Source organism: Rhyacophila brunnea, unplaced genomic scaffold, assembly GCF_057557595.1.
Source record: "Rhyacophila brunnea isolate RB1 unplaced genomic scaffold, BYU_Rbru_1.0 scaffold_18, whole genome shotgun sequence".
Classification (NCBI taxonomy): Eukaryota; Metazoa; Arthropoda; class Insecta; order Trichoptera; family Rhyacophilidae; genus Rhyacophila; species Rhyacophila brunnea.
In genome coordinates this window covers 8,547,355-8,619,443 of record NW_028232837.1, presented here as the reverse complement: position 1 = coordinate 8,619,443, position 72,089 = coordinate 8,547,355, and the positions used below count along the sequence as shown (strand labels likewise).

At 35.0% G+C, this 72,089-nt stretch overlaps 3 protein-coding genes and 1 non-coding gene across 6 annotated transcripts in view; 2 read left to right on the top strand and 2 right to left on the bottom strand.

Annotated features, from left to right (window-relative positions):
• Positions 1 to 28,832, bottom strand: part of rin (ras GTPase-activating protein-binding protein 2) — a 35,434-nt gene extending 6,602 nt beyond the window's left edge. Inside the window, exons 1-6 of one of the 2 annotated variants that reach the window (XM_085945138.1) lie at positions 28,698 to 28,832; positions 25,461 to 25,602; positions 20,747 to 20,888; positions 16,512 to 16,670; positions 10,241 to 10,559; positions 7,698 to 7,847 (exon numbers count right to left, since the gene is read on the bottom strand). In XM_085945138.1, coding sequence (XP_085801264.1) covers positions 7,698 to 7,847; positions 10,241 to 10,559; positions 16,512 to 16,670; positions 20,747 to 20,888; positions 25,461 to 25,558 — 868 coding nt within the window. In that variant the 5' untranslated portion in view covers positions 25,559 to 25,602; positions 28,698 to 28,832. The remainder of the gene's footprint in view (positions 1 to 7,697; positions 7,848 to 10,240; positions 10,560 to 16,511; positions 16,671 to 20,746; positions 20,889 to 25,460; positions 25,603 to 28,697) is intronic. The other variant, XM_085945139.1, reaches the window with a different exon arrangement.
• Positions 28,833 to 38,527: 9,695 nt separating this feature from the next.
• Positions 38,528 to 45,848, top strand: sqd (RNA-binding protein squid). 2 transcript variants are annotated; one of them, XM_085945336.1, is made up of 8 exons: positions 38,528 to 38,749; positions 40,005 to 40,045; positions 40,872 to 41,146; positions 41,238 to 41,369; positions 41,611 to 41,890; positions 43,174 to 43,239; positions 44,452 to 44,604; positions 45,107 to 45,848. In XM_085945336.1, exons 1-7 carry the CDS (start codon positions 38,598 to 38,600, stop codon positions 44,541 to 44,543), a joined length of 1,038 nt encoding a protein of 345 aa, XP_085801462.1. In that variant the 5' UTR covers positions 38,528 to 38,597; the 3' UTR covers positions 44,544 to 44,604; positions 45,107 to 45,848. The 2 variants fall into 2 exon arrangements, with proteins under 2 accessions (XP_085801462.1, XP_085801463.1); XM_085945337.1 differs by lacking the exon at positions 43,174 to 43,239.
• Positions 40,738 to 40,806, top strand: LOC147073175 (small nucleolar RNA snR61/Z1/Z11). The gene has a single exon (XR_015070494.1). It is a non-coding gene; the product is annotated as a small nucleolar RNA snR61/Z1/Z11 (small nucleolar RNA).
• A 13,953-nt stretch (positions 45,849 to 59,801) lies between the features above and the next one.
• On the bottom strand, positions 59,802 to 69,631 carry LOC147073173 (uncharacterized). Its single transcript, XM_085945293.1, has 2 exons — positions 69,373 to 69,631; positions 59,802 to 63,371 (listed from the first exon to the last, which is right to left on the bottom strand). Exons 1-2 carry the CDS (start codon positions 69,540 to 69,542, stop codon positions 60,533 to 60,535), a joined length of 3,009 nt encoding a protein of 1,002 aa, XP_085801419.1. The 5' UTR covers positions 69,543 to 69,631; the 3' UTR covers positions 59,802 to 60,532.
• Positions 69,632 to 72,089: the final 2,458 nt, after the last annotated feature.

The window sequence follows — 72,089 nt, the reverse complement described above, 5'->3', positions numbered from 1 at the left end:
AGCATTCCAATCATTAATCAAGCAATGCCCAGAGACGGGTACTTCGAACTGCGGAATCACTTTCATTTTGCAGATAACACTGCTGACCGCACGGGCTGCACAGATAAACTTTGGAAGATTAGTCCCTTTTTAAGTGAGGTTCTAAAAAAATGCCATACTTTGCCCAGACCTGCTCATAACTCCATCGATGAGCAAATGATGCCGTTCACTGGCCGCTGTAGACACAGGCAATTTGTGCTTAACAAGCCAAATCCTGTAGGCCTTAAAAATTTTGTTCTCGCGGCCAGAGATGGATTAGTGATAGATTTTCACATATATGTAGGGAAGGGAACGGTATCAGATGGAGATATGAAGCAGTTCGGTCTGGGCGCAAGTGTGGTCAAGTTACTCTGCCGGACTCTCCCCAATCCTCCTGCATTGTCTATACTGATCGTTTTTTCACTAGTTTGAAGCTCGCGGATTCGTTACTTCACGACAAAATGTTCTTAACTGGAACTGTCAGAAGTAATAGAATCGGCGATGTGATTAAGAAATTAAAAAAACGATAAGGCAATGCAGAGGGGAGATTGGGATGAGAAGGTTCGGTAGGATGACAAAGTCTGTGTAGTCAAGTGGAAAGAAAATAAATCCGTGTTATTATTTTCCACTGCGGTCGGCAGTACTCCTGTTGGTACCTGCATGCGATGGTTGAAGGAAGTAAAGAGGAAGATCAGTGCCACTCAGCCGGCCATTGTAAAGCACTACAATATGTCGATGGGTGGCATTGATCTTTGCGATCGGATAATTGCTTATTACAGGACTGCGATGAAGACATGCAAATGGCCTGTGAGGGTTTTTAACCACTTTGTGGACTTGGCGGTGGTAAACTGTTGGCTAATGTATATGTGGAATTGTAAACTAGAAAATGTACCCCGAAAGGATATTATGGGACTGTTGTCGTACTGAATCAGATTAGCGAAAGCTATTATTCGGTATGAAGATCGGGTAGCCAACATTTTAACACTGCCAGCACGAGGTCGGCCAAGAAACATGTCGACATCGCAGGTAGACACAGAGCCACCAGCTCGCAGGAGAACGGTTGTCCCCCAACCGATCGCTGAGGTATGTTTGGACAGCGTTGGCCACCATTCAGCATCCGTGTGCAGATACCCTGGATGCAAGTCCCGCATCAGGTATATTTGCATAAAATGCAATATATACGTGTGCACAAAATTTTGCTTTGAGCTGTATCACACAGTATAGGATGCAGCTCAAAGCAATTTTAAAGTACATATTTAGGGTTTTATTTCATAATTTTAACTAATTTTAAGTGTAAATATATTTAATTATCCTATTTATAATGTTTTTGTATTATTTTTATTGTGTAATGTTCTATTAAAATTGACCACTCCTATGAACAAGTTGTTTTCTTTACCTTCCCTAAGTTTATAGAGTAGGTAATATTCATCTGCAGTGTGACCTGGTATGTGCATATAGTATATTTTACTTTTAAAAAATAAAAATAAAAAATTTGTCAATAGACTAATACTTCTCTTCCATATTTTCATTCCTTTGGCCCTATATTGGCCTTTTGTATTCTAAATTTCTATTCAAAATGAAAAAAGAAGTTGGCAAGTATAAATTGATTTCAAACTTTTCTTTTAAGGCGAATTCTTTGCCTCAATTTACGATCAAATGTGACTTCAACGCCATCTAAAGGCATCTACAGGCATCTACCATGAATTTCTAAAAATGTATTACTAAAAACTTTCGTCGATCGCAACCAGATGGCAATAAAATATAAAATAAAATATTGTGTGTCGCCACATATTAAAAATCATAAGTTTGATAAAAATGCATTTAAATTTATTATATATTTACTTACCTATGTAAAAATATTTACAATTAATATTTCCCCATAAAATATTTACAATTCTAACATGTCGATTTGATTTAAAGTGTTTATGATTTTTACATTTTGTTTACCGTAGTTATTTTTACAGTGGCAATACAAGGTATCCTGTCCAGCCAATGAACCAGATTTTTTTACGTTGTCAATACGAATTAATATAAATATTTTTCTACAGTAAAATTCATTTATAGTAGTAAATGAACATTTAAGTACAAATGTTTATAAGATTGAGTTTAATCTTGTACAATTGACAATTACATCGAATTTCTAGTATAGGTGGAATAAAAGAATGATATGAAATGAATAGCAAAACAAATGCCATTCGAATTATTATTAAACAAAATAAGGAATATACAGTTGTACTTGGTTATTACTAGGAAGGTTGGACCGGCTGAATTTGCTCGTTATAAGCGGTACTCGTTATATCAGAGAATAGGTATTTTTATTGTCGGCGAAAACAACAATTAGACACTTAACTAGTGTCATAAACGTAATCTGTCCCCGGCGGCATCCTGTCCGATCGGATTTTATTGCTTAGGGTCGAAATGTCTTTAAACGATCAACACATTACCAGTATTTTAGCTCGATATATCCGATAAGTATCTCGTTATAACAGTGAATAAAAATGTATGGAGAAAATCATATACAAAATGTCAACGACTGTTTCCTCATTACATCCGAGATCTCGCTATGTCCGAGATTGTAATAACCGAGTTCGACTGTAGTTATAATTATGACAATGTCGATATTATATAGACATCCCAATTCATTTCGTTTCAACCATGTCCGATCCTAATGTACTATATATGCTACCAGGTCACACTGCAGATGAATATTACCTACTCTATAAACTTAGGGAAGGTAAAGAAAACAACTTGTCATAGGAATGGTCAATTTTAATAGAACATTACACAATAAAAACAATACAAAAACATTATAAATAGGATAATTAAATATATTTACACTTAAAATTAGTTAAAATTATGAAATAAAACCCTAAATATCTACTTTAAAATTGCTTTGAACTGCATCCTATACTGTGTGATACAGCTCAAAGCAAAATTTTGTGCACACGTATATATTGCATTTTATGCAAATATACCTGGTGCGGGACTTGCATCCAGGGTATCTGCACACGGATGCTGAATGGTGGCCAACGCTGTCCAAACGTACCTCAGCGATCGGTTGGGGGAAAACCGTTCTTCGTGGTGGCTCTGTGTCTACCTGCGATGTCGACATGTTTCTTGGCCGACCTCGTGCTGGCAGTGTTAAAATGTTGGCTACCCGATCTTCATACCGAATCATAGCTTTCGCTAATCTGATTCAGTACGACAACAGTCCCATAATATCCTTTCGGGGTACATTTTCTAGTTTACAATTCCGCATATACATTAGCCAACAGTTTACTACCGCCAAGTCCACAAAGTGGTTAAAAACCCTCACAGGCCATTTGCATGTCTTCATCGCAGTCCTGTAATAAGCAATTACCCGATCGCAAAGATCAATGCCACCCATCGACATATTGTAGTGCTTTACAATGGCCGGCTGAGTGGCACTGATCTTCCTCATTACTTCCTTCGATCATCGCATGCAGGTACCAACAGGAGTACTGCCGACAGCAGTGTAAAATAATAACACGGATTTATTATCTTTCCACTTGACTACACAGACTTTGTCATCCTACCGAACCTTCTCATCCCAATCTCCCCTCTGCATTGCCTTATCGTTTTTTTAATTTCTTAATCACATCGCCGATTCTATTACTTCTGACAGTTCCAGTTAAGAATATATTTTGTCTTGAAGTAACGAATCGGCGAGCTTCAAACTAGTGAAAAACGATCAGTATAGACAATGCAGGAGGATTGGGGAGAGTCCGGCAGAGTAACTTGACCACACTTGCGCCCAGACCGAACTGCTTCATATCTCCATCTGATACCGTTCCCTTCCCTACATATATGTGAAAATCTATCACTAATCCATCTCTGGCCGCGAGAACAAAATTTTTAAGGCCTACAGGATTTGGCTTGTTAAGCACAAATTGCCTGTGTCTACAGCGGCCAGTGAACGGCATCATTTGCTCGTCGATGGAGTTATGAGCAGGTCTGGGCAAAGTATGGCATTTTTTTAGAACCTCACTTAAAAAGGGACTAATCTTCCAAAGTTTATCTGTGCAGCCCATGCGGTCAGCAGTGTTATCTGCAAAATGAAAGTGATTCCGCAGTTCGAAGTACCCGTCTCTGGGCATTGCTTGATTAATGATTGGAATGCTTAGATCATAAACACCAGTACATTCGAGTCTGCGGAAACCTTAATGTACCCATCATAATTTGGATGACGGTGAATACGAATTTCGAATTCGTATTCACCGACCACAAGTCCCTTTTTTGTGCTGAATATAAATTTGTCTGCTCAGCTATTTTTTCGAAGAGAGCGAGGTTGAAGTATTCGAAAAAGGAGCTGAGTACATTGTCAGCAACATGCCCTCTCGCCAACAAATCTTCCTCCAATTCCGGACCAGCATTCGGCATACTGAAACAATAGGAAAAAATATTATTACATAATCCATATTTCCTCATTAATTCAAGTATTTAGCAGTAAAAATACAAATAATGATGGGCAATAATATGTTTTGATTGAAGTTTACTATTCAAACCATCAACTCCTCATTCGAGACAATCGCTACATCATGTGTACAAGATGTAATGAATTCTTGTTTTTATGCCAAAGCATGAATGAATCTAATGTATGACTGGATGGTATATAAAACCAATAAATATATTATTAAGAAAATTGTAAACCTACCATTTTGTGAGCCAGGGAAGAACCCTGGATTGTGATGTCGAAGGTTGTAAATGTCGAATGTAAATGTCGTCGCTGTTGTCGGACTCGTAACCGTCGCCGACTTCGCAGTCACTGTCGTCCAATATTTCGTCGAGTTCATCAGTATTAAAAGATTTATCTATATGTAAACAAAAAAACATATCCTCATTATATTCATATACTCGTGTTAAACTTATCACTGTAGATAACGTTTTCAATTTACGATTATGTTGTATTAAAAACACGGACACGTGTTTGAAAGCACATAAAATATTTGATTTTCTACAATCATATTATGCGAATGAAAGAAATTCACTATCTATTAGATAATTTACAAAACGTACAAGATAGGCTCGATGACATTTGTCATAAACATAACCTCAAACTGACGTAAAGTATTTATAATTTTACGAAAACGATGAGTATACGCCTAAAATAATATATATTGATGATAAATGCATGATGGTGATTGAAAATACAGTATATGTAACTCTTTTAAATAATTTTTGAATGTTTGTTTGACAATCAAAACTGCGTGACATAGTTTGTCATTTTGATGTACGATAATAATATTATTTATTATACACTGAAAAGTTTACTTACTTGACAAAAATGTTACTGATGAGAAGTATCTTATCTATGCTGATGAGTCGATTCCTTCCTGTTTTCAAACAATATAATAATGGCAAAAAAATAAAGAAGAATTGTTATAAACCCGATATTCGATGTCTGTGTATTCGATCGAGAGCACGAATGCTACCATATGTTAAAATGCGAGATTTGTTTATTTTGTTGATTATTTTTATCATAAATAATGATAAAAAACAGTTTTAATTTAAGCAAATACTAATTGCAAATAATTCGCAGTTTCAAATTTTGAATATAGGCAGGTTCCTACGTATATTAAGTAAATATTGTAATTTTAATTATAAAGTTATTTTTATTCATATGGCAATTTCGCGTCGAAGTTTTACCACAAACTGATCCTAGCGAAAATGAAGCAGAAAAATGTTATTTTGTCTTGTCTATGTGTGAGTTTCATTTTCAATGTCATGTTGTTGCATGTGTGTGTATTTTGTATATGTGTATTGTTTCGAAATAGTTCCACGGTGGCAGCACCGGACAGCTAAACATCGGTTGAATTTGGGCAATTATTATTGTTTCGATTTCTATCGATTCGTTAATATACAAAAATACAAGATTAAATTCAAATTACTGCCGTAAAAATTAATAAATAATATTTTTAATAGAAACGCTAAGCGTTTTTCGCGATAAATTGCGTCTAAGCCGAGGTTTTTCGATTTTAATTGCGTGCTTTCTAACCTCTAAATCGATGTTTTTTAAATTTGAAAAACAAGATATAAGGATATAATAAATTCCAATTTTCGTTTAGCGTTTCCCTGGGTAATAGATTTACGTACATTTACGTAAATCTTATGTCATTCATTCTTACCACCCGATAGAAATGTACCGAATTTGACACGTATTTTTGGTATATAGAACTCCATGATACTTCTTAATTTTTTATTTTATTTTTCTCATTACTTTTGAATATATATTTACCGATTAATAAACTTTTCTAGCTATTTTTCGATAACAACTTTACCTAGAGACATCACCTTAAATCATAAAAATGTCAATACGATATAATAAAATATTGTACTTATTTAAAAAAAATTATAATTATTTGAATAGGTATATATATATAATAATATTATAGTAGAATATATTATTATATTCTTATAATATGTAAATGAATTTTTGTCTAGCGATTTTTTTCATCTGGCAATTTAATAATACTTGCAACTTATTATGGTAACTTACTGCCATCTGGTTAGAATTGACCAAAGTTTTTAGTAACAGATTTTTAGAAATTCATGGTAGATGCCTTTAAATATAAAAAGATGGCGTAAAAGTCACATTATATGTGTTATTTAGGCCAAAGACATCGCCTTAAGTAATCGTAAATAGGATGACTTTAAAATAAAGACTTTATTTATTAAGAAGGTTTCCAGACGGTAAAGTTTGAAATAAGGAACATTTTGGTACTAACTCAATATGTCATTTTTTCGAATTAGTGTCTTCTGCCAGAACAGTGACGATATATTCATAGGTGTTTTTGTCAAGCGATGTGAATGTTGACATTAGCCCAAGTATTGACCACTGTATGTACTAAACAGTAAATGTACGGCCTGAGTGGACAGCGTTCGGCGGAGTGTGAGTGGCATGCGCAACTCAAACGTATAACCGTGTGTGAAAATGTTCGTAGGCAATGTCTTTTTTTGGTAATACGTTTATACGGTTGAGTTGCGCACGCCACTCACGCCCTGCCGAACACGCTGTCCACTCAAGCCGTACACTAAGAAACAATCATGCTGAGGTTTGAACTACTAATTGACTCTGAATGTTACCAACCGAAGACTAGACCAACAGATGACATAACCGAATATGATTTTAACAGAGATATGTCAATGCTACAAATTGCAATCGCAGTAAAACTCCGTTAATTCGAAATCAACGAGACTGACAATAAAAAATATACAAAATGTGTGGCAAAAAATAGTAAAACTTGAAAAACTTTTTTTATTGCAATTTTGTAACTTTGGTTCTGTTTCCAATACAATTTCTTTTAGATTAATATCAGTAATGACTACTACGATTCATTCATCGAATAGTGACAGTGATATCCAGCGACAAGTATGTATGTGACTCATTTAAATATTATGTAAATAGAAAGCCTGAGCCGTTCGGTATTTAGCAGTTTTGGAAGGGGAAATAGTTCAGTTCAACACAAGTTTATGACAAACCACATGACCGAGAGAAATGGAATCAGTCTATCTAACAGTGGATAGATCCAGGCTGATGATAATGTGTTTTCATTCTCAAAAAATCATGAAATCATGCAAAAAAAAAAAAAAAACCAACCACCTCAAATCAGTTTGCGATTTGCATCTTTGATGAAACTTTTTATAAACAAACTAGTCACCTGGTTCATGAACGGGTAGGGCAGGTGTCTGTTGCTGAGGGGGCGGGGGTGTGGGGGTGACGACTTCCACCTCCGGCTCAAACTCTTGGCCGGCCATCTCCACCTCTCCACACGATGAGTCACTCGCTGACAGCGGCATGGACAAATTTGCTACAAATTATATATCATTTATATTATAGGAGTCTCCACCGTACAGCCTGTGGGTCACTACTAATGATCTCTCGTCTACTAAATCCAAACTAATCACAATTTCTAATCATTATTTTCATACGTAGCTAGCACGTTTTTCAGTAATTTTACTATTATAAGCACAATCAACCGCATGAAAAAATGTGACATGGAGTTAATTTAATGTCCTGCCTCTGAGCTAGACTTAGCAATTCAGGTGGAGTAATATTTTACATGTAAATAGTCCCAGCAAATTGCAATAATTTTAGTATCAGCGGTGATCTAATAAATTCTTACCCCCAGATGCACGTAATATTATTAATCACTAATTTGGCCATTCTTCCGGTGATTAACAATTAGTGTAGTAGAGACTGTTATAGTATGCACGCGCTATTTGCAAACAAGGATATGAGTAAATGTCAGATAACCAAAGAATCTGAAATCTGTCCTTTTTAACAAGAAATTAGTTTATACTGTTATTCAATTGTTTAGGGTAAAGGAATCTTATTTTGAGTATCGATTATATAAGCAAACACGAAAAACTATCAATATGAAATACATCTTAGTGTATAGTGCGAAAACATCTTCTTTTCTACGTATTAAAACTGTGAACTAACATGCTCCGTCCATTTTTAACCGCACTTCCATTATAAACTAATAAGCTCCTCCCATTTAAGCGTCAATGACATTAAGCTACTTTAGGAGTTGCTTGTTGGCGAATTTACAATCTGCCTGTAAAGTCGCCCAGTGTCATCATCGAACAAGCTAACAAGCAGATTATAAACAATCTACCGAGAAAAGTTAAAAACCGGTCAACTTTACACGCTACACGCTAGAGCGTAGTAGCGACCTCCCAGTAAAAAAATTAACTACGTTCTGTCAAAATAGTCGCTAGCTTGTTGGCTTCTCAGCAAATGGAAAGTTTTGTGTGTCATCATCACAATCGCAGTAGCTGAATCGCCCGCTTTTAAATTCGCCAACAAACAGCTTGTAAAGTAGCTCAATGTCATTGACGCAATAGTAGACAACAGCGCCTAGAAGCATAGCCAAGAAGATGTTTTCGCACAGTAAATGGAAAATGTAAATAAACACCATGTTGATAATATATGAATTTTTATTGCCATGTCAATAATAAATAACAGAAAAAGAAGACAAAAACACTATACTGTATCCGCCTGTAATTTATTCAATTTACCTAAGTACCACTGAAAACGCAATTATTTGAAGTTTACATTGTCTATCAATATCTACTATGTAAAAAATATTTTAATAATTACCGGGCATTCGAAATTTTTATTTTGACCTATTAACATTTTGACGTAACTTCAATTCGACATAACTAGATGGATCTCAGCCTAAGTGAATATAAAATGGAATATACCCAATGTGTTGTATGTATAAAAAAATGTATACGATTACTGCTTTTATTTCTTCAATATTCAAAACAAAATCTCCTCTATCATTATTATTGGCTCTACAATCCTATGTGGATCTGGGCCGCCTCGCGAATAGGTTTCCTAACAGATTTTAGTTTTACGAAAAATGGATGTTAGTCACTTGCTCAACCCCTATTAGGTACAACTACACGTCAAAAAACAACATGTGAATTTTTGCCAGATCTGGGATTCGAACACGAGACTAGAGTTGGGTATTTCCCGAAAAAATCTCTATATCGAGATTCGGGATTTTCAGAAAAGAATTCCCGAGAAATCGGGTAATTTCAAGAAAACCTATAAAAATCCTAAAATCTGTAAAAACAGACAAATTCCAAAAAAATATGAATATTTATTTTCATGGAAGAAGACAAACAAAATAGAAGTAGGAAAACAAAAATAATTCAAAACATTACTTATTAAAATAGAATTTCAAAAAACACAGACAGTCAATCGCGTACGCTTTGTGACACAAAATTCCCTGATGTAAAAATTGGCTCATTTTGAGTCGACATTGGCTTAAATGCCCCGATCAGTCCTTGAATATTGGGTTTTCTGTCCACTTTTTCCATTTATAGAAAATCGTTTTTTCAATCATTATTTGATAATAAAGAAATCCCAAATCCCGAGAAAAGATTCTTGAGATCCGGGATTTCCCGAATTGTTAAAAATTTCAATTCTCGAGATTCGGGATGGAAAATGTCAACAATTTCTCGAGACTTCCCGTCGGGAAATTCCCGAAACCCAACTCTACACGGGACCCATGACAAGCCTGACTCGTGTCTCTTTATTAGTAATTAAATTTATTTGGTGGAGATCTATATGCTTTGCATTGCCGTCAAATTGAATAAGATTCCAATTCATACGCTATTGCATTTATTCCAATTTCTGCAGTGATAACTTCCATGTTGATTGTCTTGATAAGAGTGGAGGCGAACTCACCCTGAGAGTCTTCCTGGTGTCCGTTGTGCGTGGCGACAGGCGCGGCGGGCTTTTGCAGGTGGTGTGGCAAGCGGTGCGGAAGGGAGGGAGGAGGGGAGATGGACTCGACGGGTGCCAGGGTGGGGTGGTTGATCTGGGTATGGGCTACGAGCGGTGTAAGGGGGGCCACGGGTGGCAGAGTGGAGGGAGGCGGGAAGTAGGGGGCGGGCAGGGGTTGCTGAAGGACGGCCGGAGTGGAGGTGGTCATGGAGGCGGTCACCGACACTTCCTCAGGCCGGGAGTACTCCCATTCCGAGTCTTCATCGTTGAACACAAAGTCCTGCAATCACATTTCAAACATATTATATATTATTACTAGCTGACCCGGCAAACTTCGTACCGCCTCAGAATCAATAATCTTGTGTTAACTTATTAGCTGAATTAAATTCAGTTTTTTATTAAGTTAAAATGAATACTCAAAATGAATAAGTTCAATAAATGTGCGAAAATCAAATCAAAATGAAAAGTATTTTAATTATATTGAACTGTACACACTGTACACACACGATGACCACGTGGATTAAGCGCCGGTATATAGTGTCGAGGGTCCCATGTTCGAATCCTGGGTCTGGTAAGTTCACATATTGTAATTCAATTTCAATTCAATGATGACTACCGAGCCAACCTACAGTCGTTAATTGTGCGGTGGCAAGCCAGGCAGATCCAATGAGTTTCAAAATTCAGTTGGATAGTTGGTTGCTTCGTCTTCGTTTGTTACACAGTCTATAGATTTGAAGGAATGCAGTGGACCAACGATTTGATTTTGAATTGTGAAGTTTAAGTGATCCACATCTTTGTTCTTTACCGCAAGAATGCTCGTTCACTCAACCAATTGTCATGTTTGTGATTAGCAATGATGTTCGGTAACACTTTGTTGATGAGTTCGTCCTTAGTTGAGTCGAAATTGGAAAAATTCAGCGGAAACTAAATCAATCCGCTCGATTCATCGACAGGAACACGGCCGTTACCGAGAGTCAGCAATTGCTTGGAGAAATCTTCGGCAGATGGATCGTTTAGCAATGCAACTCGCATGTTTGTCGTCAGCTGAAGTGTCTTCACATAGCACCACAGAGTCGATGATTTGAGGCAAGCATTTATTTCATCAGCAGCGGTCGATCTTGGAATGACTGGTAGTGTTTGGCGAAAATCGCCAGATAGTAGAATCACTGCGCCTCCAAAACTTCTTGAGTCATTGCGCAGATCTTTCATAGTTCGATTGAGTGCTTTCAATGCGCGTTTGTGCGCCATTGTGCATTTATCCCAGGTGATGATTTTACTTGCTAACAAAACTTTGGCCATTGCTGAGTATTTCGCAATGTTGCATGTCGGTTTTTCAGTCGGCAATTTCAACGTTGAATGAGGTGTTCGGCATCCTTCTAACAACGTGGCCGCTATCCCAGAAGAAGCAACTGCTACAGCATTTTTGGATCTCGCACGAACAGTAGCCAAAATCAATGACATAAGGAATGTCTTCCCAGTTCCATCGGGCGCGTCGAGGAAAAATAAGCCACCATTTCCATCATCAATTGCCTTCATTAACGTATCGTACACTTCCTTCTGTTGAGGGTTCAACAGTGGTACATTCGTTCGAACTGATTGGTTCAATGCATCTCGATCATATTCACGTTCACGTTCCAATTCTCGATTGAAAGCGTCGTTCATTCCACGATGGGGCGTTGGCATTCCTAACTTGACTAACAAACTGCCGCACATGAGGTAACACATGTATTCGATCAAAAGCAAAGACTGGTTATGTATCTCCTCATTCACCTCGAGATCAGGATTCGCTAAACTGACACAAATTCGATGTAAAATGTCTTCTGACATGTCATCCTTTTACTTGTTCCACAGCTCAGGTGTATTCTTCGATGGGAAGCATGTCGAAATAATGATATCAAAAAATGTGCGTATCTGAGTTGGAGATGCAGAAAAAATTGCTTTAGCGATTGTCATATCCCAATGAGTATCTTTTTCAAGCAAATTGAGCTGTTGACATGAAGCACGAAATGTTGGGCACACTACACCATTGACAGTTAGACATTTCGATTATCATTCTTTCTTTTGTTTGTTTGTTTCTTCTTTATTGTTTCTGTCATGTATCAGAGATGGCGTTGTATACGGATTTAAATTTTTTGTGATTTTCTTTTATTTTCGAATGCGCGAGGTTTTCATCGTTCAAATTCATCAATGTCAGTCAAAAGCCTTTCCATACAAAATGTATGAGAAAATTAATTTTCTTCATAATTTATTTTTTCCGTGATTTATCCGATATTTTAATAGTTATTCTGCTATTCGGGGCGGAGACAAATCCAACAAATCAAAGATCATAAAAACCGGTCCAGCCGTTCTTGAGTTATAAATGGTGTAACTAACCCGACTTTGTTTTATATATATAGATTACATATTACCTTTGGCTGTGAGTATTTTGAATAAACCCCATTGCATCGATTGTACAATATTTTAGTGGGGAACATGAAAAGTCTGTCTCATTCAACCTGAATCAAACAAACGAAATGGAACCGTTTGGTAAATGTCCACGGAAACGCTTTTCTGACGACTAATTAGTGTTGCCAGTACTTAAAATTAATTCATAACATATTAGTCTCTAAAGCAGAAACATATTTTTTGAAATGTCAACTTGTTATGAAATTCTAACCTCCTATCGTTGTCTACAATAATACAAATTCGTATTCATTCATTTTAAATGTACAAAATATAAAGAATGCTTCGTGAATAGGTAGCCATTTAGTTAATTTATAAGATTTATAGGCATGACAAGTTTTTAAAAATTACTTTTGATAAGAGCTTTTTATAATTGACCACTTGTTCATGTCGACAGTATGATTTTGTGACTTAGACGACAATCGAACATATAACTTAAATTGATAAAATTCGTTAGGTAGGTAATATAAAGATCATTCCGGGTTGATTTAACACAGTTTGTAGTTTAGAATCTCCGTTACAAAATATAAATAAAATGAAAATAAATTCTTGGTCTGACATAATAATTATAGTAATTATATTAAATCGAACTCTTTGCATAGAACATATGGTTGGATTTTGAGATAATAAGACCAAAAGCGGCTTCTTGTTCACGTATGGTTACTTATGAATAATAGGTATTGATTATTAATCTATAATATACATAATTCAAGTAAACTTCTATGGTGTAAATGTCAAACATATTAATATGAACACCTCACGATATATAAATGCCGAATAATGCTTATCAACACTTTGACAGATTGCCATTAGTCTATGGATCGTCCGAATCGGTTTGACATTTCATGTCAAACCATTTCTGATGGTCCGAAAACGGTTTGATTTTCAATGATACACTGAACCAAACGTCAAATCTCAAACCATTTCCGGTCAACTTTCTACTCATACAATTTGTATGTATATTGTCTATGGTTTAATTTGATTTTATTTCGTTCAGGTTGAAAGAAACGAACCTAATACATATGCTCTAAATCAGCGGTCCCCAACCAAGGTTGGGGACCGCTGCTCTAAATGTCAATGAAGAAATGCAATGGAACATAATGAAGAATTTGGGTTCGAAGTTTTAATCTCAACCAATTCGTAGCTTTGTACATTATGTCATTATGATGACATATCTTTTCTTGTCATTCAGGTCACCTTCAGGCGAAAGTCATTACATCAACAATAACAGTTGTGACACGAGTCTTTCAAGATTTAAGATTTCAGCATGGTTGCTATATGATAAGTCCGAATCAGTATTTTACCCAAAGATGTAGAATCTGCATCCAGGTGGAGCCTTCTATGGTTTCCCTATAAAACTGCTGAGGGCATGTCTCAGTTTGATGTACGTGCCATTTTTGTATGAAACAGCAACCAGTATAATCATGAGAGTTTGTATGAACAATCAGTACAGTATTCCCAGAGCTCCTTTTTCTTTCGTATGTTTAGGCTCCATCTCTATACAAGAAGGCTTTATTCAACATCGTATATTTTGCCCCACAATTATAGTCCAAGCTTCATGTCATGCAAACTCTTTAGGAGTAACGAGGAGATAAGAGAATGCACCAGGCAGCCTCTCATCACACTGAGCGTGAAGAGACGACGTTGAACCTGACTCGGCCATGTACTGCGGATGCCAGACGAGAACTTCAACATTGCTTGCCTGTTCATCAAGCCAATCGGATTCCGGAGTCCTGGAAGGCCACTAAATACTCTCTATAGAGTGTATACGGTGGAGTTATGGGATGACTAATAGGGTGTTCATCCAAAATTTTCAAATGCGATTTTACGCCAGATATATAATACGCCCGTATAATTGCGTTCATCCAAATTTAGTACATAAGCATCTCGCCGAACCCGAACACCTAATGCCCCTCTACCATAAGTTTAGCGAACCGATTGCTAAATTCGGCAGAGTCCATTTTTGACAGATCGCAACTGACAGCCCGCGTTTGTTGATAATTGTCATAGGTACTTGTTTTCTTCCGTATTTCATTATGATTCAGTGTATTATTTTGATTATTGTCTAATGGTACTATCTATTTTACAATTGATTCTATAATTGGTGCTTCATTTTATTCAATCATGAATGCTTTATTTATAGGTAGTAAACTTTGCTTTCGTAGATAAAGCTAATCTACAATGCCGCAAATTTCGTAAAAGCGGCGACGCTTTCAAATTTAAGAGTCTCGTTAGTAAATACACATCAGACGCAGATTCATGAAATCAAATAAATACAAGTAGGGTAGGGTGGTACAAGAGCGCGCAGTGTGCAAGAGTACGCATTCGATTTAAACTTACCGCATTTGACGTTAGCTGATAAATTCAGTCGCTATATGCTAGCGTGAAGTTGTGATGTGTCGCCGTCGCGAGCTGTGTGTAACTAGGCGATTATTTACGATTCCAGGTAACAAAATCATTTTTTTGCTTGTTCGTTATAATATTTAACTGTTCTGGAAACTCTCTCACATGGAGGTCCATTGCAATAGAGTGTTCTTGTATTATTATTTATATTACAAATCTACTTAATTAGCAGTTACACGACAAAAGTTTGACAGTTTGCCCTAGATGGCGATAGTAGTATCTTTTTGACGAAATGTTCGCCTGCTGTGCATGAGTGCGCTGGGACGAAATGTGCAGGAGTACGCGCGCACTCTTGCACGATACATTAATTGCTACTGTTATTATTGTTTACAGTTGAGGACTGGATTCAGTGCAAAATATGCCAAGAATAGTGGCACGAGAGATGCACTGGTTATTTGGGATCTGGAGATTATATTTGTGATCTTTGCCTCTGATTATCCCATCATATAGTGTCTGCGCACTGGTGTACACCCTCCTGCGCACTCTTGGGCTGCAGGGTGCACATGAGTGCGCACATTAAGTTTTTTTACTTTTTTTATTATGGTAATAGGTGAGAGTTAGACGATTCGTATTTTTTCTTGTAACAGATAGATAACCAAGAGTTGAAATAAACTTATTTTTGTTTTCCTAAAATGTATAGTTTTATTTGCACAAATTCTGAAACCCAAAACTGCGCGCTCTTGTACCACCCTACCCTAATATAATATTTTGAACAACTCAATTCACATGATTATGCTGGAATCGATTTATGCATAATAATTATATGGTAGGTAGGTATACTATCACGATAACCATTTACTTTCATTTGTTTATATTGTAATGATTATTTATTCAATAACGTTTATTCGGCATTCGGATTATCCGGCCATAATGTAGTATTAATCGAAAAATAAAAGAAATAATATGAAAGTAAATGTAATAGCGAGTTCAAAATATATGGACCACTAGGGATATCTAGCGGCAAAATGTGAGAAATTGTCATTTATTTGACAGTTAAGTGCCCATAGACATCAAAAACTGACCATAGAGAAAAAATATTTTTCTGTTTTAATATAAGGAATACTTGTTTCAAATAGACGCGCATGTACAAACACCGTTATTTGAATGGAGCATAATGGAACACGGCGGCGCCCGTATATACAAATCCGAAGATAAGTGGGTGAACACTCGACAAGTTTTATTACGGAATAAACGGTTTCGGCGTAAGGTGAGACCGTCATAAACCATTCGGTTCGGCTTATTTCCATGGAAACCCTATAAGAATGAAGACTGGCGAGCACCCGAGATTCTTGGAGATGCCGTGTGGTGTCCACGTGGCCAAATAAGAAGAAACTCTGGATTGTCAATTGAAAAAGGTGAGTGTAATAATTGTGTGGTGAATAATAACCTGATAACGAAAGATGTCATTGTGCACATAGTACTGCTTGGGGTTCTGCATGGCAAGCACGAAGGTCTGCGTGAAGCGGCGCATGGGCTGACCGCCATTGCTCAGCTCTCCTGTCACCTGCACCACCACGCCACTTCCCAACGTGGCCTGCGAGTCCACCTGCAACACACACCAGACACTTGCTGTCAGATAGATGCACTATATTTTGCATCGAACGACTGAGTAAATTTCTTTCGAGTTCCATCAATACCTTCAATCCTTAGGTCCAGTAGAAGTGGTTTTTAAACTTGTTCACTTTACTTGGCATAAACATAAACAACATAATAGTTTTTGAAATCTTAATTTTTATGAACTAAAGTTATCGCTATTATTATCATTATTTTCATGCTGGAACAAATATTCATTGGAATACTTTTTTTTCGAGCGCAAGCATAGTTTTAAATCAATGTTTTTGTAATTTTATAATTACAATTGAGTAGATAAGAAGCAATCGGGCAGGGCTTCTTTCCATTTTTGAAATGCACAACAGTCACCTTTTGAAATGTTAAAATTAGACCAAATAACTTAATTATTTTTAATTTAAACAATGGTCAAAGAAGCTCAGTACACTATAATAGTACAATATAACAAAACTTATAATGCACCTAAAACCCTTTAAAACAGTGAAATTATTTTTATGATCATATCCTAATGTCTAAATCAGGGGTGACGAACCTGCGGCCTTTTGACTGAATCCAAATTTTAAAAAATAAATCCTTTTATTTTTATATACCTTTTTATTTATTAGGTATAAAAAATGTTAGATTATTTTTATATCATATTAGTGTGTTTTACATATAAATTTATAATATAATAAAATCCCGTGGTGTTTGATATTAAGAAAGATCCAATTAAAATGGAAAAATGCTGTAGAATACCCACACCTTCGGCAACATGCTCGTAGAATGCTTTCCTGCTTTTCAACCACATATTGCTGTCAATCTAGATTCTCCTAACTAAACCTAATCAAGACCCGATTAACGTCACAATTGACAAATACCCATTTAGAGGATAAACAGAAACTGCGAACCTCTACGCTGCAAACAACTATTCCAATGACACAAACCAGTCATCAAACGCTTGACATTAAAAACTGTCCAACTAATAAATGGTTTTCATTAATTTTAAATATTTACTATGTCCGTGTATATTATAATGGGATGACTGTACATGCATTTTTATGTATGTTTCTTAAATGCGGCCTTATTTTGATCTATGATACATGAATGAGGCCTTCCGACAGGAAAAGGATTATCACCCCTGGTCTAAATGATGGTAAGAAACCTTTTTGCTTTTGACCTACTCAATTGCATTCAAATTTTCTGCAGATTAAACAGATATAAAAAAAATACATAATATTCACAGAAATATACCCATAAAATGAGGATTGTAGGTGCTAGGCGCTAATAGGTGCTCTAATGCAGTGTTCCCCAACCTTTTTACACCTGCGGACCGTTAAAAAAAGGAAAAAAAATTCGCAGACCACTAATACTGAAATAAAATTGGTTTTTTACGTAATATTTTTTTAATCTTATATTGTGACAAATGGACATAACTATAACAAATATATATATAACAGTCTGATACAATTAAAATTTAACAAAAACAATGGGTTTTTTTCAACAAATTAATGCGAATCCTGCTGTTGCATCTTTGCTTTACATTAATAAATTTATAGCTTTACAGCTTAAAGATGGATATTCATCTTCCACTGATATCCAAAACTATGAAAATAATTTAATGTTCCTTGGGCGGCCCAGAACCATTTGATCCACGGACCGGTACCGGTCCGCGGATTGGGAACCATTGCTCCAATGGTCTACATCAGTGCTCCGCAACCGGTGTGCCGTGACACGATGCTAGGTGTGCCGCGGTGCAATAGCCAAATTTGCGTACATGGCTGGTAATATATTTGAGCACCTACATGAACCTAATAAAACAATGCAAGGTCAGAATGAAACTATATCGACGTACTCTGATAAATTAGCAGAATTCAAAAATAAACTCAAACTTTGGCAGAAGGATCTCTACAAATGTTCCAAAGGAACTACCAGACCACCATTGAAAACAAGCAATCAATTTTGCACCCGTTTCAAAAACATTTAACTTTGCTGCAAAAGAAATTTCATCAGTGCTTTCATACAATCAATGCGACTGGTTACGAAACCCTTTTGCAACAAATGCCGAAAATTCTATAGAAGCGCTTTTCCTATAAATTCGAGAGGAATTTGTTGAATTGATAAATGACGGGACGCTTAAACTGAACTTCGCCGATGTTCCATTGGTTATTTATTTTCTGAATTTCGGTTAATAAAAAATATCCTCGGATTTCCGACAAAACTATCGTAGTTCAGCTCCCATTTTCAAGTCAAAAAAAGTCGCCTGCGGCGCTATTTTACTAAACTAGTATTAATATTTTAAGACATGTTATTGTAGAATACAATTTATTATTATTGTGTCAATACTCGACAAATAATTATTCCTAACCTGACAACTAACCATAATTATATTAATTATAACCATACGAAAAATTGCTTAACATAAAATCAATACCATTAATTTTACCTCGAACACTATTTTAAAAATGTTATTTTAGAGTATCAGGCTGTCTTCAACCGTAGCTATAGGTAGGGGGGCCCGCCAAAGATCTTGGCCTGGGGTCCCATTTCAGGATGTGGGGTCCATGTTTTGATGTATAAATAAATTGTTTTACGTGTGGTGTGCCGCGCAATTCTGGGAAGACCTTTGGTGTGCTGTGGGTGGGAAAAGGTTGCGGAGCACTGGTCTACATTATTATGAAAATTAGTAGTGTTACTATTTTCATTCATTTAAAATAAATGTATAAAGTAAAACTTCGTTAATACGAATTCCACTGGACCGAAAATCGAAAAAAAATTCGAATTACGAATTATGAAATGTATGGGGGGAAAATATTAAAATTAATAAAAAAAAAAAAAAATGACCTTCATCAATATCGTTTATGATCATGGATGTGCCTACCAAATTTCCGATTCCTTGTGTGTTAATAGGTCATAAAATGTCAGGATTATTTTTATTACCTTCTTAAAATAAGTAATTTATGATGTTTTAAGAAAAGTCTGTCACAATTTTCAATGACTGGCTTATGAAATAGTGTACTTTATTACGATTTATTGAATATTTTTATATGCCAGGACTCTGTAATAATTTCGAATTAAAGGTATGGTTTTATATGAAAATAAAGTTCAAGGGACTTTTTTTAGCGAAAATTTCGAATTATCCGTGTTCTTATTAACGAGGTTCTACTGTAATAATAATAATAGAAAAATTGTTGTTACAAATCATAACAACTCGACGAGCGGTTGCATTACAATGCATGTCCCTGCTAAGCAATAGTCGCATATGCAAAATCGACCACTGATCGCATTGCAATATTTCCGTCAAAATGCACAGTAAAACGGAGAAAACGTAAAAACGCATAAAATATCTGCCATTCGATAACATTTATTCAATTTTGATAATCGCACAGAAATTTAATAATTGTGGGATGATAGCACTGTGACCCACATTCAATTCGGTTGCAATAATCGCAAAAGTAAAATCATCGCATCCCCCAGATTATCAAAAAAATACAAAAATCCGCTTATAGAAAACACTGTTGAGACCACAGAACAGATTAATAAAATAGAATTCCGATAGGCTATACCCCAATACACTACATTTTGAATGTGAGTGTCCTACGAAAACGAACCAAACATTATAGACGTACAATAGTGTATGTTGCAACCTTCAAATACTTACCAATATTGAATGAGCGTCAGTGCATAATCTGAGAGCAGTTGTCAGAACGAAGGACAAGCTTAGAATAACGCACTCTTGACATGTTAAATTTAGTCCATATTCTTCCATACCCGAGATCGGTTGCATGTTACTCCATACCCGTTAAGAATTTCAGTTTCCATTATTTATGAGTTCCCTGAGACCATACTTATCTTTCGAAAGAATCATGATGGTTTATAATTCATACCTATGTATGTTATGAAAAATAGTGTCTCTTGTATTTTTTAGTACTATTTAAAACTCTTTACTCATTCAATTTGGCATTTTCGAGGTTTGGTAAAATAAAACCGTTTTTTAAATCTAGTAGATCAGTCCATCACCAAGATAATATAATGTAATACGCCAAAAATAATATTTCAGGCCGATTGGTATTGTACCTGACTGATCTTAGCATGGCAGTCCCTGAAGTTGAGCTGTTGGATTCGGTTGTGGATCTCCTTTTGGCCGATGACAGGTGCCGTCTCCCTGTCAGGGGCATCCAGGCCCCCGTGGACGAAGGAAGACACATTGTTATAAAACCTACACACCAGAAAATACAATAATAATTAATACATGTTATAATTAACTCAAAAACTGTACACTGGGCTTTGTGAACTGATGTTTGCGGCGGATAATGGGTATCCATGCAGTAGTGGCGAAGGGTGGAGGTGGCTTGTACAAAGTCAACATAAATACTCCACACTAAGCTCTGTCAGTCATACTTATTTGTTTTCATTGAACTAAGAATACAAATTGCAGATAGTGTTGGTTAGTTTTATAAATTTAAATTAACTCCAGTCTAAACTGAGCCATAATAGTTAAAAAATATTCTTCTATCTATAAAATATCTATGTATGATTTAATGGCATAATTTGCAATATTTTATAGATTGGGGAATGTTTTTTATTTGTTATCTATCATGGTTTGGTTAAGCCAAAGTTTAATTGAATTTTTAAAACTAACCAACAAGATCTGCAATTTGTATTCCTAGTTAAATAAGAATATATTATAAGTATGTCTGACAAAGTTTAGTGAACACTATTTATGTCGAATCTCCACGGCCTACCTCCACCCTTCACCAATTGTATGCGGTGGTATACCTTCCCAAGTAAAGCAGATCGGAGGCCTCTTCATCACATTGAATGAAGAAGGAACATTGGCGGACCTGACTTGGCCACAAGCTACGGACACCTCAAGAGTTTTAAGTCTGTTTTTTCAATAAAACCGGATTCCGAATGCAAGTATACGAAATACAATCAGATTGGTGAGGGATTCTTGGAGACGGTCCGTGGTATCCAAACGCCAGTGGCGAAGGGTGGAGGTAGGCTGTTAAAATCCGCCATATCCGATCACTAAACTTTGTCAGTCATAAGTATTTGTTTTCATTAAAATAAGACTACAATTTTCAGATGGTGTTGGTTAGTTTTTGAAATTCAATTAAACCCTGCGAAACCAAGCCATAATAGATAATAGTTTAAAAAAAAAATACTAGTCTATATAATATCTAAAATTATGCAATTAAATCATGCATAACTTTGAATATTTTATAGATAGAATAATATTTTTTTATCTATTATAGTTTGGTTAGGCAGGACTTTGAATTTAAAAAATGAACCAGCAACATTTGTAAAATGTATTTTTAATCCAACGAAAACAAATAAGTATTAATGAAAAAGTGTGCATAATTTTGTCATATCGCCCAAAATATACTAAAACTATTATGGTTTGGTTGAGGCAGGGCTTAATTGATTTTTAAAAACCAAAGACATTAATATGGACGAAGCATCTAGAAAAAAAAATGACACTCACTTTTTTGTCGGGTCTGCCGAATGGCATAATCTGTTCTAACGCCATTACAATAATGGTGATATTGCTATAAATTCCCGATGCGTGATATCGCATAATGGAATTTGCGTGACGTCTACCTATGCATGTGCGAATGTCGCTATGCACGAATTTACTTGCTAGCTACTGTATTGAGTGCGTTGTCCATTAATAAATGTCATTGTCAAAAACTAACCAACACCATCTTGTAAATTGTTTTCTTAGTTCAATAAAAACAAATACGTATGACTAGCAAAGTTTAATGTGCACTATTTATGGCAGATCTTAACACCCTACCTCCACCCCTCTCTACTGCCATACACTCCAACTGAGGACGGTCATGATGTAAGACGATGATAAAATTTTCATTTACCAAAGACAATTTCATCAAAAGAGGATTGAGTCCAAGGCTGTAAACATGCATAGTTATTATGTATGCATTTTGTTTACAAAATAAATAATCAATTGATTGACAATAATATTTTATAATAGGTTGTTTTTTTAGTAATTACAAATTTACAATGTCATTCTGTGATAAAATACATTATTGTACATATTATTTGTTTACCTTAAGAGTAAGTATTTTCAAAATTTGTATATTAATCACTTTGCTAACATACTGTATTAATTATCATATTACACACTAGATAACAATTCAATGTAATATTATACTGCTTGTCAAATTTTATGACATTTTATATAACAAGACAATAATTATTAATAAATTATTCTCTTCAATAAGTAAAAAATCAAAACAATGCAATTGTAAGATTATGACAGGATTCGCACCCAGGCCGAGATTTAACACGTGGCTAAAAGGGCAGTGGCACAGTGGCGAAGGGTGGAGGTAGGCTGTTAAGATCCGCCATAAATAATGCACACTAAACTTAGTTAGTCATACGTATTTGATTTTATTGAACTAAGACTGCAATTTACAGATGGTATTAGTTAGTTTTTAAAAATCAATTAAACCCTGGCTAAACAAAAGCATAATAGTTTTGGTCTAAAGTGGGCGATACGACAGAATTGTGCATACTTTTTCATGCATAGTTATTTGTTTTCGTTGGATTAAAAATACATATTACACATATTGTTGGTTCATTTTTTTTAATTATTCATGAAGCCCTGCCTAAACCAAACTAGAATAAATAAAAAACATTATTCTATCTATAAAATATTTAGTTATGTATGATTTCATTGCATAATTTTAGATATTTTATAGATAGACGAGTATTTTTTTACTATTACCAATTATGGCTGGAATTGAATTTTAAAAACTAACTAACACCATCTGTAAATTTTAGTCTTATTTCAATGAAAACAAATACGTATGTCTGAAAAAGTTTCTATAGCGCAATACCCCGTTTAGACATGCATGGATTTACTGCTGACAGTACGTATTATCGCAGCCATAACAAGAAAATGTACGTGTAAACATGTATTATCCTACATTGCAAGATTGCATGAATGAATCAAACAAGTTCGGAAGCTTCTGAATTTTCATGCGCAGTAGAAGGATAGTGGCGAACCTGCCGGCACAAAACCAACTACGAACGAAATTTTGAGGTTAAGCAATTTTCACTACCTGTCAAATAGTACTATAAAATGACAACATCGCGTCTCGCTCTCTCCTGAAGAATGCGATTGGAGACAGTCAAGACTTTTAGACTGTACAGGCGCTATAAGTGAGAGTCGCCTCAAGACCGTGCTTGATGCAAAATTTCTTTGGAAAATCGTAAAACCATCTTTAATATACAACCATATTATTAGGATATAAAGCAGTGGTCGGCAAACTTGTCTTAAGTGCGAGAGATCAACTAGAGAGAGGCAACTTACACCTACAATTATCCCATTTATACAGGAGCAACATTGACAATGCAATCAGTGATAGAAAACAATCGTCGATTAGAGATTTTTTTGGTAAACAATAAAATCATTTTTTACTTTTTTTTTTCGAACATGTCCGATCCTAATAAGATAATAATATATGGCCTCTACAGAGCAGAGGTTTGTATTACCAGATTTTTGTTTTTTGTTTCGACATGTTGCAGACGAGACGAGTTTAGATGTGCGAGCTGGCTAATAGGTGCTCTAATGTTTTACATATTATGCAAATTAGTAGTGTTACTATTTCAATTAATTTTTTTGACCCTGTCTGATCCAAAGAAGACCATCGTGGAGCTCCATAGAGTGAAGGTTGTATTAACAGATTTCATTTTTACGAGAAATGGATGTTAGCCATTTCCTCAACCAATCAGATCCATACTCTGACTCCTAACACAAATTGAAAAACAATATGTGTATTTGCCAGATCCAAGATTCGAACCTGTGACCCACGACATTATAAGCCGACGCATAAACCGCTCGGCCATCGTGGGGCCGTAATTCACACATTTTTTTAATCCGGCGCCATGTATTCTACAGTGCTGGACTAGTGAGATTATGAGCAAATCATATTAATCAGTTCAGAAAAAATACAATTATTATTCAATTTCTATTTTTATCTTACAATGATCGACCACAAAAATATTCACCATATAATTTAACATGAAGAGATAAAAAAAAATATATTAATTGAAACAACTGACTCATGAAATCTTAAAATATGAGTCATTGTTTCGTCGCAATCAGACATTACGCTGATACCCAAAAATATGGCTGTTCGTTATACTGTATTTCGTTAAAACAGCATTTTTTATTTCGATAATTCGGCCAAACAAAAACGCTGCGTCTGTAAAAATATATTATGTACATATATGCGTAAAAAATTTTGGGCAAATAAACTATCAGAGATGGAAATAATTCAGATGAATGAAATAACAAGTTTGGCAAATGAAGTGACGAAAATTACTCAGTCGATAGTTACAGCGTCTGTACACGTGCATGGATTTACTGGCACCAATAGTGTGTATTGGTGCCACTATCGTGATAATAACTGTTTACACGTTAAAGTGCTGACTATCTCGCCAATCTCACTCTTCAGGCGTAAGCGAGACGCAATGATGTCATTGTATGGTGCTATTTGTAAACGTCAAAAATGTTTTGCGCGGTGTAGTTTGTTTATTTTTTCAGCAGGTTCGCCATTACCGTTCTACTGCGCATGCGCACCGCCATACAAATAATAAATATTGTGTAAAAATTCAGAAGCTTCTGAACTTTTTTTATCCTTGCATGCAATCTTGCAACTCGCACGATAATACATGTTTACATATGCATTTTCTTGTATCAACCATGAATCGGCAACTACGATAAAATTAATGTAATGATATAAAAGAAAAGTCAACAAACCTATGAAGATGAATCGGGGCTTTGTTAAGGAGTGTGTAATACTGCCGAACAAATTCTCGGCCTACAATTTGTGGCGACGGAGACTCTTCCATGACCATTTCCTCTGTCACTGCTTGGGGAGAGCTTCAGGGACTTTCCCGTTCTGCAACACAAAAAATAGCATTTAACAATAGCCACAGCATTAACTTAATGAGAGGCAAAAAGATGTTAAAGAGAAGTCGTCTCCGATGCAGATGGGACTCTTTATATGATAGTGACACTGAAAAAGGGTTACCCAAGATCTACCAGTATAAGTCTTCTGTGATAAATACCGTGTGCCCACCCTGGCTAAGAGTAAAAAAAAAAAATCTCACCCGCTAACTGTTTTGTATAAACTTGGCCTTGTTCACTGCAGCCTTGTCTATAAAAAAAAGAAATGCGCAATGCGTCAGAACCCTTATCTACTGTGATGAAAACTTAGCCTTGGACACGTCAAACACAGCTTAAAACTAGCTGTTCGAGTATCGTGAGACAACAGTATTGCAGTGGCGAAGGGTGGAGGTAGGCTGTTAAGATCCGCCATAAATAGTGCACATTAACCTTTTTCAGTGAAATGTATATGTTTTTATTGAAATAAGACTACAATTTACAGATGGTGTTGGTTGAGTTTTAAAAATCAATTAAACCCTGTCTCAACCAAACCATAATAGTATTGGTATATTTTAGGCGATATGACAAAATTGTGCACATTTTTTCATTCTTACTTATTTGTTTTCGTTAGATTAAGAATACGTATTACACATATTGTTGGTTCATTTTTTCAATTCATCAAGCTATGCCTAAACCAAACTATAATAGATAAAAAATATTATTCTATCTATAAAATATCCAAATTTATGTATCATTTAATTGCATAATTTTAGATATTTTATAGATATACTAGTATTTTTTGACTATTATCTATTAGGGCTTGGTTTTCGCAGGGTTTAATTGAATTTTAAAAACTACCAACACCATCTGTAAAATGTAGTCTTATTTCAATGAAAACAAGTATGTATGACTGACGAAGTTTATTGTGCAATATTTATGGCGGATCTTAACAGCCTACCTCCACCCTTCGCCACTGCAGTATTGTATGTGTCACAGCGCAACAGGTGACATTGAGACTCCAAAAGCAGTAGTGTTATGCTGTCGCTACTGTCTTTCTCGCTAATGGTGTTTGGATAGTTAGCTTAAAGAGAACTGATTAAAAGGGATATCATTGATAAAAAAAAGGAAATAGAATATACCACCATGTTGCATTTCTTATGTCTTAAATTACAGTTTAAGTTGGTTATTACGAGGAAGATGGGACCGACTGAATTTGCTTGTTGTAAGCATTACTCGTTATATCAGAAAATAGGTATTTTTAAATGAGCGGTTACATAGCACAAAAAGTCGCAATTCAAACAAAAATACACAATTAGAATTTTTCCCCGGAACAAGCATGGCATTCATTAACTACAAATGAAGTTGTCTATTGTAATGACCGCTGGTAGGTATCTACTGACATCAGCTTGGAATTTTTACATGAAATTTCAACCATATGCGTGGATACTTTTCCAATGTTGTCGGCGAAAACACCAATTAGGTACTTAAGACACTTAACTAGGGTCATAAACGTAATCCGATCCAGGTGGCATCGGTCTACGGTCAGACTTTATTGCTTAGGGTCGAAAATGTTTTAAACGTTCGACACATAAACAGTTTTAAGAAAAATTTTGAAGATATTTTTGCTCAGTATATCCGATAAGTAGCTCGTTATAAAAGTGAATGGAGAAAATCATTAACTAAAATGTCAACGAACGTTTCCTCATTACATCCGAGATCTCGCTATGTCCTTGATCGTAATAACCGAGTTTGACTGTATTTACATTGGTATTACTTCAAGCCTGTCTCGGCTAAGCTACTAAACATCCATTAGGAGCAGTTACCAGATAATTATTTTACCAAAATGAGATTTTTGTGAAATAAAATATTCCAAATGTTTATTTCTATAATATCAAACATAAATAAAGTGCGACTAGCTAAAAACGCATAGTTCAATATTCCAAATGTTTATTTCTATAATATCAAACATAAATGATACAACATAAACTACAAAACTATCAAAATAATAATATCAATTTGCAATTCATCTGAGAAAATACCCATTCATCATTTATAGTAATTAGATTATTAGTATGGTTAAAATAAACGAAATTAGCTTTGACTTCATCTAAACGTCTTATTTGTATTTCTTGAATAATTGTGAATTTAGCTGTCGCGCTATTCTTGTTCTATAATCTATTTTTGCTTAAAACGCAGGATGTCCCACAAAAATCGGGACATCTGGCAACGCTGATAGGAATCCAAGAACTTAATCTTTAACGGTGGCTATTAAAAAGTCTTTCTGTACCTGCTAGTATGTAACCAAATCGGCCAATACATTAATTGTAATGATCTACCTCTACGGTTTTAGTGTTTGTAGGAGGACAATAATTTGGCATACTTGAAGACTAATCTCAATATTTTATAGATTTCAAATGTGGATTCATTTAGTGATGATCTAATGGTGCAAAATTGCTGATTTTTATAAAGATGAGTAAAAATACAGCCATGAGACTTATGTCACTGATTTTAATCAACATTGTGAATTGGGGGCTTAAAAAGAAAATCTGACAGGTAAACACATTATTAAAATCTGACACAAGCAATAAAAGAATAGATTTACAACCTAATATGTATAAAATTGTATCGACTGCGTGAATTAGAGGTCAGAAACCTTCTGAAAAGACACAAACAAAGGAATTTGAAAACAGTTTATCCATTCGTAAAGGCAGTCCTAGGTATAATGAGAGTGTCGTGTGTTATAAGTATTTTATATTTTTGGAATCGTGAGAGATTAAACGGCAGAGGTTTCCGTTCAAAATGTTCCGAGACAAAAAGTTTCCTCGAATGCGCAACACACATGGCGACGTTCGCGGTTAAATTTGACAAATATAAATCGCAACCGGCGAACGGATACGAAGGACTCGAACGTCGAATCTGAGCGAAGGGATTAATTCGCAAATAAACACTTCACTGTAATACAACATTTTTTAAACTCAGAAAGACGGAATAAGAAAACGGGACGAATTTTAAACAAATTAACCTTCGCAAACATCGGCGGAATAGTTACACCAAATAAATGGTTAAAAATAACGAAAACTAACGACAATAAGGGGATATATTACTCACTTAAATGGGCACAAAATCTTGATTTTTTGATAAATATTCAAAAAACTTAATAGAATCCCTATTTTAACAACAAATTGGGATTGAAAACAGAAAAAGGCCCTCGCCGTTCTAGGGTGTCAATGTTCCGCTAATACCAACATTACCGGTAAATAATATCATTGTTCACTCCAGACTCCACTGCATCAAAAAATATTATTCCTTAAAATTCAAATACTAAAAATAATAATATTCTAATAATTATTTTGCTAAAAATATATCGAAAACTTCAATTTTATTTAATCAATGGGTACTTAAAATTCGTATATTTCACGTTTATTTCTACGGTAAATAGGTAGATAATAATAAAATAATTTTACCGTTCTCAAATTATTAAGAAAAGGATTCTTATCTACCATTAAACCTTTTATTATTCTTGTGACTCTGAAGTCCCTTGAGATGTAGATCGTATTTTTCGCCGTGTGTTCTTCTGTTCTGGTCCTTTTTAACCCCTTTTTATCATATTTCCTTGATTATTAATGATCTCTCTGGCTACATTCTAGGTCAACCTACAAACTTATCTGGAGAATGAGATGAGGGAGCCACTCTCAAAAACTACCCAATCACAACTCGTAACTGGCAAAATCTGACATTCAAATGACGTTTTTCAATATGGCATCCTATGGTAGTTCATAGTTCCATTTTTGGCCATTCTCCAGATAAGTTTGTAGGTTGACCTATAGTATGTCAATGTTGGTCAATGTTATTCAAATTGCAATTTTTAATTTAATAATAGGTACCAATACCTACATTAACCCAAACATTAAATTTTAATGTATTTTAAAAGTCAGTGAAACTGCATATTAGATAGTTTATAGTGCGAAATATTTACGGTGATAGACGGCGGCTTGAAGAACTATATCCCCTCCTCTCGCGTTTCCCTACTTAAGTTTCAAATAGACTATATGACGATCGGGCACATATCGTCGCTTGAAACAACACCGCGGAAGTCAATTAATTAAAATTTTCAGGTGAAACAAAAAACGTCTCAAAAAAATGAAAATTGATACCTTTTAACTTATTTTTTTTTTTGTGTTTAGTTAAAAAAAAAACATTTTTTCATTCAAACACGGTGTAGGATTTTTTTACCTACCGAATGTTATTCAAAACCTAAAACCGCTAAATGGGGACTTACGCGGTGTTGTTTCTTAAAAGACGATATTATATGCTAAGAGCGTTTTAGGCCTACCGCGCATGAACGATTTACTATCGTACGGTCAACAATCGAGGAGTTGTAACCATCGTATTGCAATGCAACCCCGCTCATGGACGATCGAGCGAACGGCCGAATTGAAAATCTGTGTTCAGACACAAAATTTTACACCGATTCGAACCGGCCGGGGTCCCATTGGCAATGATTTTAAATGAGAGCCCGCACATGACAAGTCATGGCCGGCCGAGAGTGCACTCATACATGATACATGCACGCACAAGTGACGCGGTCGTATGGAGCATTTGACTTGACAGTTCATCGATGCGTACCTATTGACTTTGCATGCGCGTACCAGTCCCATTTTTTCAGTTTCCTTCTTCATAAATTAATAATATATACACCCACATTTTAAAACAGTTTGATAATCTATACAAAACCTCTATATATTATATAATATAAGCTCTACAAATCCATTTTGACGTTTCTTATATTGCGTCCGCCATTTTTCGGTGCGGATGCATATCTTCAGTGCGCGCGCATTGCCTCCGATCTATATCACGCCATGCGCGCTCAAACATACTGGCCGGTAATAATTTGGAGCATGCGCGAGCAAACCAACGATGGTCCGAATGCTACCGGCCGGTAATGTAAAGTTCGTATCATTGAACCTGAACTGAACGAATCAAATGGCACGTTGGATTTATTTGATTTGGAACCGTTTGGTAGAATGTCCACGGAAACGCTTTTCTGACAACTTATTAGTGTTGCCAGTACTTAAAATTAATTCATAATATATTAGTCTCTAAAACAGAAACATATTTGAAACGTCAACTTTTTATGAAATTCTAACCTCCTATCGTGGTCTACAATAATACAAATTTAACAAACTGTCGTATTCATTCATTTTAAATATACAAAATATAAAGAATGCTTCATAAATAGGTAGCCATTTAGTTAATTTATAAGATTTATAGGTACCTATGACGAGTTTTTAAAAATTACTTTTGATTAGAGCTTTTCATAATTGACCACTTGTTCATGTCGACAGTATGATATTGTGACTTAGACGACAATCGAACATATTAAATTCGCTGGGTAATATAAAGATCATTCCGGGTTGATTTAACACAGTTTGTAGTTTAGAATCTCCGTTACAAAATATAAATAAATTCTTTGTCTGACATAATAATTATAGTAATGATATTAAATCGAACTTGCATAGAAAATAGTGCTGGATTTTGAGATAATAACACCAAAAGCGGCGTCTTGTTCGCGTATGGTTACTTATGAATAATAGGTATTGATTATTAATCTATAATACATATAATTCAAGTGAACTCCTATGGTGTAAATATTTAACATATTAATATGATCACCTCATGATATATAAATGCCGAATAATGCTTATCAACACTTTGACAGATTGCCATTAGTCTATGGATCGTCCGAATTGGTTTGACGTTTCATGTCAAACCATTTCTGATGGTCCGAGAACGGTTTGATTTTCAATGATACACTGAACCAAACGTCAAATCTCAAACCATTTCCGGTCAACTACAATTTGTATGTATATTGTCTATGGTTTAATTTGATTTGTTTCGTTCATGTTGAAAGAAACGAACCTGTAATCGTCCATGCGCGGTAGGCCTTAGTGTCTATGATCAAATCTATGCCATTCCGACATTTATACATATACATATTGTATGACAGCTGATATCGTATTTACACTCCGTGACACCCTGTTACACAGGACGCCAACATAAGAAACGGGTTTTTGGACATATATATGACAGATCGTCATAGAGTGTATTTGAAGCATATATGACGATCGGGCACATTTATACTAAGAGCGATTTAGTGTCTATGATCATATCTATGCCATTCCGACATTTATACATACATATTGTATGACAGCTATGATATCGTATTTACACTCTCTGACACAGGACGCCAACATAAGAAGCGTGTTTTTCGGCATTTATATGACCGATCGTCATAGAGTCTGTTTGAGCCATTACAATACTTCGAAATCGAAAACCATAGTCAAGATACAACACGAGCGCCGCCGCCAGGTTTCACGTTATAGATTTCGCAGTCTAGTAAATGGATGATAACTGCAATTCTCTGTCTGTAGTGGCATTAAATTATTTCGTTCCGTAGAAATAGTAAATTCATTACCAATTATTAATCGTAATAATTACGAATATCATGGTAGGTACCTCTGTAGGTACATAATTTATGTGTCTACCTACAACATCACAAAAATCAAAGCGTGATTTCAATATTATGACGTATATAATATAATATTAATTTATAATAATATATGTCCTCATTATATGCAAAATATTTATCGTAGGCTGTTTTGATAGGTAGGTGGCATTTATTAGGTCATAGTATGTTCAGATATACACAACAGCCTAGATTACACAATCTATTAGTGCTCGGCCGTAGTGGTTCGGCGGGCGCGGCGCGGCGGCGTCTTGCGAAGCTCAAACGTATAACCGTGTGTGTTATACCCCAAAAAAGACACTGTCTACGAACATTTTACACACGGTTATACGTTTGAGTTTCGCAAGACGCCGCCGCGCCGCCCCCGCGCGACCACTATGTTCTTGCACTTAGCGAGCAACACCGGAGGCTCATCGTCAAATCACCGACGAGCGGCGTTGCCAACCGTACTATAATTATAGTATTTGTACTATAATTTTGCTCCGCGTACTATGTACGATATAAACAGGTATAGTATGCCTAAAATACTACAATTTTGAATATCGAAAAAAATGTGTAGAAAGCACTAAAATTTCAATATTTCCGTTCGATAAATTGGTGAAAAGTGCTATAATTTCGCAATATAAGAAGATTTGGAGAACTTGCTCGAAAAAAATGCTCGAAAAACGTAAAAAAAAATCCTTTATTGTGGTTTAAAAGGAAATTCCTTGAATTCTTCGGTAAACATTTTTCGTCGGAAGAGGTACCTAAATAAAAAGGGTCTCGGAGTTTCTCAAATTCTCCGTTATCTTTTTCTGAGAAACAAAAACCTGGTACATTTTCAACAGAATATGACAACCGTACTATATGTTTTCCCCAAATACTATAATTTTAGAGGCTCTGTACTATAATTTCAATTTGAAAAGATGGCAATACTGCCGACGAGTCTGGTATATGTACGCAATATAAATAATAATATATACGATGTAGGTATATATTTGTATAGTTTGGTCCGTATTCATTTTAAGTATATAAATCTAAGGTACATAATTAATTCTAAAACTGTTATATTTTTTCAATGGCTGGTGATAAAGCTGAAAGCTGATGTGAAAGATTCATTGGCTGACAAACAGATCCACGAGAAAGAAGCCACACGGACGCTGCGCAGTGTTGCCAACTAAAATTTTCAAAATTCAATAGATTTTTTGATTTTGTCTTCAAAATATCGGTAGATTGACAAAAATGTATGAAATTCAACGATTGTGTTTGGTGAAAGCGTGCATATTGACATAATCTCACGAGTGTCTTTTAAAAGATCGTGTACATTCAGTGACGTCCCGTGGGGGTAGGCAGATTGAGCGTCGCTTGGGGGCGGCAGTTACTCGAAGGGCGGCAAATCGAGGAGAATCATTAGGTATATATAGAAATGGCTACTTAAACTTAGTAATAACGGAAATATCTTCCCATTAAAAAAACAGCTCACTGATTGGAAACAAAATGTATACATTAACATAAAAGGATTAACAGGACTGTATTTTTTGTTGGGTACACGATGTCTAGTTTACTTCCGTTTACCTTGGACATCACGTCTCTGGTGACCAGAAATGACAAGTCTAGATTTGTGGATTAAATTTGAATTATAGGTACATACTTAACTAATTTAAAATTTATCCAAATATTTTTGTCAGTCACTCGTGAGTTTTGGAAGTTATCAGGTGTATTTTTAAACATATCTGAAACTATGAACTCGCAATATTGTATATTGAAGCAGAGATGGCATTTAAAATAGACTTGGATGACATAGTTACTGACTGTGCAACAAAAAGGGCCAGGAATTAATTTTTTTATTTTGATGGTTGAGTGTTGAGACTATTAAAATTTGTATTTATGATTAAAAGTAAGATATTGAAGTCATGAAATCATGATTAAAAAATGGGGCGGCATTTTGGCGCTGCCTAGGGGCGGCATTTTATCTAGGGACGTCACTGTGTACATTGAGCTACTTTACAAGGTTTGTTGGCGAATTTAAATGCGGGTGTTTCAGCTACTGCGATTGTGATGATGACACACAAGACTTTCCATTCGCTGAGAAGCCAACAAGCTAGCCATAGACTAATATAATTTTAAAGCTAGCGACTATTTTGACAGAACGTAGTTCGTCTTTTTACGGGGAGGTCGCTACTACGCTCTGCTGCGCAGACGTAGTAGGCCCACACGCCGGCGTGTAGCGTGTAAAGTTGACCGGCTTTCAACTTTTCTCGGTAGATTGTTTACAATCTGCTTGTTAACTAATTGTTCGATGATGACACTCAACTGGGCGAATATATAGGTAGATTGTAAATTCGCCAACAAGCAGCTCGTAAAGTAGCTCAATGTCATTGACACTTTTAGCCGACCGTTTTACAATCCAAAAATAACACATATTTTCACAATAATCTTTTATTTAGGTACCTATGAGCCGTATTTACTTACAGATCAAATAATAATATCGGATTAAAAAGGGCAGATATTCTTTTATTAAAATCTAGATGCAGGTAATAAATATTATTATTGTGTTATTAATTAAATCTCAAAAGAAAATTGAAAAATAATCAAGAAACCAAAGAGAGGAACCAACTCCGACTTGTCCGCGTGCATTAAACGTATGTCGCCAATCGACATGTAGGTAGGTATCGTATAGATAGGTACCTAGGAATTATGTCATTTTTTTTATGAAAATTGAAGGATATTTTTTGGAAACCATAAATTGCGTAAATCGCAATTGTAGCACCGATGTAGGGATATGTATGCACAGTACTATAATATGGCTATATTACTATTAAAATGATACTCATATCGGCGTCCGCGCGACTGGCGTCGACATATTAATATAATATAAACGATCGTACATAGCGTTTGACACCCAGCTCGCTTGTCGACCCTTTTTTAAAGAAATGTAAATGCCAGTAGTACCTATATTTATATAGGTACCTAGGTAAATAAAAAAACACCACCACAGACAGTACACGGTACCTAGTCAAAATGCAACGATAATCTTTTCTAATTATACATAGTAGGAGCATAATATTCAATGGCGAACTATGAAAGGCTTGTGTAAAAACACACACATATTCTAGGTAGTCAGGTATCTAGGTATACTATATTTTAATTATTTTAGGTTAAGGTACCTAATGTGACTTGCAGATTTATTTCGTCATACCTACTCTCGTGTTTATAGACATTTTAATGAATGATAGTCAGGACCCAGGGAACTCAGAAACCTCAGGACCCTTAGAGAAACAGGCCTTACAAACGGTGGCTTTATGTTTGTATTCTTAATTCAGAATGTTTATATATGAAGCGTCTAGTTACAAAAAGCGATATGACAACATTTTCAATATTTGCAAGAGACGTGTTTTTATGATTTAAGGTAAAATTCGTTATTTTTAGTCAAGATTCTTTATTCCATCATATTGTAGGTTTAAATTAGAACAAAATGACAATGTGTAAGTACCAATAAACTCTAAAATCAAATAAATATTAGCAAAATAAGATTGTTCATATCGCGATTTGTAACAATTTTTTGGATTGGCGCAAACTCACCTCTCATTCAGCACGCGCCAACGAGATGCTACAGCATGGTTAGGAAATAGTTTGTACTAAAACTAATGTTATTTTTTTCTCTAAATTAAAAAATATCAGCATGATAACACAAATGTTTTTAAAGATTTACATATATTATACATTGGAACTGAGAATAAACAAAAGCTAAAATAATAGCATGTAAATGTAGAACAGAACATTTTATTGCTTATTATTTTGGATGAAATGTATGTTAATACTTTTTTCGGAATTAAGCGTGATTAGGGCTTTACCTGAACTCTTAATCCAGGAAAGGATGGGTACAGAATATGAAAGGTAGGAAATGCCAAAATTTATAGGCTAGTTATCGAGTATTGCTATCAGGATTTCTGGCACGATGCTTTCTGCATATATTTACTCGTGAATATTTCAAAATAATATTTTTCATGGAAAATGCAGAATGAAACGCCAACAAGTCGTCCATTGTTAAGGTAGCACATTTAAAGCCCTTAGCATTATGTCGGCACGGTGGGAGACTAGGCAAAATAGTGGGTGTGTACCTAAAAAAATAGAAAGTAATTTATTTAGTATAAATGTATGGGAAGAGTTTAATTTTAAACATAAATTTTGGTACAAGTCGGTTATGGGGAAACCAGTGGCAAGCACATTTTGAAAATAGCCGATATACTGGATTATTTGGTAGGTTGGGTTAGTTTAGATTTTAATTTTTGAAATTCATGAATTTTGCCAAAATCGTCTACGACATTAATTAATTAATCATTAAGTTAATCCCTCCAAACAAAACCACACCCGGTCTTAATCGAGCGTATCACGTGGCCCCTGATCGTCTACGACAATTAGCGCAGTTCCCGCCTGGCTTCTCCATAACTGACTTGTACCTAAATTTCATAAAGTGAATATAAAGAATAAAATAAACAGCAGCCGCATTTGGAATCCACTGGAAATTCATTTTAACAAGTTGTTTTGATATGCTTATTTTCATAGAATACGTTTTACGTAAGAAAATGCATAAACTATAATCGATTTAAATCTAATATATTTCATAGAAAAAATTAAAAACAAACATTTACTAACATAACACTCAGTATAGACAAAATACACAAAAAATACTAATTCAAAATTAAAAAATATATATTTAGCGGTTACACTGTACATGGCATGTAGTACAAACTTTACTTACTTTATACGGCGTTCCTGTTCGTTTTTCTACGAATATTTGTTTTGTCTTCGCTTTCTAGACACTCCATTAGTAATCTTTTTTATATTTTGGAGTAAGTCACTCATTATTTATAGTGATAAAACGAAATGAATACAACGAATAACTGTCATCTTGAGCATACAACTTGAGATTTAGTTCTGACGTCATTTTTAATATCTACCGCTCGCTGATTGGTCGACTTAAATTCGCGCGAAATCAACCAGACTTCAAATATTCCAATTTATAAATTATATCGCTTTTTGTACCAAATTAAGAATTTAAACATTTTTTTTATAGGTTTATATCGTGTTTAGGAACATAAAATTTTCACACATGGTGTAAAATTTTGCGGACAATACGAACGTATTTTTTTCTCGATTTCGACAAAATATGGTTTTATCGCTTTTTGTAACTAGACGCCTCATATGTACCTAGGTAGGCACCTACCTACCTACCTACAATACGTGGGATATTAGAAAGCTATCCATTTGATAACAGTACATTAATAATTGAATTGGTATTACTATTTATACATCTAGGCATGCTTTCGACAACATTGTAATCAAAGTGAAATTTGATGAGTTACCTATTAATGGCGCCTCTACCTATTTTCAATTATTGTTAGGTATCCTTTGTGGAAGTGTTTGCCGGATTTTCTATTTTGTTAGAAGATAGTGAAGTTATTCTCATGCAGGTACTTAATTACATAATTTCCAGACTAAAATACCCAATATGTATATTATCATCAATAATAATTGATCAATATTAAATATTGTACCTAGGTACCTATAATAACCGTTTATAAACGTAGGTAGGTAAGTACCTACTTATATATATTTATATCCTTACATACTTAAATGTTAATGTTTTTGTATTCTGTCGTGGATGAAAAACATTATTCAAGTAGGCAGGTACGCTTTAAAATATTACATTTTTATGGAAACATGATTGGTACCTATGAAATAAAACGAAAAAATAATTAATAATACTATTTAATTTGCGATTATGTAGGTGGATTTGTTTTAGTTAAACTAAAATAAGGTTTATTTATTTAGATACCTACATACTTCACCCCATTGTGCTCCAGTACCGGAAGAACAAGCACAAGGTCGCGACACTTGGTCTCTCGGTGACGTGTGTGAATCCTGCGCCTCCCGACGACACGTGAGACCTGCAGCGCGTAGATCGTTTTGTAGCACCGCAGTGTAGCATTCGGTCAACTTAGATTCGCAAGGAGATCAACGTTGTATTCTGTAATAATTGGCTTTATACCTATTTCTATAAATATTTAATTTAATTATTAAAGCTAAAATGAGCTTATTTTTTTAATAATTATTAATTGGAGAATTGTTAATTATTATGATGTTGTTCATTCTGTTTTTGATGTTGTATTTTGATTTTTTATGTTGCATAACTGAAACAAGCGTTCCTATTTTATTTGCTGAAACAAAATTACAACATACGACTATATTTTTTCTCTTTTTATTACACTGAAAATATATATCTTTGTTTCATGTAGTAGTTTGTCGGATACTCAAGACAGGAAATCGATGACAAGGGTTATGAGTACTCGCTTGTGATTGGCTGAAATTGTGTGCGTGCCGGCTTGTGCGCGCATTTTTGCAAAATCATACCCGGCGTCTTTCCGGGACCAGTCCTTCTTCTTTCATCGTCCGAAGAGAACGGTGGCGTGCGCCCGTCCTAAGTTTTAGTTTTACATTTTATGGCAAACAGCCAAGATTACGATATGGGTGGTGATAACTTCGCACAGGACGTAACTGAAGATCAACCGATGAACGGAACCACAGAAAACGGCGGAGCAGATAATGCTCAAGATAATGGAAGTGCCGAAGCCCCTGGCAGGGATGACGACAGGTATGTAACTTCATATTTTATTCGAGTCCTTTGATGCAATTATCTGTTTACGATGGAGATTTATTAAAATGCTATTCTCTTTGATGTAAATATCTAGTCTAGATCTTGTAATTTGTTATAAATGATATTTCACTGTTACTGCTATGGCGGACGCTACCGGCCGTGTTGAAGTTGATATGATTTAATCCGTACACATCCCTTCATTTACAGAATATTAATCTATACAAGTAATAAGTTTGCATGCTAATATATACAAATTTACTGATCCTATTTGTAGTTTAATGTTTCAGATGCTTTATTTTTTGTTTATTTTAAATATTCAATGTCGCCGAGGCGTGTATAAAATGGCGTCCCACGCCTAGATTTTGGCGCCGCGTCGTTATCGATTTCTTGCTCAAAGTTCAACGAGATTGTTTCCTAATTGTAATTTTCCTCCAAATTCCACCCAATTCAATCTAGTCGGGGTTTTCCAGATCGGCATTTACTCGAGCCCTAAAGAAACGAAACGGAAATTTTTACTTTTCAGATTTTCCTTGTTCTCTAGATTTTGTCGAAAGTCTCTTATTATTTTTTGGTTCTTTTTATATTTCATTGCTATACAATGCGTCGTTGAACGAAGTTAAACGGTAAATACTCTCGCGGTCGAAGGTCAGTTTGGGAGTCGAGTCAGGCTGATTAAAGAAAAAGCATGTTGGATGAGGCATGAAGAGTTCTAACTTGGGTGTCTGTCTGCAGGTGAGCCAACGCGGCGGACGCGCGCGCAGTCACCTTCCCGCCGGACTACACGATGGTATTTATCTTACGAAGGGTCAAAACTTAACCTAAAAAAAAAAACGCTAAGAATACCAAACTGACTTGTCTCGGCCAATCCTTGGGCCCACCTCATCATGCATATTCTATTGTTCCATTCATTGTTGATTTTCTTTGTTGTCACATATAGTAATAATGATTTTATTTTCTTGCAAATTTACTTGTTTATATTATTATATTTACAACTTTTGACAAGATTGCATTGTCCGTATTACTTTTAAAAATTTACAGATACACTTTTGATTTTGCAGACTTACTTACAGGATCCGTTTGATGAGGCTTTGTTATTTGCTGCAGTGCTTTGGAGAGTTGCCACACTTAATTTTAATTATAACTGTAATCAAAGTACTGCGTAATGTTAACGTAACTGAGCGTACTTGGATAGAAGATAGCTTCGGCTGACCTTTCGTCCTACCTTTTGTTAATGCCGCTTTTGTATTTACAGAAAGCTGTTTGTCGGAGGCCTGAGCTGGGAAACCACAGACAGTAAGTTCATTTTTACCCTCACTAGTAGATTATTAATTTTACCATTCTTATTACCCACCGATATTTTTTTAACACCCTGTAGAAAAAAAATGTGATTCAGACATCTTTCGTTTTCTGGGCGAGTGCTATTAAACTATTTACTGACATTACTATTAATTACACTATTAATTGACCAACAGCACGCGCTCTGAAATAGGTTTGAAACACTGCTTTTTAGACTTAAAAAAAAAGGCTACATCAAGTTTGTCTTCAAGTAATGAAAATATTCTTGACCTGGTAAATTTATCTTATTTTTTCAATTGCTATCACAATTTTCTGCGATAAATTCTTGATAACATTTAAACCTTTTACATAGTTGTATTATACGTATATAGGAGACATTAAGAATGACGAGAAATGGAACCGTTTTCACACGTTTGTTTATTTGTCTGATTTTTCAACAGTAATTTATATAAACATACAAAACAAACAATCTTATCTATTTGAATCGAGATTGATACAATTTATTCGGATTAAGTATTGTTCAGAATAGTAATTTCGTAATTATTGTAATAGATTATTTAATGATTTTAATGTTTCAAGTTTCGCATGTCTAGGGACAGTCGATTGCATTCATATTTTCGTTCATCTTATAAGTGAACGAACAATATGCAACCAGTATAGTGTAGGATTCCAAGCCTCTATAAATTCATTTTATATGATGATCATCCAGTTCTGCTACTGAAGTAGTTTTGAAGATACCCATACCAAATTTCTGAAGACTTCTTCCAATTTGCATGTTTGCTTCGTATGTTTCGTGTTTTACATCTCACGTTAACCTTTACAGAGGAACTACGGGAACACTTTGGCGCTTACGGCGACATCGACAGTATAAATGTCAAGACTGACCCCAACACCGGAAGGTCCAGGGGATTCGCCTTCATCGTCTTTAAAGCTTCCGAGTCAATAGAGAAAGTGATGAACGCCGGAGACCACACCATTAACAATAAGAAAGTCGACCCTAAGAAAGCCAAAGCCAGATACGGAAAAATATTCGTCGGAGGACTCAGCAATGAAATCACAGATGAGGATATCAAGTCATACTTCGCACAGTATGGCAATGTAAGTCACCATCAGTTGTATTTATGAAGTATTTTCGTATATCGTTGTGGCTCTTCACCAAATGAATTCATAACATTTCTTGTACTTTCAGATCGTCGAAGTTGAAATGCCATTTGACAAGACCAAGAACCAGAGAAAAGGATTCTGCTTCATCACCTTTGAATCTGAGCAGGTCGTCAACGAACTCCTCAAGACTCCCAAGCAGACCATCTCCGGAAAAGAGGTGACCGCCGCCTTATTAAATCTTATCGCATATTTAGTGAAGAATTGAAATGTTAAGACGTGAGGATGAGAAATGGCAAACGTCGGAAGTGTCCGAGCAACATTCCAACGCTAGCAATAGCAGAACCCTTTGGGATGCGGCTCTAATGCCGAGTCTTTTGCCATGTCTGAACGCCTAGAATCTTATCTAATATATGGACAGTTTTAGAGAAAGGAGATACTCAAGTGTGCTTTATTTGCAGGTGGACGTCAAGAAAGCCACCCCTAAGCCGGATGGACCCGGAGGAATGGGAGGACGCGGTGCCCGAGGAGGCAGGGGCGGTCGAGGGGGACGTGGGGGCCGAGGCGGCTACGGTAGCCAGGGAGGCTGGGGAGGAAACCAGGGCTACGGGGGCTATGGAGGTTACGGCCAGGGAGGCTACGGTGGCGGCTACGACGGGTACGGTGGGGGGTACGACTACTACGGCGCGGGCTACGGAGGATATGGCGGATACGATTACACCGGCTACGGCAACAACTACGGTAATAAACACACTAAGCCGCACCACCAGCAGCACTAGGCGACTGGCCTCTCGGGACCGCGGATATTGTTCCCTTTAAATCAGAGCCTATATCGTTGACGCCCGTTCGGAACGTCAGATTATTTATTTTTTGGAAATTTTTTGTGGAAACAAAAAAAAATTTGATTTAAAAGAACAATATTTATGCATGAGATACCTTTCATATGATGTATATAATTTAGTTTTTGTTTGTAATACCACGTTTGGCATCTGTAGCACTGTTCGTCGATATCTTTTAACTTTTCGCTCAGTCGAGGCTCTTGTCAGCTTTTTGAGACTTTTTACTAAAAATTCCTTCAGATATTCCCGTGACAGTGCTACATTTGGGAAATTGGGTAAATAGTATATGGAAGATACATTGTGAAATATTGGGCTTTTAAATAAAGCATTTCTTAAATGGTATTCTCAATGTGTTTGCCATATATTCATGCCCTATTTCCACAGCCTTTTTCCTTACCCTCCTTCTGTACGAGTGCATTTAACGAAGCGGCCTCTCCCTGTCGACCCGGTAGCGGCGGTAGATAGTGTCGGGACGGTGAGTATCTTTAATAAGAGGGATTAGTCAGGACCGCTCCGAGGATCGGACGGGAGAGGTGTCAGCTCGGTCAAAAGTTGGATAAACGATGTAAGAGTCGAGGAATGTGAGCTTTCATTTTTCACGAGACCGCTTCATCGCTTTTAACCAGTAGCCATTTATTTATTAATATACACAATAACATGTGAGTGAAGGTTTTGACTTTATACATATTTGCCTAACGCCTGTTATTTTTAATATTATGGACCTCGATTTATTATTTTTTTTTTTTTTTTTTTATTTACTTCAGTAGTTTTATCTTAGTAAATTAATCTGTAAACATTGGAAAATTTTGATTACTCAATGCAATTTATAAGATAAGTTGTGGTCAAAATGACCCTGTGACCCTGGCCTTATGAGGTCAGTTGGAAATGAGAACATTGTAGATATTATACTTGTTTACGTCAAAATTACATTCATAAAGAAAGTTAGCCGCACTGCTTTCTCAATGTTTACCTTTGTTTGTCACTTCGGCCATGTGAGAAATTTAAAATTCAAAAAGTCTTAAGGCGAGCGTGCGACTTGCCGCCGTGCAATGTAGTAACTAAACGTAAGAGCCGTGTGACAATGAGTACATATGGAGGGCAGTTGGCATCTCATGATACGACTTGTGTAATAACCGGATGTTTGTGTTGTGCGCAACTGTCCACTATTCAACTCGTCTGGTCCAGACTATGGCGGATATGGAGGATACGAAGGGGGCTACGGTGCGCGCAGCGGACCTCCGCGGGGCAAAGGTACCTACCTCCTTCCTACAGTCCCCCTTTGATCACTGCTCACCACTAGACTTCTTTATTTGTCTTGCGCTGCCTTAACCCCGCCCTCATGACTTTCCAAAACGGCTTCTTTGATCAGTTGTCTTTTGAGCCGCTTTTAGCTTTATTTTTTTTTTTACAAACAAGTGGTGTCAACGATGGATACAATATTCATTGATTGTGATTTGTCCAGATTTCAATTCCGTTGATGGTGGGGTAATAAGTCTTCGAGCTGGTTGAACGAAGTTGGGTTTGGAAAGTAAGATTGAAGGGTTTTCGGTCTAACCGGATGTCCTGTGCTGTTGTGTTATTTAGTTTGCCGGCCTTCTCTTTCTGCTAAAACATTAATCTCATGCATGGTGGTCACAGGAGCATTCTTCATTAGTTCTCTATGCGCATTATTATTTATATACCTTATCTAATCTTTTCGAATCACCTTAACCACAAATTCAGTAGTCAATTTTCCTATTGATTCAGTAGTTTTGATGTTTTAAATTTTCATTATTTTCAATGATCTGCTTATCATATTTCTTTCTGTAATATTAATTCAATTTTGCATTCGACGTTTTGCACATGTTTAAAATATATTTTTATTAACTGGTTTATCACGTATTCTGTTTCAATAATTATCGGAATAAATATTTGCCTTTTCACACTTCATGTTGAGCAGATCTGTAATACAAATGATTTTGATCAGTTCTGTTGATTTGTTTTCATTTGCTACTTCAGTAACATTGCTGTCTTGTTGGCTTGATCATACTTTTTGATTTTTGTCTTTTTTTAAAATTTAATTTTTGTGGAGTATTTAGATTTTGTTTTTATATTTTTAAATGTTTTATTTAGTTTTACTTGTTCATGAATTGCATATAGTCTAGAAGAATAATGAAGGGTTTTGATTTGAAAAGTACACATACGATATCTTCATAAGCGATATATATATATTTATATTGGGGAATAAGATTTCATCCAGCATGTCGCTGCAGGGGTGGGGTGGGGTGTTTTATAATGGGTTTAATCCGAAGGTAGAATAGGTGTTAATTTACTCTGAATGCAGCACAAGAGAATCCTTTCACGAATCATTGGGTATTATAATAATAGGTTGAGTGAATGGACTGTGTGAGTGCAATAACGATACCATAGAAAGTAAGGTTAGCGTAAGCGGTGCAGTAGTAAAAGTGTTTGTGTGGGGTACAGGAAGTTCAAGCGGCGGCGGTGGCTACACCGGTGGGAAGCAGCGGGGAGGCGGAGGGGGCGGACGAGTCAATCAGAGACACCAACCTTATTGACTTGTTTAATTCCACACTCGCCACTCTACTCAACACTCATCATCACCTCTACTACTTTAAGGTAACTATGACATCCCGTCATGTTTATCAGCCGCTGCCTGCACCGATTCCGCCGGCTCGCCAGTCTGGACATTCCCTACAAAGTGGGAGCAGTTCTTTGTAAGGAATGTGTGACTTATCTGGTTGATTCGGTGCAGGGCATTTTCTTTAACTGTCTTTTATCCAATTTCCATTATTGCTGGAACCACACGGGAACCGTTCGAATATCGAAGGGAACTTCCATTGACATTTCAATATTATGGTTTTGGAAATAATCTCTAAATTTTTATTTAAAATATATTGCAGGATAATTTTTTGAAACGGCATACTTAAGATTATTTATTTGTAAAGTAATCTTTAAATTTAATGCGACTTCAAAATACAGCTTCATTAAATTCACTATTATTGCAAACACCTTTTCCAATTGCAGGCATTGGCATTTTTGATTGTGGTATCTTGCTGTGAATATTATTTTTTTAAGTTTGGAAGGCGAGTTGTTAAGTTTGGGTTTTCTTTATTTCCAGGTTAAGATTCATCTCTTATCATCGTGTATTATCTGATGTTTTTGGTAATCTCTCACCGTGTCTTCATGATAAGTCAGATCATTCCATTTCATTGAAGAAATAGGCAGTTAGGAACATGATCGTTGTGACGAATGCCGTTGCCGGTATTATGGGAAAGAAACAAGTCAAACTTTTGATCCAATCATTATTTCGTTGCCCTCTTTTCCCCTTTTTTATGAAACATTTTTTATGTTTACTGTATTAACAATTACACTTAGATCTTGTACAAAAATCGTAATATTATCAAGTAATTTAAAAGAAAAGTGACCCGAGTCTACGCTCTCCCGTGCAGAGATTCGTCCTATTGTAATGTATTGTTCTCTCTGCACGGGAATGCGTACACATTTTTTTAATTATTTTATATACTTACACAATAGTTTTCGGAGACTGTGTATTTTATGGAACAAATATAGGGCCATTAAAAGTATTTTTGAATTTTATCAAATCAATAAATGTTGGCTGTGCGGTACGGGAGGACGCTGCAGTATCCTTCGCTTGGTATGTACGCATCTCGCTCGCGTCGGGGCAGTTGACCGGCAATCGACGGTCGGTCCCCCTTGCCGCATGCCTAATTCGACATCTCAATGTCTTAGCAATTTTTAATCTAAGAAAAATATAGTTAATAAGTTATTTGTCTGACGTTAATTGGTCAGATACACAATTTGGTGTACACGTCTTGGAAAATAAATCTTGTGTAAATAAAGTATTGTCTTTTTTTCAACCATGTCTCGTTTTTCCTTGTCCTAAATCTGCAATTGATGCAAGTATTCTAATTAATATTTATTTGCTTTAATGAAATTAACAAATTATTAGTATAAGACTTTCACACATGACATTTAAAAATGAGGAAATATCAAAGTTGTATAAAAAAAAGATAAAGTATTAAAAAAACAGCAGATAGAGTAGCAGGTATGGGTTGGAAGTGATATCAAAGTTGTATAAAAAAAGATAAAGTATTAAAAAAACAGCAGATAGAGTAGCAGGTATGGGTTGGAAGTGATATCAAAGTTGTATAAAAAAAGATAAAGTATTAAAAAAACAGCAGATAGAGTAGCAGGCAGGTATGGGTTGGATTTTCACTTAGTAAGATAGTGAAATATTCAATCCCATGATTCTTTCGTCAGTTTTATAGATTGAATTTACCCATAATGTTTTAATGCTTCAAAATTATAAAGATGTTTTTGTGATCCAGTACTCTTGTGTTGTCACCCATATCAATACTGAATATAGACAAGGATTTTAGAATATGTAAGTATTGCTTTATAAAAAAAAAAGTTAGGGGCGTTGAGGTCTAAGCAACATGCTTTTTTGGCATTCCTATTTGCATGCATAAAATTTTATCTTTGTATAAATCGCATATCTGTTAGGGCCATACTACATATATATATATGACTTCGGAGGTCTGATATATGATTTGCGAGGAAGGGGTGAGCAGGGGTCCGAAGGTGTGACTACAGAGTAAACATAAATATGACATTTGACAATATTGGGTGGGGTCAGGATAAAAATTAAAAAAATAAGACGGGGTCTCAAAAAGTGACCTAATATAGAAAGGGTGGTTTAAGGTTGTGATAGGGTGGTTAAAAATGGAGTCGTGTGGATGGCCCCCTAAGTTAAGGTCAGGGTTAGAGAGGGTAGTACTATGGAGCCATCAGTACAAGTTGTCTGCTGGTGAGGGTGCCATATGGCCGCCATTTTGAGATAATATCATTCAATACTTTTTATACTGTGATTAGCTTAGTTATAAATTCTAACACCAGACGATTTATGATGGTACATTAGGTGTTTGAATGCAGATAATAATAGTTCTTTATTCAATGTTGCTATAGGTATAGTGCATTTATTGCCAAGTACCCACGCACATTCTTGCTCGAGCATCGTTCGAACATATCTCAATGTGTGTACCATCTCACTTGATGCCTTTTTGTTTGATGCGAAAAGATTGAAGGGCTGTAATTCTTGCTCGATGCTCGACAGAAATTCGCTTGAGTATGACATGACCCAACGTGTGCGATTTGCATGCTTCCAAGTCAACATGTTCGATCGATTGAAACTGTTGAGCAAGAACGTGCATGGGTACTATGGCTTATGATTTGCTGATTATCTCTTCATTCAAGGAATTAAATTCGAATGATTGCGCATGCAGGCGAGATAGGTTTTCATTGTTTTAATTTTTATTGTGCTGTGTCCAGTAGCAAGTTTATTCAATTAATAAATTTTCCTGACATCTGTCGATATTTGGTTAAACTTTTCATTAAACTCCATTTCTAAGTGTATTAAAAGTAAAATTATCGTTCATAGATGGCATATTATTCGTATTTATATTACAAAATAAATTATGATATTGTGGATAAAAATCGATGGTCGACTATTTTTTATTGAGTGATTCCAACCGGATCCGTGAATAGTACCAAGGGTTCAATGCAGTATTTTGAATTATATTTGATTCTTTTATTTGAATTATATTTTAAGTATTATCTGGTGAATTTTACTTGGGAGCAATGACGTTCTGTGGGGGTAGGCAGGTCATGCGTAGCATAGGGACAGCACATTATAAAGGGCGGCGAATGAAGTAGTGACCGCAAATATTTTGAGAGCAGTGGCAGTTTTCCACATGCAGTCAAGCAGATGTGGTCGCTTCATTAGTAAGTACTGACAGCTTGGTATAAAAAATAATCGGAAGGATAAACAATCTGGACAGCATAATATTGTATATATTGCAATGGCGGCTTAGAGCATAAGTTTGTTTTTTCACAAAGGTGCGTCCAATCTCATCAGCGTCACAGACCTTCATATAGGGCTGACAAAAAAGTTATCACTGTTTAGTGTAGGTTTTGTGGAAATGCTCTAATTCTCAGTAGGTTGTGTATCTAAATTTTAAAGAAATTTGGTTAATTTGCCGATTTTTTTTTAAACCATGTCCGATCTTAACAAGATCATGTGGGCTTCCACAGAGTGGAAATTTGTTTCAACATATTTTTGTTTTTACGAGAAATGGATGTTAGCCACTTGCTCAATCCATTAGGACCATACTCTGACTCGAACACAAATTTATAAACATTATAATTATGCGTGTACTTGTCAGACCCAGGATTCGAACCTGGGACACACGCCGTTATATGCTGACGCTTGAGCCGCTTGGCCACTGTGGGCGTATTTGTCGATTTTAGATAGTTAATATGTGTAGACTTATGCTTCAGCTTATAGTGTCGTAGGTGCCAGGTTCGAATCCTGGGTCTGGAAAATACACAAATTATTTTTCAAGTTACCTTACCCATTATATTCATATATCGCTCCTCTTCAGTTCCACAAAAATTACAACTCCAAAAAAATTACTAGTCCTCATAGGGCCTTGTAGCACTATGGAACAGAGCCATCGATATATTTCTCAGGTGTTTTAAAATGATGTTATAGTGCAGCGGTCGGCAACCCAAATGCATCGGCGTGCCACAAAACAGGTAATTCAAAGTACTGGATACTCAGCGTGCCACTGAAATAAAACTAGTAAATATTATAGTAATTGAGGGACCATTTTATTTGACTATAATAATACACGCTACAAAGGTGGACTCCCTTGAGGTTCAATTTTCGAAGCTACACCATATCGTCACTGTTCTGGCAGAAAACACTAATTCGAAAAAATAACATTGAGTTAGTACCAAAATGTTCTTATTTCAAACTTTACCATCTGGAAACCTTCTTAATAAATAAACAGTCTTTATTTTAAAGTCACCCTTTTTATGATTACTTAATAAACTGACATGATAGACGATTATTTCAAACATTTTAACAACTTCAAAGTCAAATTACTCAAAACTAGTATTCTCCAGTTAGTGTGTTCTGCCAGAACAGAGACGATATTTGGTTCATGGTTTGAAGTTTTTAATTTTATACACATTTCCGAATTTTGTGCCGTAAACACTTAAACGACCGAATGCGACTTTTTTTATACAATGAAATCTGTCTGGGGAGTTTATTCCACCGAAAATTTTAATAAAACGTCATTTTCGAGGCGTGCCACCAAAAATCCTTTCATGTGCCACCTAGCGGCATAGGTTGCCGGGCGCTGTTATAGTGTATGTTGAATAAAAGGATTTTGCATTCTTAACTTGTTGACCGCGGAGCATTTAATTACTATTTAATTACCTCATTTAAATAACATGCTAATTATATTGAATGGCCAAATAATGAGGGCACAACAGGTGTGCCGTCCGCGTTGAAAGGATTAAATCTTCATTGGATTATTCGTTGAATAAAAAATAGTTTATATGATTGTTTAGCTTTTACTACTGTACTATTGTTTCACACACTACTGACATGTCATGACCTGTCGTAGTATTCAAAAGAATATATAGGTATGTAGATATAGTACTTTCATACTTGTATATTATATTTTATAAAAAAAAGATTGCGTCCGCTTCTGAAGAAAAGGTTTATTTACAATCTGTAACAGTGCCGAACACGGGTCAATTAAATACTAATGTAATATTGTGAAGAATATCCTAGTGTAATGTTGTATTGTAGTAAATAAGCAAAGGCTTGTTACCACTGGCTTAGTGCTAATCATTAGTAATTTGTGTGATCACTCGTCCCCTAATTAACACAAAAATGTATCAACAAAAAGTTGATTTTTCAGGTGAGGCAAAATAAACTTTTTTTTTGTTTTAACAAGGTTTTTAGCAAAACTAAGTATCGTAGAAAGGTGAAATTTTTATTGTCTTAATCTATGATCATTTCTCTGTAAATTAAATTGTTTTCATATTATTTTTATTTCATTATATATATTTAAAAATCTGGTTTTAAAAAAAGTCGACTGACTTACGTTTTCGTGTTACCAACAAATATTCAGTCTATCACTGGATAAGCAATAAGGTTTCAAAAATGATAATCATTACTTATTTATCTTAAGTTTATTTATTCTTAAAACTATATAGATTGCTATTATTTAAATAGTTTTCTTAGAAATAAAGTTAAAAATATTAATACAAAACATCATCAATGGTAAAAATATAGAAAAAATAGACCTGTTCGAAATAATTTTATTATAATACTTATGGAATTCTGGTTCATACAGATCAATAGAAACTTTATTTAGATGGAAAAACATTAAGGCCATGCATTAGTTGAGACACGGTCTAAAAAGATCGTCGCTAGGCGATGCGCGGTTTGCGGGTCGCGGGTGCAAATGAGGCATGTCAAACCAAATATTATTTGTCTTATAAATCCAACATGTCTCCATTTAATGTTCTTTTTATTGTTTTATCAGTGACAATAATAATATATTCATTGACATGTTTTCTTTTTAAAGTAAATGGGTAACGTTTTAAGTCATCTTTACACGATTTAGGAATTATTACGGCCGTCGCCATCACGAAGCAAAATGACGTCCTTCCAGCTCTACATGCTCTCTCAGAATGGGAGCGAGTGCAAAATTTCGTCGCGCCTATGGTAGAAAATTATTTGGCGTTTCACTGATGAATCACCTTAATCTAAATATACAGAGAAACAAATTAATACAATCACTATGTTATGTTAAGATTACAAACATGGAAGACATTTAAAAAAAGGTAGAATCGACAGTTCAGGTTGATGATAAATGTTAAAAATATATTTGATTATAAATTTAATACAAACCATATGAGAAAAAAAGAATAATGTAGGTATAGTGTACGAAGGCGCATTCTGTCGAGAACCCCCACGTTGGGCCTTTGTAAGATACAATACCTACCTACACTAAATAATACTGTATTTAGGATATAACATTTTCAGTCCGATTCATTTTCACTATTATTCTCACGAATATCACCACCAATAATTATGAAAATATTATAAAACTGGTGGTGTTGCTGGCTTATTACACCGCTCTGACAGAGCGTCATAAGATCATGATTTTTTCTTTGGCTATTGGTTGTGGTTTATTTATGCCCGGATGAAATCAAATTCAATTGGGTACTGTCTTGTACTGAGGCGCTGCTGCATCGTTATATTTTTCATACATGAAGTATTATTTGGTTCATCATTTCTGTATAGGAACCAAGAAATTTTTAACCTGTTTCCCTGGTCTCCATTTGAGTCAATCTTTTTTTGGCAATAAATTTGAAGTCATCGAATCCCGTTGTGTCAAGTTCATTGACGGCGTACTTTCCACCTTTCGATGATATCCAAACCACTGCATACCAACCAGATGAGTTAAAGATATCGATATTCTTTCACGTTCTCTCAATCTGTGCGTGCACTGAATTACACTCCATTTGGGAGTGTCCGGGTTCAAAAAGCAATGATCAATCCTTGGTACATTGAGATTTTTAGTGCCATTAAAAACATTGCACACACTGTGATATTGTGGTTCTGCCCACCGCATGTGTCCGAAAAAAAGCAAAGTCTTTCCTGTTTACCACAATACTTTACCGTTTCCATTTCAAATTCAGCAAAATTAATCTCCTACTGTAGGTATAGCTCGATCCTTAAAAACATGCCTATAAGACAATTTTTCAGGCAATAATTCTTTTCTAGGCAATTCTCCTTATACAATTCAAACATTTTATCCATTTTGAGGATTTATATTGAAATAAAAGATTTTATGTACGTCAAATATTATGTATTCGATAGTTTTTTACTTCTACTTTCAGAAAACTTCTCAAAATAACACATTGCTTTGTTGGTAACACAAAAACGCTATGCTGTTACGTTTGTGTGTTAATAATAATTTAGGACGAATATTGTTATCACGAAAACCTATCAAGCGATACGTTTGTGTGTTTCTAATCAAAGTAACATAATATTAGATACGTCTTAGGTTATTTCGATCTGTGATGACATTTTAAATTTTTTTGTTTGTCCATCAGGTAGAAGCCGTTATTCTGAGTTAAACTGCATACTTAACTCAAAAACGCATTTTTTGTCGATACGTTTTTGTGTTAATCAGGGGACGCACTATTCGAGGAGTGTAGATAGGCTGAAGATCCAACATAAATAGTGCACACTAAACTTTGTCAGTCATACTTATTAATTGTTTTCATTTAACTAAGAATACAAGTTGCTGATGGGCGTTAGTTTTTAAAATTAAACTAAACTCTGCTTAAACCAATTTATAGTACCTAGTTCAGGTATGCTATATAGGCGATATGACAAAAATAGTGTACTTTTTTTCAGACATACCGTAAAATGGGGTGAATACGAACAGTTCCCAGTAAAAAGATTCAGATTAGTGCAATTGCCAAAATGCTATCGTCTGCATTCCAATATGTATGTTATTTAACAGATAATTCACTTTTCTGCCTTTTGTAAACTCCGATAGGACATGAAACTTGACCGTTTGTTATTTATCAGACATGAAAAAGTTTGTTGCGATTTGCATGTTTTGCAGGTCTGAAAAACTTTGTCGAACGTGTCTATGTCGATGAATGAACAGAACACAATTAAATAGGTACCTAATTTTGTTCCAGCTAATCCACTGATTAAAGAAATAATACAGATTCCGTTTTCTAAATAAATATTTCTTTATTTAATGATGTGTTTTAATAAAATTTGCTGTTTTTCACTCTCCGTTCCTATTGACCCCGTTTCGCTGATGAATAGGAACAGACCATAATTTTGGGAAAATATCGATGGCGAGTGAATATTGAGTGTTCCCATTCACCAAACCATACTGCTGAATCTCAGACACAAGTTTTGGCAAGCGAATTTAGCTTTTCAGTCAAACAGCATAGGGTTTAAATTGAATTTGAAATCTGAAAACGTTCCTATTCACCCCGTTTTACGGTACTTATCTGTTTTTGTTAAATAAAAAATACATATTATATAGTTTCATTCGTATTTGACTTTGACTTCTATATCGAGACGTACACGTTACTACGGCCGTTTCTGGAACTAAAACCGTTGCAATACTGCTTGCATGCAAAAAGTGCGTGTTGTAATATTTAAATCGTAAACAGCGCCATGACGTAGATGTCAATGTATAGAAACTGAACTCACAGTAGTTAGTTAGCCCTGCCTAAACACCAAACCACAATAGATAAAAATATTCTTCTATATATAAAATATCTAGATTTATGTGTGATTTAATGGCATAATTTTAAATAATTTATAAATAGATGACTATTTTTTGACTATTATGTGTTATGGCTTGGTTTATGCAGGGCTTAATTGAATTTAAAAAAATAACCAATACCATCTGCAATTTGTATTAATTCTAAGTTCAATAAAAACATATACATACATACCTACGTACGTACGATTGACAAAGTTTCATCTTCATCATCAGGGGCGCGACAACCGGGTGTGGGTCCTGGCCTCCTCCAACAGCTCCCTCCACCTGTCCCTATCCAGTGTGGCCGCTATCTAATTTGGTACCCCTAGAATACGGTTTGAATAAAGTTTAGTGTGCACTATTTATGTTGGATCTTAACAGTGACGTCCCTAGATAAAATGCCGCCCCTAACCAGCGCCGAAATGCCGCCTGGTTTTTATTTTTACTTACAGTATTTTTATCATCCTTTCAAGAGTCCAATATCTAAGAAATGTGTTGTGTGGATACTTTTACTAACAAAATATCAGACTATTTATTCGCGAATCTGCACGTGTCGTTTCTGGTCATCAAGGACGTCGAAAGGCAATGGAAGTATTCTAGATATCGCGGACCCGATAAAACCAGTGAGCTGATTTTTTTAATGGAAAGATATTTTCGATATACCCACGATCGGCCTATAGACTTATAGGCCTATAAAAATTCGTTATTACTAAGTTTATGTAGCTATTTCTATATATTCCAAATGATTCTTCTCGATTTGCCGCCCTTCGAGTAAATGCCGCCCCCAAGCGACGCTCAATCTGCCTACCCCCACGGGACGTCACTGGATCTTAACAGCTTTCCATCCTTCGCCACAGCCGCCACATGTTAAACAGGCCGGAAGACCGTCCAACCCATAGACTATAGATACATCTAGACGCCACCCGTTGCATTGCTAAATGAACCTGCGTGCCGTGCGTTTGGTTTGTGGGCGAGCGAACACATTCGTCTACAAATGTTCGAGACCATAGAACATTTCGCTAGTGCTCGCCCAAAGTGCTCGCACTAGACGCTCAGAATTAAAATATAATTTTCTATTTTTTTACGTTATATAGTATTTTTAAGCGGTCAAAATGCAACCATTGGGTAAAGATATCCATAATTTAAGTTATTTTAAAGAAACACTAGGTCACTGATATTAAAATATATAATAATATACAAATAAATTATCACGAACATGTATCAACTTACCTATGAAACGTAATACCATCGTCTTGCTTATCATTACGGCTACCATATTTTAATACAATACACAGAACCATCTTTCCTACTTAATTAACTAAAAATATTAACCACTGACTTTATGTTTAACACAAAAATAGCAATTTTAACAACACGAGCTTGCAGGTTATCGATGCTACGTGAAGCGATTCACCACGATTTGCCGGCGATACTTTTGGAAACTAACTCACACATATGTAGACCTTTTATCTTACTCAAGTGCGTGTCGCAGAGATTATATGGGTGCCGAATACTTTCTCACTCGCACTCATGCATCGTTTTTGTTCAGGCCTTGGTCCAACCCCTTTATAGTACTGACATAAAATTCATGTCTAAATAAAACACGGTTCTTATCGGTTTACAGGGAGCCAGCAGCAAACAAATTTTCAAGATAGCCGACATACTGGATTATTTGTTAGCTTTAGGTTAGATTAGGTTTTCATTCTTGAATTCATGAATTTTGTCGAAATCAGCTATGAAAATTGAATTAATGTTCATATTGAATCTAATAAAATTGGAGACTGTATAGTATACGGTCATCTCTTTCCGATAAGAGAGCTCACGGTGAAATGTGCCACGGAGAAATGTTTTACGTACAATTTACATATTCGGCCTGTTACCACGTGTCGGTAATAGTGTGAGTTGTAAGTATCAATGATTAGTACTAAGCCCACAAGCCTTTAAGTAGCTGATAATAATTTTATATTATACCAATTGTGTAAAATTGTTTTTGTAAAGTTATTATTATAGGTATATAATATGATATTACAGTATAACCTCGTTTTTACGTGACCGGAATTCACGTTTTCCCGGCAATTGCGTGTAATTTTTTCAGTCCCGATATTTTTCAGTACATTTAATACCCGCATTTACGTTTTTCTTTCCCGCGATTTACGTCGGAAATATTCAAAATATGCGAGTTACGCGCGCTTGACAATGATTAGGTCGTGACATTCGAACGGCGTAAGGTGTTTGGAGGGAAAACTCCGTGTCTTTAGAACGGCGCACGGTGATTGGTCGGCGAACGACGCTGTGATTGGCCTGAGTTCGGCGCAAAAATTTATATTGAATGTTGGTTTTTTAATAAAACGTTATTTTTTAAGAAACATACAACTTAAATGTTCATTTTTTCAATACCCTTTTACATTTTCCCTCGAATTAGGTTTATTTTTTTCAGTCCCTTAAAAAACGTAAAATAGGGGTTATACTGTTATTATTATTATTTAATGAATGTATTTTTGGTGGTTAACAAAATGTATAATTAATTATTGTTTTTTATTTTAATTGTTGATAGAGTTAACATAAATAAAGTTTTTCTTCTCGATGTATTTTTGTGTTAGACTCTGTTTCTTACTTTCCCTTACACACAGTGGTGGCTCGACGACTTTCTAGGTGGTGGGGTTTAGCCATTCAATTATTATATATACATATCTACCTACTTTCTCATATTATACATTATGCACCAAGCTACTTATAATAATATGATTTTATCAATGAGGAAATGAGTAATTTTTCAGAATAAATAATAATATGATTATCTGAGTTCTTACTTAATCATATCTAAAAAGCGTGCTTAAAATATTAATAATCTCCTATATATTATTATCCTAAGAGATTTTGGAAAACGCACGATATTTTTTATTTAAATACCATTTTGTTGATTATTAAAGGAATTCACTTTAATTTTTGGAGTCCCAAATCTACTTCCATTTGAATCCGGCACAATCTCATAAAACTCGACACAATCACAGATAATATCGTTTTTAAATAGCGTTTTATATCCGTCACCATACATTTTCGCATCTTGCTGGCCATCTACGGCAAATTGATTATAATGTCGCTTAATACTTTCTATGTAATCGATATTTCACAAATCACAATTACTATTCCACAAAACTATTCAAATCTGTAAATGGAACATTGGCGTACTACGGGTTTTATCAAGAAATAAATGCATATTTCCTGACTAATTACTACGAAAATATAATCTAAAACCACTTCACTGCCACTTATCTGTCAAACTAATGGACTAATGATTGTCATTTGTTTTCTTTTGTGAATTGCATATAACAAATTCATTTGACGTGTCAAAATTCAAATTTAGAATTTGCAGGAATAATCGAAAAAATGTGACATTTCTATTTGCACCCATAAATAATCAATTTCAATCAAGACATTTATTGTAAGATGAAGATAATTTGAATACTGCCATCAATAAATTGAATAATTTCAGACTAACGAGTAATATAAGAAACTACATTATATTATTATACATATTACGTTCTTCTCAATATTATAGTAAGTATCACATACTATCCTGATTCAGTAATAATTATTGAATTATTTTTACATTTAGGTAGGTAAATGGAATTGATGTGAAGTTTAATACAAGTATATTAAAAATTTATGATGTTTATATATTTTATAATAATAATTATATATAAAATTACAGTAACCTTTCTTCTTATTTTATATCATTAGTATGAGATACCCGGGGTTCCAGCGGCTAGCTCAGATGTCCATCGAACCCCGGATTCACAAAAAAAGATATTTTAAATTGAGGAGAAATTAAATGAAACCACGTCTGTCTCGTGCGTAACTTGGTATTATCTTATATTTTACATTTTCTTTACACGTTTACATATTTTGTTTTAACAATAAGTTTCGCAGGTCCGTACATGTTGGAAAAGGGATGCTCACTACTTTCTTTTTCTTTTTCAAACTTCGCGTACCCACGCCGTCCAACAAAAAGGACTCTCGTGATTGGCCAAATTTTATCGCGTGATGTTTTTGATTTGACGAATCACGAGGACCACCCCGGCGCAGGCGCGTGGAAATTTGAACGTTGCCGGCAAGCGCGGCAAAATTTATTATATATGAATAAGTACTTATATTTAATCTTAAAATTATCTCTTTCATCCATCATCATTTATACTTTAAAATCTATCTTAATTACACCTCCGCCCAGTAAGTGATTTTCACGCACCGGACGAAGGCCTTTACTCATGATTAAAAAAATAAAATTACGTAGTTGAGCAAGGAATCAGATTAGATGTTTTATGAAGCCGTTTCTAGAGGTCAGGGTTACGTTTCGACTTATGACTACTAAATGATTATTTTACACCGGGAGAAGCCCGCCTGTAACAGGGGTGTATCAAGTAACTATTAATCTTCTTCTTTCGACCATGTCCGATCCAAATCGGATCATATGTAACTATTAATACTCAATAAAAATTAAATTGCAATATTGTTTCTTTTAATAATGACATTATTTTATCCATATACATTTTATCTTTGATCACTTCTAAGTGAAATATAATATACTTATAGTCAAATATAGTCATCTATGACCTTTTTACGACACAATTAAGTACAATAAGTAAGTACCTGCTACTTTTTCCATTTTTTACATGATAAATATAATATTTTTTCTATTTCCCCTCCCAGATAAGTAATTTGTTAAATAATAAATTTAGCATGTTGGAATTTATTCATTAGTATATTAAGTACTTACGAATTTTAAAATAAAATACTATTTTTGCGCCTAAGCAAAGCATATGGACACACCCATTCTGGGTGGTAATTATGAGATCTTAAAAGGCATTATGAGAAACAGTTTTATACATTTTTTTCAATCTAATGGGATCTTCCCCCATTGAATAAATAAAACGTATTGTAACGCAATAATCCAAATGTATGAAAAATTAGACTATCCTGCTGTGGCGATGGATGGAGATAGGGTGGATCCACCATAGATAGTACAGACTAAGCTTTGTCAGTTATACGCATTTGTTTTCATTGAAATAAGACTACAATTTACAGATGGTATTGGTTAGTTTTTAAAATTCAATTAAATCCTGGGAAAACCAAGCCATAATACGCATCGGTCTATAAAATATTTAAAAGTATGCCATTAAATCATACATCATTTTGGATATTTAATATCTCATTCACCGCAGAGTATTTAATTACCACATTTAAATAACATGCTAATTATATCTAATGGAGACACAACAGTTCTGCTGTCAGCGATGTAAGGATTTTAATAGATATAATAATATTTTAAACTACTATTGTTTGGTTTAGGCAGGGTTTAATGAATTATAAAAAACTAACCAACAACATGACGTGTAATAATAAATGTATTATTAGTTCAACGAAAACAAATAAGTATGAATGAAAAAGTGAAATATATAAAAATATTATTATATTCTATTCCTAATATCCAACACCGCCAAGCCGTCTGTAAGACCTAGCGAGACAGACTGGCGACCGCCAGCTGGCTCTAATAGTTATTAATTATTATTATAGATTAACTATTATCAGTTTTGAACAACAACAAACAGCTAGTGTTTTTACTCACCTAGGGGTTATTTGATTCGCTCTCCAGTATGCGAATACTACGCTAATGCATTCACATCCTTTGTAGAATGAAATTTGTACCGCGGTGACGGGATGGGACGGGACTGAGTGACCGAAAGTGAGTAAGTGAGCGAAAAACAGACGTCATAGCTTTCTTAATTTGTACATAGGTGTCACCGTGAAATAAGGCATATTTAATTCAATTAATTATTTTAATACTGCGTAATCATCGTTATGTCATTACATAATTTACAATCATTGCTTTTTTTATTTGTATAATAATAATACATATCTCTATAAAATTGTGATGGATAAAATAAATTAAATAGTTCATTTAATCATGTAATCAAATTGGTATATTATGACAAAGATAAAAATATCGGACGTGTATTTTTGACATGATAACGATGTGGGTATGGTCCATACAAACCCTAAAGGTAGAGTCGCCCCTGCCTACACACGGTCGTTTCCATGGCCCCACAAGGGGTGGGGGGGGCTGACAGGGCTGTAGCCTGGGGGCCCGGGCTTAGGAGGGGCCCGGTGTGGCAGGTCAAGCGGGATAAACACACCACAAATTTGGTCTAATTGTAAAAAAGTCTGAAAGCTGTTAGGCGAGTAGAATTTTATTTTATAATTACTTGTGTTTCCTGACTAATAAAAATTTATCCAACATGGCGAAGGGTCACATGTTACTTGGCTATCACAGAAGGGGGTAGCGATCAGTGCTTCAAAATATATGTTGACAATAATTCAAGCGGATTTATTTAAAAATACCAAAAGTCGCTAAAATATAGCCATGGTCGTTTCACCTGACAAAGCTGAAGATTGCTGACCGTCTTTGATTAGAACAGTCAAAGTGCTATTACCAAACTTGGCTAATCTTCATGATGGAACTCTGATTTTACGACCAAGAAATGAATTAGGAAGGTTTTCATGCAATTTTTTTAGGGACAATAATAAAAGTCTGGAAGTTTGTATTACATATGCAAATTTTTATTTCTGGTATATTATGAAGCATTCTTTTTTCGCAAATAAAATATTTAAGTACCATTACAAAAATTAATAAAATTTGGCTATAAACGCTATAAAATAATAAATATTTAAAATCATTTAATTTAGTTTTCTTTATATTTATATAATACCTATGCCAAGTTATTTAATTGTCAAATTACGTCGTTGAAACTAGAAAATTGTGTAACTCCAAAAACGCTACTTTGGAGCTTACGCAAAATATTAATCCATCATTTAAAAATGTTACATTTTTATGGAATTACATCATTATTGCAAGACGGATAGATATTAACAACAGCCCCTAGATGGCATTCAAAGTCAGTTTTCGATTAAAACGGTGTTACACATTTTTCTAGTTTCAACGACGATTAGTAACAATGGACATTGATTTATACAAGTACATTGAATAGAATAATTCTTCTTTTATCCTAATACTAGTAGAGTAAATTATTAAACCTATGAGAAGAAGATTCATTCAAATTTGTCATTGTTTGGCTAATACAAAATATCCAAATATTTTAACCTGTCAATTTTACAATCATTTAAAATAATTGTGGTCAGTGGTGACATTCACAATTAACACAAAATTAAATTATAATAGGTATTATGATTACAGAAAGCACTTTCATATCACAAGCCTTTTTGATGCTTGGCCCGTAGAGGAGCAAACCAAAAGTTACAACCATGGAAAGTTGGTGAGATTAAATCGAAGCAGTAATATTGGCTTAGATTGAAATGCTGCAGCCAGCATTTTCAGGCAGATCGCAGACTAAGAGGACAGGGTTGAATTTGAGACCATGTTGGCAGAGGATAAGATGAGGTATTCCCCACGAGCAAATGTAGAAAGAATCACAACTTTCTGGATTTGGGTGGAGCTCTACGTCTCCTTCGTCGGTTGTAGTGGTGCACTTAATCGCTGGGGATTTTGTGATTTCAAGTACTGGCGGTTGTGGGGCGATAGGTGTTGAAGCGGGTTTAGTTAAACTTGCGATGTTGCAGCCAGCATCTTCTGGCAAGTCACAGACTAAAAGGACAGGGTTGAATTTGAGTCCATGTGGGCAGAGAGTCAGATGAGGTATTCCCCAAGAGCAAATGTAGAAAGAATCACAACTTTCTGGATTTGGGTGGAGCTCTACGTCTCCTTCGTCAGTTGTAGTGGTGCATTTAATCGCTGGAGATTTTGTGATTTCAAGTACTGGTGGCTGTGGGGCAATGGCTGCTGAAGTAGGATAAATCTGACAACCAGCGTCTTCTGGCAAATCGCAGACCAAAAGAACAGGGTTGAATTCCATTCCTTTCGGACAATAGGTCAAATACGGTACTCCCCATGAGCAAATATAGAATGAGTCACAACTTTCAGGATTTGGATGGAGCTCTACGTCTCCTTCATCGATTGTGGTACTACATTCAATCGCGCTTGTATTCTTAACAGATGGATTTGTGATTTCAAGTACTGGTAGTTGAAGAGCAACAGATGCTGACGCGGGACTAATTTGACCTGGTTTATTACAACCAGCATCTTCTGGTAAGTCACATACTAAGAGGACAGGGTTGAATTCCATTCCTTTCGGGCAATAGGTCAAATACGGTATTCCCCATGAGCAAATGTAGAATGAGTCACAACTTTCTGGATTTGGATGGAGTTCTACGTCTCCTTCATCGATTGTGGTACTACATTGAATCGCGCTTGTATTCTTAACAGATGGATTTGTGATTTCAAGTACTGGTGGTTGAAGAGCAACAGATGCTGACGCGGGACTAATTTGACTTGGCTTATTACAACCAGCATCTTCTGGTAAGTCACATACTAAGAGGACAGGGTTGAATTCCATTCCTTTCGGACAATAGGTCAAATACGGTACTCCCCATGAGCAAATGTAGAATGAGTCACAACTTTCTGGATTTGGATGGAGTTCTACGTCTCCTTCATCGATTGTGGTACTACATTCAATCGCGCTTGTATTCTTAACAGATGGATTTGTGATTTCAAGCACAGGTGGTTGAAGAGCAATAGCTGCAGCTGGGAGTGGTATTTCATAAATTGGTAGTGTGATATTAGGGGATGGTGTGACCGAACCTGTGGCATTGCATCCAGCATTTTCTGGTTCATCACAGATCAAAAGAACAGGGTTGAACTCAAGTCCCGCCGGACAATACGACAAATAGGGTATACCCCACGAGCAAATGTAGAACGAGGTACAACTCTCTGGATTTGGATGAAGCTCTACCTCTCCTTCATTGGTAGTGGTGTTACATTTAATTGTGGTTGAGTTTCCTTCACTGGATGGAGTAGTAGTCTCAATCATTGGCGGTTCTGTGGCATTAGGAGCAGCTGTAGTAGTAGTAGTAATATTTGAAGCGGTGCATCCGGCTTCTTCTGGCAAATCGCAGACCAAAAGAACAGGGTTGAATTCCTGGCCTTTCGGACAGTATGTCAAGTGAGGAATACCCCACGAGCAAATGTAGAAAGAATCACAACTTTCCGGATTGGGGTGAAGCTCTACGTATCCTTCTTCGTCAATTGTGGTGACACATTCAATGGTAGTTGAATTTCTTTGAGGATTATTGTTACCGGATGATGTAGAAGAGCTGACCGGTGATTCTCGTTCTGACCAAGACCTACATCCGGCTACTTCGGCGTGATCGCAGACTTTCTTAATGGGATTGAAATGGAGATTGGCAGGACACTCCCTACACAGAGGCTTATTTATCAAACCTACGCAGTAATAGAATAAGTTGCAGTCATCCGGGTGGGGAAGCAATCTATCATCACCGATATCAGCAGGACATTCGACAGGAGTCACAGTGTGTAGGATGCATCGTTCAGAAATATTGTCCTCCCTTGGAAGTTCATCCTCAATGAGTTTAATGTTTTGAGGTTGCTCGATAAATGTTGTAGGCCGGTTTGTTAATTTTAATCCTGGTTGTTCTTCGCATCTTGCATTAGCTGGGATATCACAGATATTAAATAGAGTACTGAAGTGCATTCCCGGTGGACAACTCATGGGAATAAGATAACCCCAGTCACAGACGAAGTACTTGTTACAATCATTTGGGTTTGGGCGTAGATCTGCAAGAATTCCATTTTCCTTTTCGCATATGATGGGCTCGACTGCCAAATCGTCAATAGCAAACAATAATTCTGATGCCTTTGGTTTAGGGGTTACTTCACATTCTGCAACATTGGGATGATCGCAGACCTTTTTGACTGGGTTGAAATGAAGATTGGCCGGACAGTCTCTGCAGATTGGTGCAAGCTGAGTATTTACGCAGTAGTAAAACAAGCCGCAGTCGTCTGGGTGAGGCAATAGCTTGTCATCACCGATTATCATGTTACAGGAGACTGGAGTCACGCTGTTGTCGATGCATCGCTGGGATATATTGTTGAAAGTCATTGGTGGATTTGGGACCAGAACTGGAATTTCTACGCCCTCATCCTCGTCGGAGTCTTCAAGGCTGTTGGATTCTTCGCTGCTGTCTGGAGTGCATACTTTACAATTGGCATGCTCTTTCGTGACGCATGTTTGCTTCTGATTGTCAAAGTACATACCATTTCCGCAGTTTCTGAAATAAAAAAAGAAGTTCAATTAGTAATTCCCACATTTTCTCTTTGAAGCTTTGTATAAGAATATAAGTACGATATCTTAGTACCTACATAAGTAAAATTATATTTGTTGGCTTGATGCTATTAAACGCTTTGGGAATTGAAAAAATGTGACATCTTGTGCCTGTATGCGGCTTGCAACATGTTTTATTATTGCGGTTCACGGTTTGCATGCACCTGTCTTTTTCACAGGGGTCTAATGGATAGAAATACTACTTATTGAAATTAGCGGAGTTTTGTCATAGTTTTCTGTATAATGGATACCTACATATGTATATTAATATAAATTGAAATAAAAGTGACAACTTAACTGTCCTAAATGTAGGTTTGTAGAACAACAGAATTATTTTTAGTGCTGATTATCTCCGCAAACACGAAAGACTGACAGTATCAAACATGTATTATTTATTACATTATTGAATATTTTGTGTCAATACTAATTTTATTGTGTCTGTGGTGTTTTAATTACTGAACGCGCGACCATTACATTATTTATAATTATTCAATTTATATGATAGGTACTTCATATTTATATCACTATTAAAATTATAAAAATAAAATTAAAAAATATTTTAATATTTTACTGCAAATTAAAGGTTCCCAAAAGCGACGTTGACATACTATTGATGATTGTTTTACAATAATACACAAGGTTAGTACCTACTAAATAGTTACGAAATATGTTATGTAAATCATATCGAGCTTCATTAAAAAGGATTTTAAGTTATATACATTTATATTTTTATAAAATCGATGTTTTTTAAAATAAATATAAAAAATATTAAAACTATGAATTAGTAGAAAATCTCTTTAATACACTAAAGAAAACTTAATAAACTAAATTTTAATAATCAATATAAATAACTATAAAATAATATGTAGTGTATATTTTTTAAAATTGTGAGTTTATCTTTGACTTAAAATATTTTTTTTCTTTTTAATATTTTGAGATACATATTTATTAATTAATATAGTTTAAATTGTAAATTATCAGAAAAAATGTCTCAAATTGCAAGCTTCGTATTTTTCCGCTAGGTGCCTCTCGTAGGTAGAGGATTCGCCTTAACTATTAGTTTAGGTATAACTAATCGATTTATATGCTAAAATTTTCATACATACTGCGTAGCAGTGGCGAGGGGTGGAGGTAGGCTGTTAAGATTCGACATAAATAGTGTACACTATAGTTTGTCAGTCATACTTATTTGTTTTCATTTAACTAATAATACTATTTGCAGATGGCGCTGGTAAATTTTTAAAATTCAATTAAACCCTGGCTTAACCAAACCATAATATTTTAGGTATGCTATGGGCAATCCGACAAAAAAGTGCACACTTTTTCAGTCATACTTATTTCTTTTCTTTGAATTGAGAATAAATATTACAGATGGTGTCGGATGGTTTTTTAAAATTTATTAAGCTCTGCCTAAACCAAACCATAATCGATAAAAAATATTCTTCTATCTATAAAATATTTTTTTGACTATTGTCTATTATGCCTTGGATTAGGCAGGGTTTAATTGAATTTTAAAAATTTATAAACATTATCTACATATTGTAGTATTAGTTGAATAAAAACAAATAGATACGTTTGACTGACAAAGTTTAGTGTGCGCTGTTTATATCTGATCTTAACAGCCTACCTCCACCCTTCGCCATTGCTGCGTAGATTAATTGAATTTAGTATTTACAATATTATCTATTAATAATTATGCTCGATAAAAATATAATAATATGTAGGTACGAGATAATACCAACAATCAATGCGATGTATTAATTAGTCTCTATTAATATCTGTTATCAACATATTATTTTTATTATTATTTTGATAAGGAAACAAACGATTGTTGGATAAATCTAATCTAAATAAATTCAATGGAAAGACGTAGGTATGAAACGTCTGGAAGGTAAAAGTTGTGTCCGCTGGGTCGATGAGATAGTAAAGTTCTACATAATGACGCGCCCCACGGAGAGAAATTGAATCAGACTGGAGAGGCCTTCATCCAGCAGTGATTGGATCCAGCTAGGTGACGATTGAATACGTTTTGCTAATTATTTTCATTTTAAAATAGTCAATACCCATCTAAGAATATTAAAGTAAACATTTTTGTTTTTCGAGAAAAAAACATCTTTTTACTAGATTAGAAAAAAATAACACCTTCTAAAGATATATAATGTTTGAGGCTTTCACTATTGTTTTTTATCGTAGTAGATTTTTTGGTTTCTACTGTGTGTCCTTCTTCCTTCTTGTGAGTGAACACGAGAGGGCATACCGACTTAAACATTACACGATGTCAGCTATTGCCGAGCACTCGATGGATACAGGACACAAATTTGACTTTGAAACCAAGATATTGGGTCGGAATAAAGGATATTTCGCACTATTGGTAAAGGAGGCCATTGAAATCTATAGAAACCCTGAAAATATTAATAGGGATGATGGATTACGGTTAAAAACGTCATGGCTTCCGGCACTATCAGCAAAATCCAATATTCGAGCCGGTATCTCTGGTCGTAACGATTGACACATTACTCTGAGCAACGCCTTTATCTTTAGCAATGGGTAGGGGGGCCCGCGCCAAAGATCCTAGCTTGGGAGCCCGCTTCAGGATGTGAGGGCCATGCCTACACTACATTTCATCACAAAACATATCACTCTTGATAATGACCTCTGCAACGAGCCCGAAACGTCGAGGAAAGAAGGAGGAAGGACACACGGTGGAAACCCAAAAATCTACTACGATACCTTCTAAAGAGTTTATACAATTATATTTTAACAAAACACAATATTTACTACTAATTCCACTTGTTAAGAAGTAGAATACAATACATTTCCATTACGAATTGAAAGTTACCATAAAAGAAAAAAAAAATAGAAATATGTACTCGTAAAATAAATTGTGCTAACAAAAATGTGACTGAAAATGCACGTCTGTTTTTATAGTTTTGTCTGAATTGTAATTTTTATGTTTATTTTTAACGTGTTGATTATTTAAAATGATTCGCTGTTGAATTGGGCATTACTGTCTTTGTACAAACTACATACACCGAATGAATCTGTTTAGCTAATATTTCAGTTGTTTAAACAATGTTTCTACTCTCTACTCTTATTATTACATTCATTTAATAATGGCGTAGGTGGTCAGTACTTCTCCACATGAGAACAAGTGTGGCATAGTGTGCGATTTGCTATTTGATAGGTTGTGAAAATAATATTAATATAGTGGATTTTTCAGTTTATTTTTGTCGTTATTTTGCTCTTGGTAAAAGAATTGGATTATCGATTATTTTATTTAAAAAAAATAGTAAGTAGGTAGCAGTAGCGAAGGGTGGAGGTAAGATGTTAACCGCCATAAATAGTTCACACTAAACTTTGTCAGTCATACGTATTTGTTTTTATTGAACTAATACTACAATTTATAGATGGCGATAAGACAAAATTGTGCACACTTTTTCATTCATACTTATTTATTTTCGTTGGATTAAGAATACATATTACACATATTGTAGGTTCATTTTATTAAATTCATTAAGCCCTGCCTAAACCGAACAATTATAAACATATTATTCTATCTATAAAATATCCAAATTTATGTATGATTTAATTGCATAATTTTAGATATTTTATTGTTTGACGAGTATTTTTTGACTATTATCGATTATGGCTTGGTTTCGCAGGGTTTAATTGAATTTTAAATACTAACCAACACCATATATAAATTAATTGTAGTCTTATTTTAATAAAAATAAATACGTATAACTGACAAAGTTTAGTGTGCACTATTAATGGCGGATCTTAACAGCCTACCTCCACCCTTAGCTACCGGTAGGTAGGCATACGCATGCAATTTGCTAAATTTAATGTAAGTAAGGGAATACAATGGAAATACGTAGATCGCTGTCTTCATATATCGATAGATAAGATACGTTTTATAAAAACTGTCGTTTTCTGACTTTAACACTAAAGTGTATTTTTTGAATAATTCTCTATAACCGACAACTGTCAAAGAAACAGATTACATAGTATGCAACTACATTAGATACCTATCACGCTCGTTTTTTAAATGTTGCATAAAATGAGTAACAGATTTGAAATATTAGATAACATATTTGAAATGACCAAGAAAAAATCTATTTTTACTGTTTTAAAGTGAAGGTAAATGCAGAAGCAAGATTCAAAAAAGGACAGATTCTTCTGGCATTGCGAACACGACGAAATCACGTTGAAACGGTGTTAGTGTCATTTTAAAGCAACGGTACCAACACCTAAACGAGTCGCCTGCACTGCTAGAATAATCTGACACCATTTTACATAATATTTGTAATTTTGAAACTGTCGAAATACCGACGCGTCTACGGAAAAAAGACGTTTTAATATATTTGCTTTGCGACTTGTGTTTTACCACCACAAAACTTCATGTAAATTATTCATTTCATGTAAATGATTCGTTTCATAAGAAATGAAGATTAAAAATTAGTAGGTTGTATAATTATTATGTATATTTCTTTGTCTCCTAAGAAGGGTGGATTACAAAAAGAACAAATGTCAGAACTGAGCAATATTACAGGAGAGCAAAAAACCTCATAGAATCTCTTTCTTGTGAATTATGAATTATTTTTTTGATTACTACACAATAACATAATAATTAGAACTTTTGAAGTACCCATCAGGAAAATATGTAGTAGACGGATGTCAGTTTACACAATAAAATTAATAATATTATGCATTTGTAGAAACTATTTTGTCAAATGATTTTTTTTGCTGGAATCAAAGAAACTTTTACACAATTTTCGAGAGTATAATAGACAACATTTTTAAAAACAAAATGACATATAAACCTCAAATATGAAAAAAAAACTGACATAATATATATTATGTTGTTTTTGTAATCCACCCTTTAATTTAGATCCCATCAAACAGTGACGTCCCGTGGGGGTAGGCAGTTTGATCGTTGCTTGGGGGCGGCATTTACTCGAAGGGCGGCAATCAAGGAGAATCATTTGGTATATTATACTTATTTGTAGAAATAGCTAAAATTATTTTGATTACATGTCGTACAATAATAGCATAGTACAAATGGTGTGAAAATAATAAATCTGTGTATTGCTAAAAGGCACAAACCAAATGTGTCAGATATATCTACCAAATAGAACCTCAGTGATTTGGATAAATGTCTAAGATAATTACCATATTTATTGGCTTTTTATATCTAAATATAATTTTATATATTTTAGTGGTAAATATTTTGTAAGTAATGTATCCATACAACACATTTCTTAGATATTGGAGTCATGAAAGGATGATAAAAAATACTGTAAGTATAAAAATGGGGCGGCATTTTGGTGCTGCCTAGGGGCGGTATTTTGTCTAGGAACGTCACTGCCATCAAATAGTCAATTTTGCATATTATTATTTACTGATAAAAGGGTTTGCAATGGACACGACTATATTACATTGTTATCTAAAAGATTTTACAATTATACAATTATCATGTTTATAAACGTTTTAGAATGTAAGTAAGTATGTTGAAATAATCAATGATGTATAACATCATTGGAAATAATAAATAAAAAAAACTTTTGGCCAGATTCGTGAAATTAAAGTATCCTCCTCCAGCTGGTCGATTTTTGAAATTTTTGTTTGTTGAAAACGATTTTTTTCGAAAGATATATTATTATTATTTACTAAATCCATTTATTATTTTTGGAAATATTGTTTAATTAAGCGGTATTTATAAGTTCTTAAATTGCGTACTTTGGTTGTAGAGGTTTTGATTTTCCGATTGTTTCTCGCAATATTTGAAACTCAAAAATTAGAGTTGGTTTTTGTTTCGTTGTTTGAGCTTTGGGGAATTCGTTGTGAAAGTGGTGAAAAAATTTCTCTCGAAGTAATCTCGAGAAATAATAAATTCGAATTATTATGCTAAAACATTCTCTAAATATTTTTTTTATAAAAGTACAAACCTGATGACAGCGTTTCCAGCTATGCACGATATAAACTGTCCACAGTTCCAGGGTACTGGGAGCAGCAAAAGGCCGTTCCCTTCTTCAGGACACGGTTCCGGCACACACGATGCATCTATGGCAGCCCATAGACACAGGGTCAAAGCCAACACTAAAAACTTTGACGACATGGTCGCTAACACTGTTTAAAGTGTTATTTAGTCGTTCGGTATTGTTGCAGTCACAGGTGTTACTATTGATCACTTATAATTGGCAATGTATTTTTTTCCCGATGTATGGCGTTTTAAAGGCTTGTGGCTATCTTAAGAAAAAGCAGATAAGATAAAATTGTAAAGATAATTCTGTGCTCGAGTGCTGCGATGATTATTATATTAATTCTTAATTTCTGGGTAATGGTGTATACGTTTGACAATATCTTGTGGCATTGAAATAATACACATTATAAATTATAAATACGACGCGTTTCTTTTTATAGTCCGACCACAGGTACACCGGAGTTAAACAGGCCTTGTGCAAATTCCTAATAATCATAAATCAATTTTAAAACATTAATATTATGGTATTATTATTAACAGGGAATACATGGAACGTGTGGTCCACTGTAAATGTAATATCGACCCTTAATCGACAGAACAACGTAAGCGACAATTCATAAATTTTAGAGGAGAAGGTTTTTTTTTAATTATTTCCGTAATTAGTTCCAAAAATGAATTCTGTTAATGTGGTTAATAATAATTGGTTACTGCCTATACGGAAATTATAAAACAATTGCATTAGTGGCGGTAACGCTGTTTTGCTTATGTCTATGACGCGATATTTTTTTCCAGGCATGTCGCTTACGCTATTTGGCGTAGTCGTTTTTATTTATAAATTTCATGCTAATTATCATGACAGGGCATCACTAATTAAGTATTAAAATAAATAACATAAGTACCCATTTATTTTACGAAAGGGGGCGTTGTTTAATAAATTAAAAATACTTTGACTTTTTAAATTAATATTTTTGCTTGTAGATACTTAATCACATATAGGTAAAATAAAAATAAATGATTGGTATTTTTAAGGTTTCGCTTATATTATTAATATTATCAGGTATTGTTATTTTTCAAAATGAAATAGGTACGTATCTACTCGTACATAATTAAATATGGGGACCTACTAATTATGATAAAATAAAATTGTAATCAACTATTCAGTTTTACAAAAAAAATATTGTCCCACATTTTTTAAGCAGTAATCGCTGTATTATCCTCATTCACATCTTCCTGATCGGATTCTGGTAAAGTATCTTCCACTGATAATCCATGTGGCAGTTTCATAAACTCATCCGTCATCTCTGAAGGATATTACATCTAACACAGAGACTTTTAAGATCGTTATACTCGATCTCCGATATTGGTGATTTAGCACTATACAGCAAGGGTGGCTGCGCTTAAAGCATCACAGCACTTGATCGGGATCAGTGGGTCTATTCTATACTTATCGAACACTAAATTGATAAATAGTATCAAACTTAGGGTAGGTTTGTATCAAAATATTAGCACATATTGTAACAATTACACGAAGCCGGTTTTTATTGTTGCAATAAGTGCGATATTTTAACAGCAGCAAGATAGGTGCTGTTAAAATATAGCACTTATTGCAACAATAAAAACCGGCTTCGTGTAATTGTTACAATAAGTGCTAATATTTTGATACAAACCTACCCTAAGTTTGATAATATTTTTCACTTTATCACTTTAGCGGTCGATAAGCATAGAATAGACCCACTGATGACATTTTCTAGGTCTAACAGTTTAGTCCTACTGTCACCAGAGTAGGTACAATATTTGGTAAGTTTTTTAAATTATGCCTTTCGTAATTCACCAAATTTAATTTTGAACTTTGAAGGAATGCAAGTAGCAGCGAAAGATTTCCAGTCACGGAATTCTGCATATGACATGATGACCTAGCGTTGGAAATGATGGTGGGTCATTCTGATAGTGCCCAAACTACTCTGAATATAAATGACTCAATTGTCGCATGAATGGAATCGACCGGCGTCGTAGTACGATCAGTGGGTCTATTCTATAGTTATCGACCGCTAAAGTGATAGATATTATCAAACTTAGGGTAGGTTTATATAAAAGTGTTATTAATTATTGCAACAATTACAATCAACGTATTGTAATTGTTACAATAAGTGCTAATTCTATAATACAAACCTACCCTAAGTTTGATAATATTTATCACTTTATCACTTTAGCGGTCGATAAATACAGAATAGACCCACTGGTAATAGAAAATGTATTTCTATCAATAATTCAATGAATGTTGAATTTTTCATAAAATAAGATAGCATACCCAGTGTTGCCCGGTTCTTATTCTGACCAATCACAGTATAATAATTCCTTGATTTTTTCCCGCTTTGTCAGTCCTGTCCAAAGATTTGTGCATTATTGCGGAGATCTCATTACTGCCACGTTTACCATCAGTTTCACCCCATAAAAAGCAGTATCCATTATTTATTCCACTTTCGTAGATACTTTCATTATAGTATGCGTATTTCGACTAGGGAGTGTTTAGCTGTTTAGCACCTTCTCGAGGTCAAAACAATACGTCATTGTGATTTTTACTTTTGGCCAGATCATTAAAGAACATCTCCTTGAATTTATCCTTTACGGTAAGGGGACATTTGTAAGTATCCGTTTCAATTAGCCGAAGTCTCTCGTCACCAG

Bases quoted from the DNA above. Each gene is read 5' to 3' on its own strand.
- sqd (XM_085945336.1), top strand. From the start codon at position 38,598: ATGGCAAACAGCCAAGATTACGATATGGGTGGTGATAACTTCGCACAG. The intron at 40,046-40,871 runs GTAAGTTCATTT...TAACCTTTACAG, and splicing joins GAGCTGGGAAACCACAGACA to AGGAACTACGGGAACACTTT. The intron at 43,240-44,451 runs GTACCTACCTCC...TGTGGGGTACAG, and splicing joins CGGACCTCCGCGGGGCAAAG to GAAGTTCAAGCGGCGGCGGT.
- LOC147073173 (XM_085945293.1), bottom strand. From the start codon at position 69,542: ATGTCGTCAAAGTTTTTAGTGTTGGCTTTGACCCTGTGTCTATGGGCT. The intron at 63,372-69,372 runs GTTTGTACTTTT...TTTTTATTTCAG, and splicing joins GCTGGAAACGCTGTCATCAG to AAACTGCGGAAATGGTATGT.